Source organism: Diceros bicornis, chromosome 17, assembly GCF_020826845.1.
Source record: "Diceros bicornis minor isolate mBicDic1 chromosome 17, mDicBic1.mat.cur, whole genome shotgun sequence".
Classification (NCBI taxonomy): domain Eukaryota; kingdom Metazoa; phylum Chordata; class Mammalia; order Perissodactyla; family Rhinocerotidae; genus Diceros; species Diceros bicornis.
The window spans coordinates 15,450,926-15,523,014 of record NC_080756.1 but is presented as its reverse complement, the minus strand read 5'-3'; the positions used below and the strand labels follow the sequence as shown (position 1 = coordinate 15,523,014).

At 35.5% G+C, this 72,089-nt stretch overlaps 3 protein-coding genes and 1 pseudogene across 3 annotated transcripts; 2 read left to right on the top strand and 2 right to left on the bottom strand.

Annotated features, from left to right (window-relative positions):
- The first annotated feature begins 25,291 nt into the window (after nt 1-25,291).
- On the top strand, nt 25,292-26,029 carry LOC131415702 (olfactory receptor 9K2-like). The gene has a single exon (XM_058557516.1). It carries the CDS (start codon nt 25,292-25,294, stop codon nt 26,027-26,029), a length of 738 nt encoding a protein of 245 aa, XP_058413499.1.
- Nucleotides 26,030-33,814: 7,785 nt separating this feature from the next.
- Nucleotides 33,815-34,823, bottom strand: LOC131416565 (olfactory receptor 9K2-like). Its single transcript, XM_058559234.1, has one exon. It carries the CDS (start codon nt 34,775-34,777, stop codon nt 33,815-33,817), a length of 963 nt encoding a protein of 320 aa, XP_058415217.1. The 5' UTR covers nt 34,778-34,823.
- Nucleotides 34,824-53,149: 18,326 nt separating this feature from the next.
- LOC131416564 (olfactory receptor 9K2-like) lies at nt 53,150-55,085 on the bottom strand. The gene is made up of 2 exons (XM_058559233.1): nt 55,065-55,085; nt 53,150-54,121 (listed from the first exon to the last, which is right to left on the bottom strand). Exons 1-2 carry the CDS (start codon nt 55,083-55,085, stop codon nt 53,150-53,152), a joined length of 993 nt encoding a protein of 330 aa, XP_058415216.1.
- Nucleotides 55,086-67,257: 12,172 nt separating this feature from the next.
- On the top strand, nt 67,258-68,184 carry LOC131415997 (olfactory receptor 9S13-like; annotated as a pseudogene).
- Nucleotides 68,185-72,089: the final 3,905 nt, after the last annotated feature.

Below are 72,089 nucleotides of genomic sequence, written 5' to 3'. Positions count from 1 at the left end.
CTTTTTAGGTTTGAGTTTTACTTATTTCCGTTGCATGCCCACTAAACTTAAACTGTCACTCTTTGATCTATCTAACAAGTGGGGGTCATTAAGGACTATTGGGAAAAGGCAATAAAATATTGAATAAGAATACAGCCTAGAATCATTTGCTTTAGTTTTTAGCCTGGTGGATTATATTTCCTATTTGTAGACATAACAGTATTCCAGTGTATAACATCAAAAAGTGGCATTGCTTAAACCACTCCAAATGTTGGAAGAAATCCAGAAAAGTTAAAACCCAAGGCAGAATGCTTTCAAAGGTGTCAAATTAAGCTCTCTCTTGTTTTCTTTTAATTGCCATAAACATTTTCCTTGGTAAATTTTTTTCTGGGTTCACAGGACTTATATGAAATTAGGCAAGAGCCTAATTTATATCTTTCTTGTTACTTGTGCCATCAAGATTCTGTCAGAACAACCCAATGCCTTACCAATATTTTGTTAGCTTTCATTTACAAAGTTTTTTCTTTTTCAATGATGCATGGATTGTTTATGAAACACTACCACATCCAAGAGAGTTTGAAGACTATATTCTGCATCATTTTCATCATAAGTTGTTATTTTGAGGGGACTTTAAAACTGTACACAAAAATCCACATGGAGAAATCTTTTAATAGTGATATGATCTTGAGAGGCTGAAGATTACATTAAACATCTCAAACACTCTTGACTTATTTGTACTGCATTGTTTCATCTTCCCTGGTTACAGGCTTTTGCACACGCACATAGAGTGATTGTTCTGTAACATCATGTGCTGCGTTTTGTCTTTAAATTTTATGTATTGTTAACGTTTACCTAAGTTTAGTGTATTGATGCAGAACTTTGGTGAGGGCACTTATAATAATATTTTCCATTGCCAAGATGCTAAGATTCTCTGAATCAGATAGTGGCAAATGATAATTAAGCACTGATTTGAAACTTCAAAAATATAAGTTAAAATTACTAAATTAAGCATCTGTGGACAGGCACCAAGAGCTTGTTCTATTTGTCTTTCTTTAGAATAATTTCAACTCCTTATTATGAGATTTAAATTGTGAGTGTGATGTGAGTAGCTAAACTGATTAGATATTGTAAAAATGTTGTAGTGATGAATTGATATTGGACTACGTTATTTTTTCTCTTGTGAATTGAATGTGGTATGTCACTTTGCCCAATTCCACGATACCAGTATAGGTCACAAAATCAATAAAGATTTTGAGTGTATGTAAGCTATTGTTCTAGCAATCGCAGTGAGGGCAAAGCTACTTATTGTCAAGGACTGGAGAGGGAGGGGAATAAGACAGAAGAGACGGAATAAGAAAAAAGCTAGGTATCCCGGAACTGAAAACAACATGAAAAAGGAATCCATTTCAAAGTCATTTCTTAATTATTCTAATTAAAAAAAAAAAACTTTAACCAAAGACTGATTTTAATATTTCTTACTTTTATGGAGTATGGCTTCTAGATTTTTGAAATAGTTTCTTCTTTCCTTATCAACATGTTAAAACCATCCATTTATTCACATTGTTTGGCACTGTAATGATTGGCATCGGTTTCCTCAATTGAATGTCTTATAGTTGGGTTTATTTTGTGGCAGCCTACATAAATTAACTGTGGATGACTTAAGCAAAAGATAAATAATTAGACATATAAATTTTATTTTGCTCTGGCTGCACATATGCAATGGTAAGGCTGGAGAGGGTAAGTTCCTAGCTAGCGTTACAGGGAGTTAGAAATTGGAAAATAGACCAAGAATCTCCAAGTAGAATCCAAACTTGTCAAATGCCACACTGTTAGAAATATTCACTGTGAGAAATTTCAGGCTTTTTGTCCCTCTGCTGGGTAGTTCTGAGACAGGATCTAAATATCCCTAAAAGTCCACAAAATGTTTGGGTATATACTTTTCTTCAGTGTTTGGTCACCTAAGATTAGTCACTGAAATATTTAAAGAAGGTTTGCTGGAAGGATTTCGGTTCACATCTTTCTCAGGAGTATCCAGCCTTCTCTTCATTATGGTGACTGTGTGTGAACCAACTTAGGTCTAACAATTGGGAAATGAGCATGAGCTGAATCATGGTGGCTCAAGTTAGACCTCTGTTGATCAGATTTAATCTTAATCTCTCTCTCTTTCAGAAGAGTGCCCACTTACTTTATTCCTAGACACATCATGATTAACTAATCTTAGATGGAGATTACTATACTACATCCATTCTTTTTGACTCATAAGCCAGAGCCGCTACCATCATGTTAACCAAATCTTCCTTGGCTTTCTCAGTCAGGAGCCACAATCTGAACTCTCCCACTCCATTCCCCTTGATATAAGGAAGGCCATTTTAACTTTAATGTCTCCCACCAACATCCTTAGAGAGAAATATCACAGCTGCTTTGAAAGTTGCTGGTTGTTCCCTTTGTCACTGGTGAAGGGGAGACTTTCTGACACCTCAGGGGCACCTAACCAGGGTATATGAGACCAGAACATCTATGGTTAATCTTCTTCAGCACTACTGTCTCCTAAAGATATTGAATTTCTTTTTCTACAATTCTCCCAAAGTGTTTCTAGAGTCTCAACTTCCTTTAGTATTAGTTTGCATTTGCATTTATCAGCCCAACCATTAGACCTCTTCTTATTTACATGAACTAGCACACTAATTGTCAAATCTCTGGTAAGTACAAATGCTGCCTAATATCTCTTTCCCCCCTCAAGTTAAAGAGCCCTCAAAATTCAGTCACACCAGAATACTTTGAAGTTTACTCATATGTATCCAAAAAATACTCAAATTTTTAAGATAGTCTTCCACAAATTCTGCATCTGTATTGTAGTATTTCTGTCTCAGCATGCTGTGTTCTGATTATAGTAACTGAGCTCATGGAAATGAGGAGTGGGATGTAAGGGGAATTACAGCTTCTTCCTTCAAGGATACTTCCTCAGGTAAAGGAGTGGCAGCATCTTAAAGCAAGTAGGGAATAGCTCTGTCATGGGGGTTTGCTTCCTTATGCAAAGGTGGTTGGGGTAGAGTTTCAAAAATGTCAGGATATTTGAAATATTTAAAGTAATCTTACACACCCAGGAATCCTCAGTCTAATTGTATGAGAGATATTGGAGGATGAATCAACATATTTTTTACTCAGCAAACCAAAAATTAACACTCTGGGTTTAGTTTTCTGCTGTTTGATCTCTGCAGCTATAAAATATGAGATTATCTTATTATGGTGACAGAAATTCCCCATCTAGAGGTGAGAACTTAAGAGTCTGAGCTCAGTTTTTGCTTTAAGTTATCAGAAGTACTCATACTATGTTGCAGTCTTTGAATTAATCAGCCATAATTATATCTCATGGAGGTGACTACATGGTCCATCAGATTCTTGCTTTCAGTGGGCATATGATTCCATTTAGCCATGGGATAAGTTAATAGACAGTTTTGCCACAAATTTTGTGAAGATAGAGATTCTAGCCCCAATATAAAATGGAGTTGCTTTTTCTTATCTCATATTTTTGGCCAGGTAAACAATTCCCAGACTCTAGTTTTCCCTGAAGCAGTTACATCCATGTACTCCCTGGTACCAATTTTGGATATTTGTTTAGAGTTTTAGGTGCAAGTAATAGAAACTGAGTCAAGCAACCTAGGCAAAAAGTTATTTATTAGAAGGGTAACACACAGAATTGATAGGGAGGCAGAAGATTCAGATTTAAAATAGGGTAAAACCAAACACATTGCAGAGAACGAAGAAGTAGGGCATACAGGAATGGTCTAGCAGGGACCCATCTGAAAACAATATCATGGGTTGGAAATATGAACTTCAAGTGTTATCATTCTGTGAGTCACTCTCCTAAAACTTCAAATCCCAGTGTGGAAGCATTCTATTGGCTTTCCTTTGATATGGGCCCATCCATTTGCCAAGGGAAGATAGGACACCTAAATTGAGTCCAGTAGACTGTATCAAATTGGAAATGGTCAATGCCTCAAAAACAAATCAGTTGTTAATAAGGAAGGGGAAATGGAAACCAGATAGCAAAACAGCAATACATAGCCACTATACAGTTTTTATTTGACCCTTAAATTTCTCAAGGCAACATTTCATGAAAAAAAGACTTGACTTTTTTTTTCCTCGTGAGGAAGATTAGCCCTGAACTAACATCTGTTGCCAATCCTCCTATTTTTGCTGAGGAAGATTGGCCCTGAGCTAACATCCATGTCCACCTTCTTCTACTTTATATGGGACGCTGCCTCAACATGGCTTGACAAGCAGTGCATCAGTCCACACCTGGGATCCAAACCCGCCAACTCCGGGCCACCAAAGCAGAGCACGCGAACTTAAGCACTACGGCCACCTGGCCGGCCGAAGACTTAAGACTTTTAAGTTCTCAGTTGTTAGGGGACTTTCTATCTGGGTGATGCTTAGATAAGAATAATTTTGTAATAAAAATTTATTATTGTTTGGCTGCCCAGCATCTAAACACCTTCTTCTATTTGGGAAATCTGCCGGTATACAATTATTGATGGGAACCATACTCCCACTGCTTCATATAGACATCTGAAGACTGAGATGCTTATCTCTCTGTTTTTGGAAGCTAGGAGATGGATATATGACCAGGAGTCAGACAATCTGATGCTCTTGCTTGTGACATTGAATTTGGAGAGAATAGTGATAAGAAACCACAGCAGTTTTTTTTTTTTTTTTGTGAGGAAGATCAGCCCTGAGCTAACATCCATGCCAATCCTCCTCTTTTTGCTGAGGAAGACCGGCTCTGAGCTAACATCTATTGCCAATCCTCCTCCTTTTCCCCACTTTGTCTCCCCAAAGCCCCAGTAGATAGTTGTATGTCATAGTTGTACATCCTTCTAGTTGCTGTATGTGGGACACCGCCTCAGCATGGCCGGACAAGCAGTGCATCGGTGCGCCCCTGGAGTGTGTGCATGCAACTGCCAAGCCATGGGGCTGGCCCCCATAGCAGTTTAAAATGAACACTGTTGGTAGCAATGATGGGATCTAACGAATGGCAAGCTTGGCACTGTTGCCTGTGGTGACATTTCACTATCCTGAAATATTGATGATGGTGACATAACTATGATTTCCAAAACTGAGCAGCAATGGTGGTGGCATTTTTGGTTGTGAGTCTGGATGTCCAAACTTACTTAGTTTCTATTCATTTTCTGAGTCCGATTTTCTACTTTCTGTACATTTTGTGACCTATCTGATATCATTCAAATATTTTTGTGATTAAATTGGAAGTAGAAGTTAATTGAGTTTTATTAAACCAACAAACAAAAAAACTTTGTTGGAACCAGTTTGGAACATCTTTACCCGCATTAAAATTTCTGCTCAAAAAATTTAATATATAATACCTCTGATGTGTTACATGAGTCAACATTGTACCAAAACAAAATTTTTTCTTCAAATGAATTTTTCATATTAAAGATCTGAAAAGTTATGAAGAGAACCCAACCCTGGGCTGGAATTCAGGATATCTTTTTCTTTTTTTTGCTCATGGTATGCATTTTTTTAACGACTGTATTGGAGTATGATTGACATGTGAAAAGCTATACTTATTTAATGTAGCCTACTCGATGAGTTTGGGGATAAGTATACACCCATGAAACCATGACCACCATCAAGGCCATAAACATATCCATCACCTCCCAAAGTTTCCTCCCACTCCCTTTATTATTATTATTATTATCATTTTGTGTGGCAAGAACACTTAACGTAAGATCTACTCTTTTAGCAAATTTTAAGAATACAATCAGTATTGTTAGCTATAGGCACTATGCTGTATAGTAGATCTGCAGAATTTACTTATTTTGAATAACTGAAACTTTGTACCCTTTGACATTTGCTTTATTTCTTTTTTTTTTTAACTTGAGGAAGATTTGCCCTGAGCTAACATCTGTGCCAGTCTTCCTCTATTTTACATGTGGATCGCCACCACAGCATGGCCGCTGATGAGTGGTGTAGGTCTGTGCCCGGGAACTGAACCCAGGCCACTGAAGTGGAGTGTGCTGAACTTAACCACTAGGCCACCAGGGCTGGCCCTATTTCTTTTCTTTTCTTTTTTTTTTAAAAACAGCTTTATTGAAGTGTAATTGATGTGTGTATACAAAAAAACTGGACATATTTAATATATAAAGTTTGATGAGTTTAGAGATAGGTGTATGTTGTGAGACTATCACCACAATCAAGATAGAAAACATATCCATTACCTCCAAAATTTCACCCTGCCCAGTTGTTTTTTTGTTTTGTTTTTGTTTGTTTGTTTTAACGGTAAGAACACTTAACATGAGATCTACCCTCTTAAAAATGTTTAAGTGCACAACACTGAATTATTAACTTTAGGCACTTGCTAAGTGAAATAAGCCAGTCACAGACGGACAAATACTGCATGATTCCACTTATATAAGGTATCTAAAATAGTCAAACTCATATAAACAGAGAACCAAATGGTGGTTGCCCAGGAGTTTGAGGAAGGGGAAAATGATGAGTTGTTCCACAGGTATAAAGTGTCAGTTATGCAAGATGAGTAAATTCTAGAGATCTACTGTAAAACATAGTGCCTATAATTGATAATTCAGTATTGTACGCTTAAAATTAAGTTAAGAGGATGGATCTCATATTGAATCTTCTTATTTCTTTAACCATTCTTCTATTGTTGAATGTTGACTTAGTTTACATTTTTGCTACTAAAACTGCTACAGTAAACATCTTTCTACACGTCCTTATGTAGTGCCAGATTATTTTCCATGTGAAATATGTTCCTAAAAGCAAGATTGTTAGAGCCAAAGTTTTGTGCATTTCATTTTTAGTAGATGTTTCTTAATTGTTTTCCATAAAAATTGTTGTGCATGATATTGCCATAAGCAATGGATGAATTTCCTCATCTTACATGGCCATCAGCAGCAGGTGCTATCGATCTTAATTTCGTCAATATGGTGGGTGAACAGTGCATTTCCTAAAGTGTGTTGCACTAGGGTACTTTGAACATTTGTTTTTGTTGTTTTGATATTTGAATGTGTAACTTGAAAATACCACATGGATGTATTGTTCTGTTAATTTAGTCTGAAGATATTTGCCGTTTAGTTGGAATACTTAGCCAATTTACATGTTACTTATCGTTAACACTGATTTTTGGACTTATTTCTTTGATGGGATTTTGTGATTTTTGTTTCTGTATGTGTTTCTTTTTCTTTTTTTCTTCATATCATCTATTGAATTGGTTATTTTTGAAAGATTATTTTGAGTATGTATCCTAGAAATTTCAACAGGTTTATTTAACTTATCAAGGTCCAATTACTAAAGATTTAATATTTTCTTAAACAACACAAGGGCCTTAGAACTCTTTAATGCCTTTATCTTTTACTCAATTATTTTAATTTATTTTAGTCCTATCTCATTTTTGAAATTTACATAATATTATTATTCATTTAAATTTATCAATCTATTTAACCCTTTCTTTATTCACCATTCATCTGTCATCACATATGCTTTTTGAGACTATATTCCTTATTTCTGAAATACAATTTTAATATTTCTGCCACAAAATATTTTTTGAAATGTTTTACATGCTCATTTAAATTTAAATTTAAAGTCAAAACCTAAACCTATTCTAAAATTATGCTATGTTGGTTTGGAGAAGGAGTAAGATGATAGAGAATCTTAGTAGAGATAATTAATTGGTATATTTTTTTCATATAATAAAAGAGAAAATGTGTTTGGTTTGAACTGTGGTTCTCTAAGTGTAGTTTGGGGACTCCTGGGACTCCCAGGAGAGCTGAGGAGAACTGAAAATCAGAACTATTTTCCTATTAATAAGAAAATATTATGGCCCCTTTCACTTTCATTCTGCACAAATGTATAGCAGGGTTTCCAAAGGCAATATAATGTTTGATATTACAACCAGTTGAATGAAGGAGCAGATCAGAGAATCCAGATCTTTTCTATTAAGCATAATAGTAGAGGAATTTGCAAAGTAGAAAACAATGCTACTCTACTTACTATTTTGTTTGGAACAAATAACTATTTTTCATAAAATGTTATTTATGCTAACATGTAAGGGTTTACTATTGTTACTTTTAAATGAATTAGTAAATGAATATTTAAAAAATTTATTAATAGTTTTAAATTCTAATATCATAAATATCCAATAGATACAGCCCATATTTAAAAAAAACTCTTTGGAATCTTTATGAAATTTTAGGAGCGGAAAAGGGTTCTGAGAGTAGAAACTTGGAGAATCTGTTGGTTTTGAGTGTTGAGAAAGGAAAGTTAACTAATGAGAGAATGTAAGAGTACAATAGAACTCCCAGATTTATCACTGAAGAAAAGAAAATCGAAGTTAATTTGATCAAATCAGCAAAAACAAGGAAAAGTAAGTAATTCAGGATTTATATGTGGGTGTATCAGAGACACAAGAAGTAGTCTAAACATCATAGGCCTTGAATTCTCATGTAAAATTTCTGGACATAGGTAACCCAGGGCTGGCATATTGCCCTCATAAAGTATTTAAGTGGAACCTTTGCTCCTTATATGTTACCACTCTGCCATTCCTAAGGTGAAAAACCCTTACTTTCAATGTCCAATATGACTACCAGCCTCCACATTAAAGTTCTAGCAGTGGATTGGAGGAAGGATGTGATGTGTGCCCCTCTCTTGGAGTAAACTTTTTATTGAAACATAAACATCACAGAGAAAATGTGTACAAATCATAGATGTAAAGTTTAATGAACAACTAATTAATATTTGATTCACAAGTGATGTTAAATTGCTTTATACACTTCCCATGATATCAAAAGTTAAAACAAGACGTGAGCCTTCCATTCCCATACAAGTTTGCCGTGGATGTATTTTTCTTAGCAGAACTACAGTTCCAGCAACACTTTTTGGACCTGAATGCAAGTGTAAAAGAAATTTCTATATTTCACAATCCATTTAACTGTGCAATTGAGAAGCTTCTACCTAAACTTCTGTTGTTGAAAGTCATTAATTTGATATGTGCTGAGGTGCTAAAAGGCAAATATCAAGAGAAGAGTATAATCAGATTCTATAAATGCTTTCCAAGAAATATATAATCTCAGTTAAAATCTTGTGGATTGATAATAAGTATTTGGAAGTAGTTATCTGTATAAAAAGATATTTTCAAGGATGAAATATAAAAAAAAATCATTAACATATTACCATTAACAGATTTGCTTGCACAATTGAAGAAGTTATCTGTATAAAAAGATATTTTCAAAGATGAAATATAAAAAAATCTCATTAACATATTAGCATTAACAGATTCACATGCACAATTGATTTCTTTTGATGGTAGAGAACACTAACTCTGAACCCCAGTTAAACAAAATGTTATCCCCCCCAAAAGAATTTCACTCTTCTCATTAGTAGACACAAATTACAAAAAATGTACTCAGGTTTTATTATCACATTTTGAATTTCATGAATAAAAATTTCATATAAGTTTGTGTTCTCTTGTTTTATATAAGTACTTCAGTTTTGCCTCTTAACCATAAGGCTGTCTGGCCCTTTACAGAAGATGTTTGCTGCTGACTTTTTGTCTAAGGAGTCCCAGTAGCCTTTGTCCTCAACTTCAGGCATGGCTGCATTTTCTATGACACTACATGAGTGTTATGCAAAAGCAGGCTATAAATGTCCAGAACTTTTTCACCTTGTTGAATAAAGTTACAGATAGATTGCTAATAGAGTTTTCTTTAGTAACAGAAGAATACGATACTTCCCAACTGAAAGATGTGTTAGCAATGCTAAGATATGATCCTATTGGTTGAAAAGCATAAAACAAAACATGCAGCTTCTCACATAAACCTGCACTTTGTAGTGCTATTTGTAAAAAACACAGGAATTGTAAAAAATGCACACAATACCGTGAAAAAATTTTAAAAATGTGATGCATTATAATTCTACATGCTGATATTGAGTATATTTCTAATAGCTTCTGGCTGTAAACAATTCAAATTTGATTTCTCTTCCACAAACCCACATATTCTTTATGTAGGGTGCCATTGGACACTTGAAGATCAGACCCCCTGGCATGGCACCTTGTGTAATGCCTGGGTGAATGTACTGTAAATATATTTTTTCAATTTTTAAAATTTCCTGTATACTATCATGTTTTGACATCTTAAAAAATCTTTCTGGCTGGGGACAGACTGTCCCTTCTGGGACTAGCCAATACTCAGAGATAACAAAGGAACTAGCCTGGAGCATGCCTTTGATAGACAAACTAACTAACTTGGAGCCATACCTCCTCTATCAGGGGTGTACACTCCAGGAGGCAATATTCCTCTGCCTTCATCATTCCAGGTCAGGCAACATTCCAGGTACCAGGCAACTAGAGACCACCTCTATAGTTTAGAGCCCACAGAAATTATTCAAACTAGTCAATTCTAAACAATTTACCCTGCCCTACCTTGTCTTTCCTGTGGAAACTCCAATAAAACTATGGCCTAAGCCCTCCTCTAACCCCTTCTTCCTGACCTAGGTTGTCCTCCCCTGTGGTCTCCATGGCATGCCGTGAAACCTTCCTTCTCTTCCTGGGAACTGTGAGTATAATAAACTTTTTCCTTCCAAGCCTGGTTCTCGTTTCCTCCTGGGGCTGCACCAACCTTACCATACATATTGTATCCAACACTTAGAACAATGAATCTACACAGTCAGCAGTAGAAATATTCCTAGAAACCATTCCTACCTAGGACAGCTAGCATTACCTGGCTACTTAAAAATGTGACTGAGAAACATAAAATACATCTCACTAAAAGCACTTAAATGTATTCTCAACTCAGTGTCTTGTTACCTGGATCTAAAAAAAATGATTGCCACTTCAGTGCTACCTGACATGAGGGGAAATGTGAGAGAATCGAGCCAGCAGTTTTAATTGATTGCAGGTAAATATATAATAAAAACATGACTAGATAAGCACATTGCTAGGCCCTCCCACCCCTTAAGTGACTTTGAAGGGGGTCATGCAACTGGGAGCCCTTAAAATGAAGCTTCTTTAGCTTCATGATAATTCTGCCTCCGATCACGGCATATCTTTCACCTTATTCATGTCTTATTTTATATCTTTCCATAACCTTTTATAAAGGTCTTATTTTTATATTTATTTCTATGTGTAGCCTAAATTTTGTATTGTAAAAGGGATATTTTCTTTTTCTATTATAATTTCTAATTGGTTACAGTTGGTGTAGAGAAACATTGTTGAGCTTGTTTACTGACTTCATGTATTAGTCCTAGTAACTTCATGTAGATTTTCTTTATATTTTATAGAATGCTGTTATGGGCAAATATTATGCTTTATGGGCTATGATTAGCATTTTTTCACCCTTCCAATCTTTATGCTTATTTATTTTTCTTGTTGCATTAGCTATATCCTGCAGTGAAATTTTGAAAGTTAGTGTTGATCACAGACATTCCTAGCTTGTCGTAACTATGATGGAATATTTATGAAATTTTATTGTGATTTTCAGTATAGACTTTTGAAGAAAAACATTTATTAAGTTAAAGAACATTCTTTCTATTCCAGTGTAGTAAGAATCATTTTTCTATTCTATGCAACTGCTTTTGAGAAATAGGAATAACTTTATGCTAGATTTCTCTGTGAAACTTTCTGGCTATGATAGGTAGACTCAGATAGTTTTAACCTTTTAATTTCTTCTTTACTAAATTTTAGCATTTTTGTAGAAAATTATTCATGTTTTCCATGTTATGCATTGTTCAGAATTTTCTATTATGATTAAAAATATATATTGCTTTGTAGTTGTCCACTTTCGCATTTTTTATATATATTTTCTTTTCAGAATGAGTATTGCAAGAGAATTATTTTAAAAACTGCTTTTGATTTTGATGACCATTTTATAATTTAGTTTCATTTTTGTAATGTTAATGTCATTAATTCTCACTAGGTTATTTCTTTCTTATTAATTTCATTCCTAAACATTTCATAATTTATAATTTTATGTTATTTTAGTGTATAAACTATTTAGAAGCTTTATTTATAGAACAGCTCTCCTATCTACATAAGGGAAACAGACAATTATATGCCCTTATTATATTAATTATATCAATACATTTTGTTGTATTGAATGTGAAATTTTGGGATAAGTTTGTAGCCTCGTAATAACTTTTGATCACACTGAACTGATATATGTGGTGTACTTTTTCCAACCATTATATTTTTAATATTATATTTTTATGATAATTTTTTTATTCATGTTTTAATAGTTTATAACTGTGAAATTTTGGGTTGTACATTTTTGTTTGTCCATCACCATATATATGTCTCCCTTTACCCCTTGTGCCCAGCCCTTACCCCCATTGCCCCTGCTAACCACAGTACAGTTTTCTCTATCCATGTATTGGTTTGTATTCCACATATGAGTGAGATCATACAGTGTTTGTCTTTCTCTCTCTGGCTTATTTCACTTAACATAAAACCCTCCAGGCCCATCCGTGTTGTTGCAAATGGGATGATTTTCTGTTTTTTTTATGACTGAGTAGTATTCCATTGTATATGTATATACCACATCTTCTTGATCCAATCATCAGTCAAGGGACACAGGTTGCTTCCACTTCTTGGCTATAGTGAATAATGCTATGATGAACATAGGGGTGCACAAGCCTCTTTGGATTGTTGATTTCAGGTTCATTGGATAGATTTCCAGTAGTGGGATAGCTGGATCATAGGGTATTTCTATTTTTAATTCTTTGAGGAATCTCCATACCATTTTCCATAGAGGCTGCACCAGTTTGCATTCCCACCAGCTGTGTATGAGGGTTCCTGTTTCTCCACATCCTCTCCAACATTTGTTGTTTTTTGTCTTGGTGATTATAGCCATTCTAATGGGCGTGAGGTGATATCTTAGCCTTGTTTTGATTTGCACTTCCCTGATGATTAGTATGTTGAACATCTTTTCATGTGCCTATTGGCCATCTGTATATCTTCTTTGGAGAAGTGTCTGTTCATTTCCTCTGCCCATTTTTTGATCAGGTTGTTTGTTTTTTTGTTGTTCAGTTGTGTGAGTTCTTTATATATTATGGAGATTAACCCCTCGTCAGATATATGTTTTGCAAATATTTTTTCCCAGCTGGTGGGTTGTCTGTTCATCTTGATTCTGGTTTCATTTGTCTTGTAGAAGCTTTTTAATCTGATAAAGTCCCACTTGCTTATTTTTTCTTTAGTTTCTCTAGTCTGGGTATTATTAGAAATAATCAACAACTACAGCAAAGTCGCAGGGTACAAAATCAATCTACAAAAATCAGTTGCATTTCTGTATGCTAATAACGAACTAACAGAAAGAGAGCTCAAAAAGATAATACCATTTATAATTGCATCAAAAAGAATAAAATATCTAGGAATAAATCTTACCAAGGAGGTGAAAAACCTATATAATGAAAACTACAAGACATTATTGAAAGAAATCGATGATGACATAAAGAAATGGAAAGACATCCCATGCACATGGATTAGAAGAATAAACATAGTTAAAATGTCTATATTACCTAAAGCAACCTACAGATTCAATGCAATCCCATTCAGAATCTCAATGACATTCTTCACGGAAATAGAAAAAAGAATACTAAAATTCATATGGGGCAACAAAAGACCCCGAATATCTAAAGCAATCCTAAGAAAAAAGAACAAAGCTGGAGACATCACAATCCCTGACTTCAAAATATACTACAAAGCAATAGTAATGAAAACAGCATGGTATTGATACAAAAACAGACACACAGATCAGTGGAACAGAATTGAAAGCCCAGAAATAAAACCAGACATATACGGACAGCTAATTTTCGACAAAGGAGCTAAGAACATACAATGGAGAAAAGAAAGTTTCTTCAATAAATGGTGTTGGGATAACTGGACAGCCACATGCAAAAGAATGAAAGTGGACCATCTGCTATGGCCATTCACAAAAATTAACTCAAAATGGATCAAAGACCTGAAGGTGAGACCTGAAACTATAAAACTCGTAGAAGAAAATATAGGCAACACACTATTTGACATTGGTCATAAAGGAATCTTTTTGGATGACATGCCTACCCAGACTAGGGAAACTAAAGAAAAAATAATAATTTTTATATGATATAATATATAATACAATATTATATTTTTAAAATACTGTGGTATTTTTGTTATAGAAAAATCTCCTATAAACAATGTATTGTTGGATTTTGTTTTACATCTTATTGGTGTTTCAAAAAAAGCTCTTATTTTATTTTAGTTGAAATTTAACTTTTTTAATTTAGATTTCTCCTTAAATTTTTAATTATTAAATGATAATACATTTTCATATGTGACAGATATTTACATATAGCATTAGGTGCCACTTTTTTTGGTTCACTGCTGTGGTTTGCCTTTACTACTGTCAGCCATAGAAAGGACGCTTTCCATGTCTTGTTCTTAAAAACCCAATGTAATAAAGTGGATTGGTAAACATAGTTCCTAGAAAAAAACCCAAATGGACTCGAGGGTCAGCACTCCTCCCTCGCTAAGCTCTGCTGCAGCCAACCATCCCTAGTGGATAAACCAAGGCCTGTTACATGCACACATTGGCTTTACTTATGAATATTTTCTTGCTTTTGCCTTTGTAAGTCTTGTCCTTGCCTTCTGTGACAGAGGTTTTATGTAGGCTGTTCTCCCTCATGTATTTACCCATATGTGGCAAATTCTCAGTGCATTAACTGTCTTTGTATATTCTATGACAGTTAATATGATCATTCCCCCAAGATATGCCCATATTCCCTTCTGAGTTTTCCTTTTCCCAACCTAACAATACAACCTGATTCTGCAGCATTTCTGGATACCTAGAATCTTCCTCAATTTCCTTTGACTAATCTGATGCTTGACTAGTCTCATTGGGCATCAATAACAAGAACTTGGGCTTTCCCAGCGAATCTCATCCTGGGCCAAGTCTAATTCTATTCCTTCCACTAGGGGCAGAAACCTTGGGAATCTGTTTCATCAATCATTGGCCACCTTGTCCTTACTGCTGAATTGTGAACTTCAGCAAGTATGACTTCCTGTATTATTTCTGGTTTACTGCTGATCTGGATTAATATACATTTTAAAATCTTTTTTTGTTGTTGTTGTTTTTGTAGATATCTGGTCTTTTCTACTAAGTGTAAAGAGCTGAAAGGTTGGCACCTGTACTTGTTCAGATGACAGTTTGCAAGCTTCTGAGAATCCTTGAGTGACTGGGACACGTCTTTTCACACCCAGGCCATAGGAACTATGGCTTAACAAGATTGCAGCTTGATTGTAACCACATGGTTGAGGAACTCTCCCTATGTCACATCATATGCCACTGCTCCTGTCTTGGTTAGATGGTAGACAGAATCCTTACATTGTCTTGTTTGATCTGTCTTCCTTGACCTGTGCTTGAAGCCGTAAAACTGTTGCTGACGGTTATTTGAGTATCTCTAAGATGAGTTTCTGTTTATCTTAAAGAAGGAAGATAATTAAACTTTTCAAAAACAGACTCTATGTGATTACAGCCCAATATACTTGTAGTCAGTTTTTTGGGGGGCGGTCACTCTTGAAGATTAGTTTATTATAGGGATCTGTCATATTTATTCAGTGTAAGGCTATCTAATTCAAATAGATTGATCTACATCAAAGGAAAGGAAATGTTTGTGAATATTTAATGAATTAAAGTTAGTTCACCATTCTTGGGAGAACAAAGAGCTCTCCCATCTATTCAAGCTTCTCTGGTTTATTTCCATCTAAGTTAAAAAACTGAATAATTCCTAGGTAGAGAGGAGTGGATAAACTTCCAATGTCTGTTAGAATAGTTGTCCTCTCCCAGAAGCTGCCATCATAAATAAACAAAGCCAACCAACCAACCAAACAACAACAACAACAGCAACAGCAAAAACTATGGCAATGGAGGATGGCTAGATAAGAAACAAAGAAATAAAATTGTCAGTACGCTATCAACAAATAGACACAACATGCACTAATACAAACATCTGAACATTTTAATTACTTTATAAATAAAAACTATCCTACCAGAGGGAAATCGAAGGACAAATGGTTTGATAATTCTGCATATACTTTCTCTCAGGTCTTAAGACAACAGAGGATATAATACAATCGAAACAATTTAATGTGAACCTTGGGTTAATTTCTCATTGAAAAACTAATTAAATTAAGCTCCCAGAATATCTTTTGCTGGCTGTATAGGTCACATAAATTATCATTCTTTCTACAAAAAACTAAAATTGTAAAATTGTAAATGTATATGATTAGCTATATTGAATAACAGTAATATATATTTTTTAAATTGGCTTTTGTAAACCCCAAGAAATGATACAAATCATCTGGATATAATTTTTCCATGTATAATCTCTGGATAATAAATCTCTCTGATAACATTTTAATACTAACAGTAATTGTGTTGCTCTGCAGTTTGTCAAGTTAGATATAATTTCCACAATGTTCTATTGACCTTAAAACCTAGGACTAATATTAAATTAATAAATGAATAATCTTTGTCATATGAAATCTTTTGCCACATGAGCAGCTTATGAAGAAATTTAATTTGATAAAGACAAATAATACAAACATAGAGCAGCAGTAAGCATAGTTTTACTCTTCTATATGCTTGTATATAAGAAACATGTTGGCTCTTTGTAAAGTTTCAATAAGGATAGCAAATTCTTTGAGACGTATACTGTCATATATAATATGGTTTATACTTTTTAAAGCTATAGTTAATAGCTTTAAATTTGTTATCTATATTTGCATATGTTTATTAAATCAGAAAAGCAAGTATAAAGTCAGTTTTAAGAAAGCTTATACATTTTTTTAAAAGGATAAAAATTTCAAAAATAAATCTTTTAATATAGAGTTTTCTCTTAACCAAAAGCAAAGTTCTGTTTGCTGGACTTGATAAGTTTAACTCCTTTTCTCACCAAGAGAGGGCCTCCTGAGAGCCTGTTACTTTCTTTGTGATTTCTGTCATATGCCCTAATCATTTTTAATAGTTCTTACTTTTAATAAAATTAAAAATAATTATTTACAGCTATGCTTATTTTTAATGCTGTACTCTGATTAATAATGCTGAGTGCAATCTTATCTCAAAACATCTATGACCTATGCTTAAATGTTCATGTAATGACCAGCCACTGGTCATTATGATATATGATAATATGATAATATGATAATATTTTTGGTATTGCTTTCCCCAAATTAAGACCCCAAATTCAGAAGAAAAACAAACTTTAAAAGGGGGTTTTATATTTCAAATATTTTTTGAGTTTTTAAGATAGCTGCTCCCTTGTCTTGTAATCCATGATGACATGGCAGTAATGAGCGAGAAGTGATGATATAAATAATTAGTTACAATTGTTGTGTTCCCTGTGTTTAATTAGCTTAACATCATTATATGTACGGCCCTGTTTTGCAAGTCCACAATGTGGTTAAGTGTCAAATCAAAAAGAAAAATTCAATCTTCCTGGAATAATTATATACAGGTAAAATGTTATTAATATGTTTCATTGGTTGTATAACACTCATAATGAGTAGACACATGGTCATATACAAAGATTGATACAATGTTTGTTTTTATTAAATTTTAGAAAAGTATTAGATACATAAAAAGTACATAAATCATAAATATACAGCACAATAACATTCTTTCATGTTGGAGGGGATACCTCATGGTGATAATACTCACCACATGAAAACTAGAAAACCTAAACCAAGGTTCTCCATCTATTTCAAATATTGGTAGTAAATCTAAGAAGATTCTACCCTGATAATTGTATGTAGATTTCCTATGGAGAAAATAGTTATATCTTAAAATAATGTATTTTTCTTCCTTTACATTTTTATTTTCATTTTACACTTACAATTTGTATTTTCTTCCTTTAGTTTTTACTTTGTTTTTTTATTTCATTGGCTATAATCTTTTGGTAAAATGAAGACTAGAAACATTGGTAGTGGATATTCTTGTCTTATTCCTTGTTTTAAATAGAAGGCTTCTAACGTTTTCTGATTAAAAATACGTTCATAGAAGTTTTTCTTTAATTTTCTTTTATGTCTACTTTAGTTTAACTTTTTAATAACACGAATGCTGAATTTAATCAAATGTTTTTCCTTGCCTATTGAGAATATTATTTTTTTTTCTTCTTTAATCCATTAATGTAATGATGACATTTACTAACATTCTACTATTAGAAGATTTTTTACATTCCTGTGATAAATGCAATTTGGTAATGAGGTATTATTTTTTTTAGCTTTATTGAGTTATAATTGACATATAACATTGTGTAAGTTTAAAATGTACATGTTGATTTGAAACACATATATTGCAATATGATTACCGCTATAGTGTTAGCTAGCCACCTCCATCACATCACATAATTTTCAATTCTTTTTTGTGGTGAGAACATTTAAGATCTGCTCTCTCAGCAACTTTCAAGTATTTAATACAGTATTATGAACTATAATCACAATGCTGTTCATTAGATCCCCAGACTTAATCACCTTCTAACTGGGCGTTTGTACTCTTTGACCAACATTTTTTATACATTACTGTTCATTAATTTTGCTAATATTTTGTTAGTTTTGTGCATCTATATTAATTACTGATGTTGGCTATAATTTTTCAATTTCAGAGGTAATATATGATGCTTCTTAGAGTGTGTGCAGCCATGACACACCCAGGTTTACCTGGTTACATAAAATGTCAATGTTCTTCAGCTGGTTCCGGCTTCAGACTAAGCAGCATTGTCACTTGGAACTCATGAACAAGAACACCCAGTGATGCTCTGAGTCTTTGTGGAATATCAGATATTCTGTGGAAACTGTGGAAAATTCTGACTGGAAATCACAAAGCTGGCTGCTAAGGATTTAGAGGAAAGCAAGTTTTATGCAAGTTCTCCTTTTGAGAAACAGCTCCTATCTTGGGTCCTGATAGAGACTGTACTCTTTATTATGGAGATCAAGCGACTTATATCCTGAATGAGTGGCAGCTAATCCATCAACCATGCAGTTGGGTTTATAGAGAAGTATTATGTCATTAAGTAAAAGTTGTATACATGATGTCCAAATGTATCTTAAGGTCAGAAGTAATTTTGTGGGCAAGTGGCTCACATTTCCAGTGTACCAGCTCCTGCTGCATTGCCACCTTTCTTTCAGCCTACATTTATGATCATGTGGGACATTTTGTATCCACAGTTTCTGAGGAAAAAATAAATTGAGCCAGGTTTATAGATGATTCTGCATGTAATATGAGCATCAGCTGGAAATGGACTGCTGTAGCATATTAGGCCAACTCAAGGTTGTTCCCTAAAGGGCACTGGTAAGGTAAATATTCTTAATGGACATTATTTCAAGCTGCATACCTTATTATTTTATTGCCTGGAATATGGTCTGGGACACTTACACTTATTTAGGGGCAGTGGCCTAATGGTTTAGCTGGATAACCAGGAACTTGGAAGCAACAAGACTGAAGCGTTATTGATAAGGTGGTCTGTTTGTAGATGGACCTCCCTGAATGGTAAAATGAATTGAGAATATCAATTTCCCACATAAATGCTCAGTAAATTACATCAGATGTGGAGGAGGTTCTCAGTAACCTAGTGAAGACAATGATCCACCATCTTCCAGCCTCTTTTCCATCCACTTCATCACTCATTTAATGGGTTCTCATCAATAATATAACCACGATAGAAGAGACAGAACTCAACGACATGGATTGCTCAAACATAGGCTGACCTGGAAACTGCTAGTGCTACGTGTCCAATTCTCTGATGATAGTCATCAAAAAGATGCAGAGACAACCTAAAGGTACATTGACAGATGGATGCATTAAAAAAATGTGGTATATACATCCAATGGAATATTATTCAGCCTTGAAACGGAAGGAAATTCTGACATATATGACAACATGGATGAACCTGGAAGACAAAGCCATTCACAGAAGGACAAATACTGTATGATTCCACTTACATAAAGTATCTAAAATAGCCAAAGTCATAGAAGCAGAGAGTTAGAACGGTGGTTACCAGGGCCTTGGGGAGAGGGAAATGGAGAGTTGCTATTCAACATATTTCAACTTATTTAAGTTATGAAAGACGAACAAGTCTAGAGATCTGCTGTATAACATTTTACCTATAGTTAACAATACTGTACCGCACCCTTAAAGTATGTTAAAAGGGTAGATCTCATGTTAAATGTTATTACTACAATAAAAGAAGTCTCTAATAATTATATAATAACCTGGAGCTACCAGCCAATCATCATGTTCCAGGCTGAGTGCATTGGTATTTTTCTATCAAGGAGGAGTAGCAATTTGTTCAGGCACTGCTCTAGGTATGATTTTGACCTTCCTGCTCAAATCACTTCTGTTAATACCACTCTATCACAGCTCAACATGTGACTTATTCATTATTATACTATATTGCACTAGTGCTTTGGTGCAAGGCACTCATTTTACAAGAAGAGAAGGAAGGTGATGTGCTCATACCCATGGGATTCAATAGAATCATCATGCACCTGGTCAAACAGAATTAGATGAATTTATGGAACGGTGGAAACGTTTACCAAAGGCACAGTTGTTGGACCAACTGGCTGTCGGCACTTTACAAAGTTGGGTTACTGTCATCCAGGATATGGTCTGTGCTCTGCATTAGCAACCAATATATAAGGCTATTTCTTTCATAATTAGACTATATGTCCAAATACAAGGGGTCAAAGTGGGAATGTCAACCACCACTACAAAACCTTCTAACCCACTCTCAACTCTTTTTTTTGTTGCTGCTCCTATGACATTGGAGTTTGTTGAATTAGTGTACTTACTACCCAACAGAGGGATAATTGTGCTACAGGACACAACAATTGCTAAAATGAGCTCTATGTTTTGAGACTACCTCCTGGACATTCATTTCACTTAACCAACAGGTAAACAAAATGCTTTGCATTCTTTTGGGTAACTGATACTGATTAGCAAAAGTTATTAATAGAAAGGAGACAAGGAGGAGTATAGTAGTAACCCAGGGAATTTTTCAGGATGCCTCCTAATCCCGCATGTCTGGTGGTAAATATTAATGAACAACTAACCACAGCAATTTAACACAGCCAGACCAGAAGGGCTCAGATCCTTCATCAGTGAAGGTTTGCGTCACCCCACCAGGCAAACAACTTCCGGATATTGAGCTTATTTTTGAGACCAAAGGGAATATGGAATGAATATCAACTATTGTCTTTGGCTAGCTATATACATGAGGACTCTATGAGCCACCACTATTTTCTTCTTTTTCCCCCTTTCCCTTTTTCTTACTATGTTACATAAAGTGCATTTATGGCAGTTTAATGATTTAATTTTTATCAAATACAAATTGGGATTCTTTTGACTGATATAGAACAGTTTTTAAAATTTAATTTTAGTGTATACAGTGATTGTTGAAAAATTATCAACTTAGTACATGACACTTGGGTGAACAACTTGCAAGCAATTCAAGTTACAAAGTAAACCTAACTTTAGATCTAGTGGATCATTATTTAACTTTTACTTAATGAAGTAGATGGCAACTGTTGGGTTTTGCCTTATACTGTGGTCATGCCATTCTACTTCTTATTATCCATTATTATGGACAAAATATAGCTAAAGAATAAATATGGAGAGTTTTGGGTGAAAATGGAATGAACTTTATGACCAGGAACAAAAATTTCCCTATAACTTGTATTATGAAAGATAATATTTCCTTTCATATCTACTTCTATTTGCTTACCATAAACTTTATTGCTATGATAAATTGAAATTCTTCTTTTTCAGTGAAGAAATCAAGATCGAAAGATCATTTTGGTTCCCCTGAAGGACTAAAAAACAAGGAAAGAAAAAACTCTTTTATGTATTTTGACTATCTGACATTTTTCCTTTATTTTCTTCTTTTTTAATCTAGAGTCTCTGTGTTCCTCGTGGACTTTGGCCCTTGGTCATAAATATCTTAATAAGTGACATGCTTCCTTCTCTCCCAGGAGGACTGTCTACCAGAAGGTGAGGGAAACCTCAGTGCTGCAATTATTTGAAAAAGTTACACTGTTGTGCCAAAACCAAAGCCCTTATGGACACCTGCTTCTGATATTTTGGCAGATTATCAGGGATTTCATATGGTTCAAGGCCTCTACTCACATATCCAAGTCAATCTACTCGCATATCCAAGGCATACTACTTTCCTTCTTTTAAAAGCCCTCAAGCATCCAAGAATGCAGGAGAGAGACTATCCTGCAGACTGATTCCTCGGGTTCACTTTGCATAACTTTAGAATATAATTTCTGCAATTATTTCAGTTTTAGCAGAGCATCATTTAGAAAATTCACTTTGTCTCTCTTCTACAAAGGACCATAGCATTTTTCAAGAGATCAACTACTAAAGGAAAGGACAGTTGTTTAACTAGAACAATAAAGAAAATAAGTCATATTTCTCCATGGGAAGAGTCTAAAACTGGGATAATCTGGAAATTTTGAGGGGAGAAGGGTTAATTTTATCTTGAAAACTTCAGTACTTGTAGTTGTAACCTAGCTATTAATTACCTTTATGTTTACTCTTTCTAAAATTAAAACAATAACACGAGGAAAACACCAAATTCTGTTGCTTCATTTTTAATAGAATTTTACAAATTACTAAAAAATACAAGGTAAAAGTTAAGTTGTAAACACATGAATTTTTGACTAATAGTAAGTCACAGATTGACTGCTTGTTTCTTGAGTACTCTGGGAAAAAAAATCCCTCTTTTCCAAGTATAAATGTCTTCAGTCGTAAACATTATCATCAGAATGATTTTGATAGGAATAAATCTCCAAAATTAAATCTGTGTCCTTGCTCCTAGGTGAGACTAAAAGAATATAAATAAAATATATTATTTTTCAAAAAATATTGCATGGCTACTTCAGGTTCTCTTTTCACTGCTTAAATATCTTGTACCTCCACAGACCCTAAGTTAATCTATTTGAAATCTTCCCCCTTTATAATAAAATTATTTGGATATTTAATTTTTGATGGAGCTGGTGACTAACAAAAATATAAAAATAATACATGCCATTTTCCTAATAGTCATCTATTTCTCAAGCAAAATATTACATTATCTTAGATTTCTTTATTTTTTCTAAACGTTTACAGTGTCTCTGATTCCTTCTCTCAACTTAGAATGGTTTATCTAAAAAGCCCTGTACATATTACTAATTTTTGCCTAAGTAGCACTGATTATTTTGGTGTGCATTGTGGGATTAAGCATGGTAAGATATAATAAAAATAATACTGGCTAACATTTATTGAGTACTTGCTCTGTCACAAATGGTGCTAAGTGATTGACATGCATTATCTCATTGTCTATCTCCAAAAAACTTTGAGCATTATATAATTTTTTCCCTCCTTTATAGGAGGATGCAGTGGTATAGTAACTTGGCAAAAGTTATACCAGTAATTTAAGTAACATAAGTAAGTGATACAAGTGATATAAATAAGTTACATAAGTAACTTGTCCAAGGCCCCAGTTAGAAAATGAGAGAAGCAGCACTACAACTCACCTCTATTGAAACCTAAACCCATGTTAACAACTGCAGTATTACAGTCTTCAAATTTTTCTCTGATTCTGCATGCTCAATTATCAGTCAACTTTTACTTATATAATAAATTTGTATTGAATAATTGTCATTTGCCAGACACAGAACATTATGCTGACAATATATGGAGGACAAGTTGAAGTTTTGATCTTAAGGAAGTTATTGTCAAGTGAGAAATTAGTAATAGTTAATATGAATAGTAAAATATGGTGATAATAGCTGCTACTGCTGGGAGCATGATGTATGCAGAGAGATGTTTTGACCCAGGTTAAAGAATTGGGGAATTTATATTGAAGATAAGAAACTTGACTCAACTCTGAAGTTCAAGTAGAAGTCAGTCAGGTAAAGGGACAGGAAGGGCTCCTTATCACAGGTGGTACCAGGCAGTGATCAGGAGCAGGGATTCTGGAGCCACATTTCTTGGCTTCAAATTCTGATTCTAATCCTAGTAGGTGGCTTTCAACAGACTTCATTTCTCTGTACCTCAGTTTCCTCATCTGTAAACTGGGGAATATTATAGTACTTGCCTCATATTATTGTTGTATGGATTAAATGAGCTACTATGAGAGCACTGAGAAAAGTATTTGGCATGTAAAAAGTGCCACATAAATGTTTGCTATTATTATTATTATTGTCCAGGAAGAATTGTGCTTGTAAAGCCCTGAGGGGAGAGAAAGAGTGACCATATTGTTAATACAAGGAGTTCAAAATCTTAGTTGAGCTGTCTAGTAATTGCATTAATGATGACTGTGAAAATTATATCCAGAGCAAATAAAAACGCAATCAACAATTCCTTCATATGTATTTTGTATTCAGTATCCATTTCTAAAGTAATTCTTCTATCTAGACTACCCGTAGGCTGCTTCTTAAGAAAATATGAGCCGTGGGCTGAGGAAATGAGGGAAATTATCTTTATGAAAGGGCTTCAGAAGCCCATCTGGGACAGAAATCCAGGCATGTGAGTACTAATGATTTTTGTGTTTGATTGTGCACTACTTTTATCTTAGTGAGTATATAACTTACATAAGAATCCAAAGATCCTATTACCCACAAAGAGTAATTGCACTTCTTAAGTAGTTTTTAAATTTAGTCATTTACTTTATATCTGCTGATACTCTTAAGCCCTCAAACTAAAGTTTAACTAAACTGGACTACTGAAGCCCCCTCATCTCAAAACCTAGACACTGAGATTGCTTCCCAAATGTCATTTATTAAATTATTTGTGGTCTCTTCCAATCACTGCTTCATGACGTTGAATTTAGTGCATAAATAATGAGTCAGAAATGTATACCAAAGTGATACTTGCAAATGTGAAAGGCATTTGGGTAGAAAGGCATTGCATTAGACTCAGAGGAAAAAGATCTAATTTCACCGCTTGTAGGAATTAGGACATAAAACTAACCCTTTGATTCATCATCAGTTCGATTGTCTTAAATTTAAGTCACAGTAATTTTATGAGTTTAAAGTGAATAATGATTATAGAATAGCTTTGTAAATCCTAATACTGAAAGACATTAATTGTAACTAGGATCAAAGCAAGAGTGCATTTATTTGCCTTGTGCCTCTCAGCAGGTTTCTGCCGTGGGTGACAGGGGAACAAGCAATCACTCGGAAGTGACTGACTTCATTCTTGTCGGCTTCAGGGTCATCCCAGAGCTCCATATCCTCCTCTTTCTGCTATTTCTGCTTGTGTATGCCATGGTCCTTCTAGGGAATGTTGGGATGATGGCCGTTATAATGACTGATCCCCGGCTGAACACACCAATGTATTTCTTCCTAAGCAACCTCTCCGTTGATCTCTTCTATTCGTCTGTTATTGCACCCAAGGCTCTGATCAACTTCTGGTCTGAGAGCAAGTCCATCTCCTTTGCAGGTTGTGTGACTCAGTTCTTTCTCTTTGCCCTCTTCATTGTGACTGAGGGATTTCTCCTGGCAGCCATGGCTTATGACCGCTTCATTGCCATCTGCAACCCACTCCTCTACTCTGTCCAGATGTCAACAGGTCTCTGCTCTCAGTTGGTGGCTGGTTCCTATTTCTGCGGCTGCATCAGCTCAGTTCTTCAGACCAGAATGACATTTACTTTATCCTTTTGTGCTTCTCGGACCATTGACCACTTTTACTGTGATACTGGCCCACTTCAGAGACTGTCTTGTTCTGACCTTTTTATCAATAAAATGGTTTCTTTTTCCTTCTCTGACATCATAATCTTACCTGCCATTGTAGCTATTATTGTTTCTTACTTGTATATTGTGTCCACAGTTCCAAAGACACGCTCCACTGAGGGATGTAAGAAAGCCTTCTCCACGTGCAGCTCTCACCTAGGAATTGTGAGTGTGCTGTATGGTGCTGTCTTTTTTATGTATCTCACACCTGACAGATTTCCTGAGCTGAGTAAAGTGGCCTCCTTATGTTACACCTTAGCCCTCCCACGTTGAATCCTTTGATTTACTCTCTGAGAAACAAAGATGTCAAAGAAGCTCTAAAGAAACTTCTAGACGAGAAAAATACTATTCTGTGATTATTATTTCCCTTCCACCAAAGGAGTTGTGGCTGTTTATTTCATACTCCTTGAGGCCATTAATGAAAGTTATTCTCCTGAGCATCATAAAAATATTATCAGAAGCTTTTTCAAGGTGATGTATGCTTCCCACATATTACTTTATTTGTTCCCCATGAGACATTGTTAATCCTGAACATCCTGGATATGGTCGATGTCCTGGACGTTAGAGAAGTGTTTTTCAGGGTGAATCCTCCCGTTGATTTCAAATAACATTTTATTTCACAAATTGATTTCTATTTATGTTTATGGCATTCTGCTGAACACTATATTCATATTTTATTATTACTTCTAAACAGTATTTTCTCTGGTTTTTGTCTTTGGATTCCTTTTCCCCTTACATGCAACCATTGATCGTTTACAATAATTCCCATCTTTTTTTAAAAATAAAATATTTTGCAATTTTATAACTAGCGTCTTTAGCAAAGTGAATTTTCACTTTGAATCAAGTATTTTATACATATTATATCAAGAAGAAGTAATAATAATAGGAAACAATAAGTAATCTTCACTGTGTATATTATCTTGGAAAATTGTATATTGAGTGTGACAGGTATTGTGGAATACTCGGAGGCATTAGTTGCTGGAATCTAATTTAAAGAATCAAAGTAGAAGATAGGACATGCAAACACTTTCGAGAAATCATTCCCTCAATTTGTATCTTCATAAATTTTTCCTGTGTGAATTACTATGAGTAATATTTAATAAAAGTCTAGAAGCAAGGCAGTCATCATAATACAGTGTGATCCAAAATCCACTCATCTATGTCTCTTAATATTTATTTGATTAATTTTATTGACTACCTGTGTAATATATTCTGGTCTTGTGGTAGGCTCCTGTATAAATAACCTCATTCTTTAGGGAGCTTACAATTTAGTTTGAAAGTCATATCTTTGGACAGACAATTAAAATCCAGAGATGTGTATGCCAAGGACAAACAGCGATTGCAATGTGAGTACCTGAGAGCAGGTGGTTGGTAATCAGGGAAAATGTTCAGGGCTGCGTGGAAGATATATTTAAAAGGGATAAGATCGGAGTCAGGGAAACTGCTGTATCATTTCATGTTATTGATGTGGGCTTGAAGTGTGCCAATGTAAATGAAAAAAGGCTGATTAAAAAAATTATTGGCAAAATACACAAAACATATTAACTGATCAGTAGGAGGAGAATATACCAAAGGAGGCGTGTCTCACCATTTTTGAAATTGAATGATGTGTCTGGTGATGGTGCAAACAGATTAACAGCAAAGGAGCTCTCAGCAAACTAGGAATAGAGAGAAATTTCCCCAACTTTAAAAAGAACATCTACAAAAAACTTACAGCGGACGCCTGGGGGAGGGTGCCGGCCACCTGCATCTCTGGCTGCATCTGCCTGTGCAATGGCTCCCGGGAGTGTTGCCTCCAGCGACACCTCGACCTTGTCAACCTTCACGACCTCCACGGTGGGGTTACCTGCATCGTCTGGGTCTGAAAAGTCAGCCACAAGCCATAGCAGCGTCCAAGTGCCGCGCTGCCACCCTCTCTTGCTGCGCATGGTTCTGGAGGCCCTGCAGGCGGGAGAGCAGCGCCGGGGCGTCTCGGTGGCGGTCGTCAATGTTTACATCCTGCAGAAGTATCTGACGGTGGGTGTCATCCGGCTCAGGTACCTGGAATTTAAAATTGAAGTGGAATTTAAAATTAAAAACAAAATACCATTTATATTAGCACCCCCCACCCCGTCCAAATAAAATGCTTATGTATAAGTCTTACAAAATATGTACAAGATCTGTAGGAGGAGAGCGATAAAACTGTAATGGAGGAAATCAAAGAACCTAAATAAATGGAGAGATATTCTATGTTCATGGAGAGGAAGATTTAATATTGTCCTGATGTCAGTTCTTCCCAACTTGATCTATGCATTCAATGAAATCCCAGTCAAAATCCCTGAAAGTTATTAGGTAGATATTGACAAACTTTAGATATTGAAGCTAAATTCAGAGACACAAGGGATACAGAATAGCCAACATAATATTGAGGGAGAAGAACAGAATCAGAGCACTGACACTGCACAACTTCAAGACTGACTACAGCTACAGTAATCAAGACAGTGTGGTATCAGTGAAAGAATGAAAACAGATCAATGGAACAGAATGGAGAGACTAAAAATAGAGCCACATAAATATAGTCAACTGCTCTAGGAGCAAAGGTAATATAAGGGAGAAAAGATAGTCTTTTCACCAAATGGTGTTGGAACAATTGGACATCCACATGCAAAAATGTGAACCTAGGTATAATCCTTATACCAGTCACAAAAATTAACTCAAACGGATCATAAATCTAAGTGTAAAACACAAAACTATAAAATTCCTAGAAGATACCATAGAAGAAATCTAGATGATCATGCATATGGCAATGCCTTGTTAGATAAAACACCAAAGGCACAATCCATGAAAGACAGAATTGATAAGTTGGGCTTCACTAAAATTAAAAACTTCTGCTCTGTGAAAGACACTGTCAAAGAATGAGAAAAAAAGACATAGGCTGGGTAAAAATGTTTGTAGTAGACATATCTGATAAAGGATATCCAGAATATACAAAGAACTCTGAATACTCAACTATAAGAAAATAAACAACCTGATTAAAAAATGGACCAAGGCCGGCCCCGTGGCTTAGTGGTTAAGTGCATGCACTCCACTACTGGCGGCCCGGGTTCGGATCCTGGGCGTGCACTGCTTCTCTGGCCATGCTGAGGCCGCATCACACATACAGCAACTAGAAGGATGTGCAACTATGACATACAACTATCTACTGGGACTTTGGGGATAAAAAAGGAGGAGGATTGGCAATAGATGTTAGCTCAGAGCTGGTCTTCCTCAGCAAAAAGAGGGGGATTAGCATGGATGTTAGCTCAGGGCTGATCTCCCTCACAAAAAAAAAAAAAAAAAAAATGGACCAAAGACCTTAACAGATGCCTCACCTGAGAGATTATACAGATGGCACAGAAACAAATGAAAAGATGTTCCGCATCATCTGTCATCAGGGAGTGCAAATTAAAACAACAATGAGACACCACTACACACCTATAAGAATGGCCAAAATCCAGAACACTGACAACGTCAAATATTGGTGAGCATGTGGAGCAACAGGAACTCTTACACATTGCTAGCGGGAATTGCAAAATAGTACAATCACCTTGGAAGACAATTTGGCCATTTCTTATAAAACTAAACCTATTCTTACTATATGATCCAGCAATTATGCTGCTTGGCATTTACCCAAAGGAGTTGAAAACTTATGTCCATACAAAAACTTGCACACAGATGTTTATAGCAGTTTTAACCATAATTGCTAAAATTTGGAAGCAACCGAGACTTCCTTCAGTAAATGAATGGATTAATAAACCATGGTACATCTAGATAATGGAATATTGTTCAACACTAAAAAGAAATGAGCTATCAAGATGTGAAAGGACATGGAGGAACTTTAAATGCATATTACTAAGTGAAAGAAGCCAATCTGAAAAGGCTACTCATAGTGTGATTCCAACTTTATGACATTCTGGAAAAGGCAAAAGTACAGAGACAGGAAAAAAATAAGTGGTTTCCAGAGCTTGTGGGATGGAGGAAGGGATGTAGAGGCAGAGCACAGAGATTTTAAGGGCAGTGAAAATACTCTATATAAAACCATAATTATGGATACATGTAATTATATATTTGTCCAAACTCACAGAATATACAACACCAAGAGTGAACCCTAACATAAACTATGGATTTTAGATGATGATGATGTGTCAATGTAGGTTCATCAATTGTAACAAAGATACCAATTGTGTGGGAGATATTGATAATGGGGGAAGCTATGCATGCGTGGGGCAGAGGGTATATGGGAAATCTCTGTACCTTCCTCTCAATTTTGCTGTGAACCTTAAACTTCTCTAAAAAATTAAAGTCTTGTTCATTTTTTCGTGACTCTGTTGGACTATTTTATTGAATTCTGTTTGCTCTGAGAAGCCTCTGGTGTCCCTTCTCAGAGGCACAACCTTAGGCTTGTGCACAGTTACTCTTGGATGACAGTGGTTTTATCAGGGCTTCCTTTGGCTGTGTCTTCCCCTGGTCATTTTGTGGAGTGTTGTGCCTCTGTAGGTTTCCTACCCAGCAGATAGACTCCACTAATTCTTCTTGTTCTATTGTTTTGAAAACATCTGGGACATATATTGTTCTATAGCCTGATCCAAATAAATTTGGTCCCCTTTGTAAGGATAGTCTTTAAGGCCAGTCTTTGAGGTTTGTTTCAGCTACAGAGGAGCCCTTTTTACCTGTCTCCTTGCCTGGTCTCTCTGGTAATGTTGATCAGCAGTTTTTTGCTTTCTTGGAGCTACCAGCCTCCTCTTAATTGCTTATCACCAAATATTTGTTATGTTTGAGAGTTCACTTGTGCTTGAACATTCCCACACTTGTTCCAAAAAAAGTCAGTTCACTTGAGGAGAGCTTTGGAGTCTACTGTTAGTATGGTCTGCCTTTCATTCTAGGTAAAGCCTGTGTTCAACTGTTCTGGAACTGGAGCTAAACACTATCATTTACATTTAGAAAACTTTAGAGGTCCTCAACACCACCGTCAAGCTGTAATGACAAATTTAATGGGTAGTCAAGTAGATCAGTTTGAAGAAGTTCCTTATGTGCATAACGTTTTAGATAGGGGTGTTTTTAGAAAAAATAACTAGTAATTCCCAAATCAAAAAGTTAGTTAGACGTTATTAAAATGACTTTATACTTGACTTGTCCTACACCTTTGATAATTTTATAAGCAGTCTTATAATGCACACATCATATTTAGAGAATCATATATATACATATGTATGAATGTGTACATTTTAATTACTTTATATTTACATGCTGGCTTTTATTATTATTTTTCAATCTCATCTCTCCTTTCAGAACTTACTCTGCACAGCACATCCATTCTCCTTGAGTCAAAAGTAAAATGAGAAAAGTGAGTTCCAAATAGGAGGGAGAACAGAATATACCTGAATTTAATTCCTGTAGCAATGACAGCAATTACTTGAACAGAGGAAAGGAAGCAAAAGTCAGCAATGAAAAATATGTAGTAAAGATAACATACTATGCATAGCCTCTTATGGTGAGGTCTCTATCTCAGCCTGAGTCAGCTGAATGACATTGGGCATATATTGCTCTAGGAGGTGATTTAGTCAGTGACCATTCTTGTTTTTTTTTCTCAAAGGTATCCTGGTGTGTGTGTGTGTGTGAGAGAGAGACAGAGACGAGAGAGAGAAAGAGAGAGAGGGAGACTATGATTATGTTTATATTTATGTGTATATGTGGAGTCTCATGGTGGTTGTTAGGATTTCTTTATGAGTTTTCTATAAGATTACTAATAGCCAATGAACAAAGACCATGTTTCTGGCTGGAATAATGAAGAATCAGGAGCCTTTTTTATTGCAGGCATGTTCCCTTACAGGACTCAGATTGCTACCTGAAGGATTCTGCATTGTGCTCCCAGAGGAGGGTTAGTAAAATGTGCCTCTTTCAACCTACACATCTTACTGCTTCATCTCAGGAGGGAGACAAGACACAGTGACCACTTACCTGAAAATCTTCATAAAGGTTTTCTACCTAGTGACTCCCCTGTTTTCCCCAGCAATCCATATTTTAAAAAATGTGGGTGAAAGAGGAGACATTTGTTAAAGTATGAGAGGATTATTAAAGAAAGATATGGGTAGAGAGATAAATAGGATAATATTTGATGGTAAGTTACTATTTTGCATCTAAATGGGGACTCTGTTCATTTTTTTCTGTCATTTTTCTATCTTTTCTATTCTCAGCAGAAAGAAAGAAACAATGAAGTTAGCAGTTTCTCAAGATCTGTCTATGGAAATTAAAACATAGGTCAGCTTGGAGATGGGAGATGGGAATTCCATGGTAGAGAGGAAAAGGAAAGGGAAAATTATTGTCTTCCTCTCTCAGACTTAACACGCTATGATATTGAGGGCATAAGGAAAGAACAAATCTGGCAGCTGTTAAATATATAGATTAATGAATTTATACCATATTTATATAATTTAGTCCTTCAAGTAACTCTAAGATGTAGATGCTGTTATGCACCCATTTTACGTGAGGAAATGAAAGTGCAGAGATAGCCTGGAACTTGTGCCAAAGCTACAGAGGCAGACACAGGATCTGAAAACTCCTTCTGACTCCTGAGCTTATTTTCTGAACTCTTACATTAGCAATTGACTCTTACTACTCTTATATTTTCCTCCTCATTTTATGAGGTAGTGTGTCCCCTGTCACAGATGCTCAAACATTAGAAGTCATTATTCACTGCTCCCTCATTCTCATTTCCTCAACCATCGATCAACATTCAGCTTAGTTTACCTGCCATTTTAAACAGAGTCCTTCTCTTCACTATCTCTAACAAGACTGCCTTTGTTAAAGCCACCACAAGCTCTTACTTGGATGACCACACACTCTCTGTGACTACCATCTTCTCCCTGTGAATATTGATCTTCCACAAAGTTACCAGTGTGATTTTTGTAAAATGCCAATTTGAACACAATGCCGCCTTTCCTAAAAATCCCCAACGCTTACCCCCTGCCTACAGAATAAAGGTCATCTTCTTTGGTTTGTCATATGGATCTGCATGATTTCCCTTTTAAGTCTCATCTCTCACTCCCTGTCTTGTGCATTAAATCACTTATTAAACTTCATGCAGTTCACTATATAGTTATTTATTTTCCTTTGCACAAAAACCTGTCTCTTTCATCTTGCTCACTTCTATTTATTTTTAAAAATATGCTTAGGAAGTTTTCCCTGACCATTAAGACCACTCACCTTTAGAGACTCCACTCCCTTTGTATTTTCTATATATGTTATTTCATCGAGTTTACCATGTGGCAGGTTAGTTCTCTATTCAACTATTTTCCCCTCATTTGATTGTGAGGTTAAGTATAGAAATTATTTATTCCTGGGGATGTTCACAGGGCAAAGAGTGCATCAAAATTCAATAAATATAAATTTGATGAATTAATTCTCGCAAAGGCATATACAGTAAAAAATGAGCTATCTTTACTTTTGGTTTATTATCATTACAGTTTCTTTGTGAAAAGGGAGAATTTTCAAGAATAATTTATCCAATTCAGAGAAACAGTGAAATAAATGTATCACTCATTCAGCCTCTGGACAATTAAGAGGGACTCACATGTCATTCTTAGGACTCTGTGCACTGCAGAGTATCTGATTCTCTCACTAAGCACTCAAAAAGATTTCTTCAGTAAATCTGATATTTTGTTCTGTCTGCTTATTATGTCAATTAAGTTTTGTTACCTCTACCAATTACATACATATCCACATAACGTGTTACTGACTCAAGATAAACAACACATCCCGAATAACATCCTGAGAGACCCAGCAGCAAATGTGGAATACATTTTTCTTAAAAACAAATGACCTGGCAATCATTATCTTTAGCCCAAATGAAGATGATGTGGAGAAAACCATTCCACTTCAACATCAACAGTCAGGCAAAATATAATACAAAAGTATTCTTCAGCTGTTAAGTACATGGAATTCAAATAAATAAACTAGCTACAATTAAATATTTCTAAGAACAATGGGTACATTCTTTGCATCAGTGCTTCCCAAAGTTGTCATAACATCCAGGGCTTTCAGTTATATCAATGTTAAAATAGGATTAACTAAAAATATTTTTTTCCCCAGGATCTTTCTCAGAGCTTCTTTGACATGTTTGTTTCTCAGAGAGTAAATCAAAGGATTCAACATGGGAGTGACTAAGGTGTAACATAAGGAGGCCACTTTACTCAGCTCAGGAAATTTGTCGGGGATGACATACATAAAAATGACAGCACCATACAGCACACTCACGACTCCTAGGTGGGAGCTGCACGTGGAGAAGGCTTTCTTACGTCCCTCAGTTGAGCGTATCTTTAGCACTGTGGACACAATATACATGTAGGACACGATAATGACAATTATGGTAGGCAAAATAATAATGCTGCATAAGAAAAAGGAAATTATCTTAAGAATGTAGAGATCAGAACAAGAAATCCTCTGAAGGGGACGGTAATCGCAGTAAAAGTGGTCAATGGCCCGAGAAGCACAAAAGGATAAAGTAAATGTCACGCTAGTCAGAAGAACAGAACTGATGCAGCCACCAAAATAGGAACCAGCCACCAACTGCATACAGAGATGTGTTGACATCTGGACAGAGTAGAGGAGTGGGTTGCAGATGGCGATGAAGCGGTCATAAGCCATGGCTGCCAGGAGAAATCCCTCAGTCACAATGAAGAGGGCAAAGAGGAAGAGCTGGGTCACACAGCCTGCAAAGGAGATGGACTTGCTCTCAGACCAGAAGTTGATCAGAGCCTTGGGTGCAATAACAGATGAATAGAAGAGATCAATGAAGGAGAGGTTGCCTAGGAAGAAATACATTGGTGTGTTCAGCCGGGGATCAGTCATTATAACGGTCATCATCCCAACATTCTCCAGGAGGACCATGGCATATACGAGCAGAAATAGCAGAAAGAGGAGGATGTGCAGCTCTGGGCGGACCCTGAAGCCTACAAGAATGAAGTCAGTCACTTCTGAGTGATTGTTTGTTCTCCTGTCACCCATGGCAGAAACCTGCTGAGAGGCACAATGCAAATAAATGAACTCTTGGCTTTGATTCTAGTGATATAAATATTCTGTTACATGTAGAAATAAATTATTTACAGCTTAATTAAATATTGCACATAAAATAATTTTAATGTCATGTAGAATCAAGAATTTGCATTAGATAATACTGGGCTCCTGAGACCTATTCTCTTAAGCAGTAAAAGAAGTTATTTGGTTATTGTATTTAAATCATACATTTGCAGCGAGTTCAGCAGGAATGTAGCATAATTTGTTGTCTCAATTTACTCACATTTTGAATTTGTATTCTCAATATAATTATAGTTGTAGAATTATCTTTATTAAAAGGAATTACATACAATCTAAAATAGAAGTATTACATATACTCTCTTTGATAGTGTTTGTAGCAATTATGATAGCCAAGCAGTATTTGAATCATTACATGACAGAGTTAAATATATTTAAAAACATTTTTACCTTAATTTACGTCGGTCTATTTAGTTTCCATTATTACTTTAGCCATCTTTGAAAATAGAATAAAAATAGACGTTATTGGTTTGTTAAATTAATAACATCAAAAATCATTAAGGCTAAAGTAAAATTCTCTAAAGCTATTTCCAAATATATATTCATTTTTCTCAGATCCAGACCATTCTCCCAAATAGATGCATTTTTATTGCCTCTTCACAAATATTTCATTTCCATGAGTAGTTGCTTAATTAAAAAATGCCGTAACCATTTAGCCTCTCTTTTTTTTTGAAGCAGAGAGAGAAGCTGGTGAACATTCTAATCCTTACACTGCAATAGATGACTTTCTATGAAAGTGTGTCAATTTAATAGATCTCACTCTTCAGTCAGGACAAGGAATATACGTATAAAGGAATGTTGCTTCCTGAATTCTCATATACTTTATACGTCTTACAATAAGAATAATGGGATAACCATGGGTATTTAAGGAGCATAGAACCTTGCGTCATCCAGAGTTCATGATCATCTAGGACAGTATCAACAGTGGTTGGTTGTGACGGCCTTAGTTATTTTCATTCCTGTGAAATCTTTTTTCAGATATTTCAGCATTGAGGTTTTGCTCATCCTCTGTGATGGATTCCACTGGGAGAAGAATAATCATAGAGTCAATTATGGAGACATGAGTGTAGGCTCCAGGGCTGTTGTCCACGAGGACTGCAGTAACTCAGATACAAACAGACAGTCTAATAATAGTCCAAGTACAAGGAAGTTTTTCTTCTCTGGTTGTGTGTATCCTTTGGGAAGTTTTCTGAACTTCATTCTCTTCATTGACAAAGAAATACTTTCTGATAATTTTCACAGCATACAAATTGATAGGCATAGATAAACATTGAAAAGTTTGTACACTATGGGAAAAGTTTTAGATAAATGAATATTTTAAATTATGTAGTAAATTACATTTCCTATGATTTAAAAAAAGACAAAAATTCACTACAAATTATGATTTACCTGTATTTCTTAATGCAGACATATATCATGATATGACAAATGCCCTCTAGATCAGAAACTTAAGGTCAGATTAAGTTTTCCTAATTCCATGCTGTCGTTTATTTAAATACTAGACAGAAAATATAATGGAAGAAATAATAGCATTCCATAAAATTTAAAAAGAATCATTAGTAACAATATTTATATAATATCAAGACCTGTATTTAAAAACTCCTTAAAACCTACTGTGTGAATAAAAGACTATATTTAAACCAAAGACATAATACTCTATTTAATGAGCCTAATATTATACGGATGTCATCTTTTCCTCAATATTTCCATAAGCTAATTGTAATTCTATTTCTAGAAATTTTATCTTTTAATTCAAAATTATTTCTAGAATATCTCTGGATTTTCTTTGGAGTACAGATAGCAAGATGATATGGAGGCAGAAGTTCTCCTTGTTATAATACAATATTAGTAAAAGAGACGTCAGTGTGGGAAGAGAAAGCAGTCTAGGTATTTTAAACAGAAAGTTGTTCATTAATGTGCATTGAGGCCTATCAAATTAGGAAAGGCTAGAAGAACTTCTGGCTGACACTCTTGTAATGACCCTTAGAGCAATATAGGATTATGTCACAAAGAAGGCTACCATCGGAGGGATGATATAAAGACACATCACCATAACTCTGATCCAGGGATCAGATATATAGAAGCAAAGAGAATTCACTACTTCCTCATCCATCAAAATAGCTTCTCTATGAATTTGGAGACTCAGCAATATTGCAGAAAAAACCTACTTTTTTCCACAGCCTTCCTGACTGGTAGAAAAACTCAAAAGGAAAAAAGCCAATCCCCTTCCAAATTCTGAGTTTGTATGGATCTAATCGGTAAAACAAAATCTGCGTCAAGAAACCTATTAGCAGGAGACACTTTAACTTTCTAATATTTCCAACTAGAAAGCACATGGGGTAGAGCTTCGATATCTTATCTATAAAGTGTACCTGAATCCAATATATTTTTTGTCATCTTTAAAATTCCTACAATAGCATTAACAATAACAACATGCTACTGCTTTTATAGACATAAGAAAGCCCTATTGACATTCACAATAGACAAGAAATAAAGAAACCCTCAACAAATTCAAAGATTGAAATCATTCAGTGAATGTTGTTTGATCATTTCAACTTAATATGGAAATTAATAACACCTAGATAACTGAAAACTCTGTGGGTGTGGAAATTAAACATAAACACTTCCTAAGAATACGTGTACCAAAAAGATATCAAACTAAATTATGATATATATAAACTTCTTGGGCGCAGAAAAGAAAGTACTTAGATGGATATACAAAGCCTTGTAGGTATATAAAGGAGAAAAGCAGGAACATAAGTAGTTTAATCTATGTTATAATATAAAATACAAAACAAGTCAAAACAAAAAATACAAGAAGGTAAATAATGTAAATAAAAATTAATTAAATTGAAAAAATGTGAATAATATAGAATAGTCACGGGGCTTAACATTGATTCTCTGAACGATTAGTAAGACTTTAGTAAGAAAGATTAGTAAAAACCTAGGCAACTTAACAAAGGTAAACCAGGAAACTTAAATCAAAAGGAACAGGAATGAAAAATGGGATATCACTACAGATCCTCCTGATATTAAAAAAGAATGTAGTAAACAATATTTTTACCAAATATCGATGATTTTTAAAATAAAATTATTTTAAACAGAACAAAATGATGTATAAAGAGAAATATAAATTTTATAACATCTATTAAATTAAATTTTTATTAGTAATCTTCCCATGAAGAATGGTCTTTGCCTAAATGGCTTCACCAGTGTTTACTTCCAAATATTTAAGAAAGAAATAAGACCATTCTTGCATAAACTCTTTCAGGAATACTCATAAAGGAAATACTTTCTGACTGTATTTATGAGTCTGTCATAAGCATCATATAGACATTAAAATAAAAAATTATAGATAAATCTCTCCTAAATTTAACTTCAAAAATTCTAAGCTGAATATTAACAAATAAAATACTTCAATATATAAAGAATAATAAAATCTCACTGAAGTGTGTGTTTATACTACAAATGTAAATGTCATTTAATATTTAAAAAATAATGAATTTAAGATGTTTCCACATCTTCTCATGAAAGAATGACTACCACAGGATTTGCCTTCCATAACAAAAAACTAAACTCTGGAAAAAATATAAGAACCAACTATGTTCAGTTATTGGACAATAACCAGTGAATGACTGTAATTCCTGTGAAGAAGGAAACGTATCAAGAAGGAAAGATTTTAGATTTGAATACATAGCAACAAAAACAAATCAAACATAAGCTTAGGGTTAAAAAGGAAAGAAAATGTGCATTCAGTGAGAACTGAGAAAATATTACAAATGTAATTGGAAGAGGAGGGGCCAGAAAAATACTAGAAACTATAATGAGCAAAATATTTTCAAAGTTGATGACAACTGTAAACACACAGATGCAAGAAAATTCACAAAACCCAAGTAGGATAAACACAAAGAAAACTCAGTGAAGGCACATGAGAATAAAATTTCTGAAAATGAGTCAACAAAAGAACATTGGTGAGGTAGCAAGAGGGGAAAAGGGACATCACATCCAAACAAATACAACTTAGAGCTTAGACTTTTTGTCAGAAACAATTCAAACCAGAAGACAATGGAACAACATCTTTAAAGTGCTTAAGGGTAGGAGGGGATCAAACCAAAATGCTATATCCAGAAAAATATACTTTAGAATTGAACGCAAAATAAGGAACTTTTCAAATAAAGGAAAACAAGTGAGTGCATAATGCCAAATTTGCGCTCTAAGACATGCCAAAGAAAGTTTTTCTAGCTAAAGGGAAATATTATCAGAATAAACTAGGATCTCTAAGAACATTTTGAAAGGCACAGAACATGATTGTGGGAAGTCTTGGAAATTTTTATGAAAGATTCTTTCTTTCCCAAAATGTTTGTTGAGGAATCTTTGTACATTCTAGATTAGTGGTCATCCAACTATAGCCTGTGGGCCAAATCCAGCTGCCCTCATGCATTGACCTATTGTCTCTGGTGCTTTCACAGGACAACGGCAGAACTGAGGATATGTGAAGAGAGGGAATTTCTTTCTCTTTCAATATGCATCTTCTGGTGTTTCTCTATTTGGTTCTAGCAGCTAGTGGGCAAACCCCACTGTGGTTCTCACTCTTGAAGAAATTCCCCAGCTCTTAATACTATCTCTTCTTGTGCTTTGAAATCATAGATTGAGGTATGACTGCCTGTTCTTGCTAATCTCTGTTACTTCAAAATCCTCCCTTTTTCCAACTCTTCCATTGTCTATTTATATTATTCTCTGTGTTAATTTTCTTCTAATACAAGCATAATGTATTTATAGTAGACACAAGAAATGAATTTCTAAAATAAGCATTGTAATCCATTCAAAAGAAAAATTATGAATGTCCCTCTGTGTAAAACATGAAAATAAAAGAACACCCAAGCTCTTCTCATCCAAATGTGTTTTTTTATTATTTTGTTTTGAAGTAGAAGGTTAGTTCTCAAAAAGACACAGACTGGTGCAAAATATTTGCAAAAGATGTATCTGATAAAGTATACCCCAAATATGAAAGGAAGTCTGAATATTCTAATAGAAGAAGCAAACAACTTGATTAAAAAATGGACCAAAGACCTTACAGACACCTTACCAAAGATGATATACAGAGGGTAGTCAGCATCATGGGGGCGTGAGTTGTTTCCTTTGTCTCTCCCCTCTAAGTTATGATCAGTAAGACATCTGTAGATCAAAAAAGGATGCTGTGCACAGCACACCAGAATACCTGAGACATCCATACATCTGTACACGTGGAGGTGAGAGGACTGGAGTTTGTTGATGTGACAGAACCAGGAAAGCTGTGGCAATGGCTCTGGAGACCAGAGGCTCCAAGAACCACAGTGGCGACTGTGACCCAGCCCTCCCCTCCTCTGCTAGTGGTGGTGGCACCCACAACCCTGGCCTTCTTGGCAATGAGGGCTACATCCAAGACCCCGGTGCTCTTGGCAGAGGTGGTAGTGCCTGACCTGAGCTTCCAGTCATGCAGTGGTGCTCTCAACTTAACCACTTTCCCTTCCTCAGCTGCAGCAGCAGTGCCTGCGACCTGAGGCCCCATGAGTCATGGTGGTCCCTGTGACTGGAGGCTCCAGGAACTGTGGTGGCCTCCATTACTGAGGTACCCCCTTATACTCACTGAGAAAAATACCACAGTGGTAGCAGCTCCTGTGACCCTGGCCTCGCTGTCTGTGGTGGAAATACTCATGAACCTGACATCCCCTGCAGTGGCAGTGCCAGCACCCCTAGAAAACCCAGGAATAGCAGTGGAGGAAGTGCATGTGAATTCAGCCCCCTGGTCATTGCAGTACCCGAGGCCATAGGGAATTGGGGAGCAGTGGTGGCAGAGCCCGTAACCCCAGTCCCCTTCAGCTACAGTGGCACCCACAACCCTGGTTCCCCACTTGCTGTGGTGGTGCCTTCTGCAAACCTGATAACCCCAGACACTGCAGAGGTGTCCATGACTGTGGGTTATGCCTCACCCTCTTTCTCCCCTCACCATGGTGGTGGTACCTGTGACCCCAGAAGCAGCAGAGGCTCTCACCAGCCTGGTTACCCTGGTGGCAGCAGCCACAACTGCAGGTACCCTGGGAACGAAACGTACCAGAGACCTTGGAGGCACAAGAAGCACAATGAGGGCACTGATGATGCCTCTGGCAGAGGCAGTAAAGGAGGAAAGTGCTGGCTCTCAGATATAACTAGAAGCATCTCAGAATCAGAGTAAACAAAGCCTTACCTAAATAATAAATATGTTTGCTACAATAAATGTGTCATCAGAGGAACAGCTCACCAAGCACCATGAAAAATTACAGTAACATGATATAACAAAAAGTAAATGACAATTCTCCAGAAACCAACCTTGAAGTCATAAAGATTGCAGTCTAACTGATAGAGAATTCAAAATAGTTGTCATGGAGAAACTCAATGAGCTACAAGAAAACTCAGAAAGCTACAAGAAACTCAATGAGCTCAGGAATAAAATTAATGAACAGAGGGACTACCTTACCAAAGAGATTGAAACTCTAAAAAAAGAACAAAACAGTTATTCTGGAGCTGAAGAATTCAATAAATGAGATGAAGAACATAACAGAAAGCATTGGAAATAGAAGTGACCATATGGAAGAGAGAATTAGCAAGCTTGGAGATAGAAATCTACAAATGATTAAGGTGGAAGAGGAGAGAGAGCTAACGTCAAAAAATAAATGAATAAATTCTATGAGAAATATCTGACTCCATTAGAAAAAGCAACATAAGGATAATGCATATCCTAGAAGGAGAAGAAAGAGGGAAGAGAGCAGAGAGCATATTTAAAGGAATAACAGTGGAGAACTTCTCAAACGTAGGGAAGGAACTGGATATACAAGTTTATGAAACTAATAGAACACCTAATTATCTTAACACAAAAAGATCTTCTCCAAGATGCATTATATTAAAACTGTGAAAAGTCAATGATAAAGAAAAAATTTTAAAGGCAGTCAGGGAAAAAAAGAGAGTGACCTACAAAGGAACTCCCATTAGGTCACTAGTAGATTTCTCAGCAGAAACCCTATGCACCAGGAGAGAGTAGAACGACATATTCAAAATATTGAAAGATAAAATTGCCAGCCAAGAATACTCTATCTAGCAAATCTATCCTTCAGAAAAGAGGGAGGAAAAAAAGGCTTTCCCGGACAAACAAAAGCTCAGAGAATTCACCGTCACCAGATCTGCCTGATAAGAAATGTTGAAAGGAGCTCTTTTGCCAGAAACAAAAATGCAGAAGTACACAAAGCCTTGAGTAAAGTGATAAACAGAACCAGGAAACTGCAAGGTTATTACAGAATAGGGTGTTAAATATTTAATTATAGCAATAAAATAAAAGAGGAAAAAAAGCATAAAAAATAGCTAAAGTTACTTCAATGTGATAATGAACCCACAACATAAAAAGGGATAATTTGTGACAACAAAAACATAAAAAGGGAGGAGGAAAAGGATGGAACCTGTATAGGCAAATGAAGATAAAATGCTATCAGCAGAAAAAAAACTATTTTATCTATGAGATGTTGTATACATACTTCATGGTAACCACAAAACAAAAATCTAGAGCAGAGACATGAAACATAAAAACAGAGGAAACTGAGAAAAACATCACAGAAAACCATCAAACTAAAACGGCAAACAGAAACACAAGGGAAAAGAAGCAATGAAAATATAGAGCAACCAGAAAACAAAAGATAAAGTGGCAGTAGTAAGTCCTCATATATCAATAATCACTCTAAATGTAAATGGATTGAACTCACCAATCAAAAGGCACAGAGTAGCTGGATGAATTAAAAAACAAGACCCAACTAAATTCTGCCTTCTCAGATCTAAAGACAAACATAGGCTCAAATGAAGGGGTGGAAGGTGATACTCCAAACAGATGGTAGCCAAAAGAAAGCAGGTGTAGCTATACTTATATCACAAAAAATTCTTCAAGTTAAACAAGGTAACAAGAGACAAAGATAGAGTTTATATAATGGTAAAGGGTACAATCCATTAAGAAGACATAACATTTGTTAATATATATGAGTCCAACATAGGAGCACCAAAATATATGAAGCAGTTATTAACAGACCTAAAAAGAGAAATTGACAGAAACAATAACAGTAAGGGAATTTAACACCCCACTTATATCAATGGGTAGATCATTCAGATGAAAAGCCAATAAGGAAACATCGACCTTAGATGACATATTAGACCAGATGGAATTAACAGATATATACTGAACTTTCCATCCAAAAGCAGACTATACATTCTCTCAAGTGCATTTGGGACATTCTCAAGGTTAGATTATATGAAGGGACATAAAACAAGTCTTAATAAATTTAAAAAGATTAAAATCATATCAAGCATCTTTTCCAACCACAACAGTATGAAACTAAAAATCAACTACAAGAAGAAAAATCACAAATGTATGGAGATTAAACAACATGCTGCAGAACAACTATTGGTCAATGAAGTAATGAAAGGAGAAACCAAAAAGTACCTGGAGACGAATGAAGATGAAAATACGACATACCAAAATTTATGGGATGCAGCAAAAGTGGTACTAAAAGGGAAGTTTACACCAATACAGGCCCACCTCAAGAAACAAGAAAAATCTCAAACAAACAATCTCACCTTACACCTAAAGGAACTAGAAAAAGAAGACCAAAGGAGCCCAAAGTCAGTAGAAGGAAGGAAATAATAAAAATCAGAGTGGAAATAAATGAAATGGAGACTGAAAAGACAATAGGAAAGATCAGTGAAACTAAGGGCTGGTTCTTTGAAAAAATAAACAAAACTGATAAACCTTTAGCTAGACTCATTAAGAAAAAAGAGAGAAGTCTCAAATAAATAAAATCAGAAAAAAAGAGAAGTTACATTGGATACCACAGAAATACAAAGGTCACAAGGGACTATTACAAATACCTATATGCCAACAAATTAGAAAATCTAGAAGAAATGGATAAATTCTTAGAATCATACAACCTTCCAAGACTGAACCATGAAGAAACAGAAAATCTGAATAGATTGATCAGTAGTCAGGAGATTGAAACATTAAATACTTCCCGAAAAAACAAAAGTCCGGGGCCGGATGGCTTCACTGGTGAATTTTACCAAGCATTCAAAGAAGATTTTATACCTATCCTTCTTAAACTCTTCCAAAAAATTGAAGAGGGTAGAATGCTTCCTAACTCATTTTATGAGGCCAGCATTACCCTGATACCAAAACCAGACAAGGACAACACAAAAAAAGAAAATTATAGGCCAATATCTCTGATGAACCTAAATGCAAAAATTCTCAACAAAATATTAGCAAACCGAATATGACAGTACATTTAAAGGATCATACATCAAAATGATCAAATGGGCTTTATTCCAGGGATGCAAGGATAGTTCAACATCTGCAAATCAATCAATGTGATAGACCACATTAACAAATTAAAAGATAATAATCATATGATGCCTTCAATAGATGAAGAAAAAGCATTTGACAACATTCAACAACAATTTATGATAAAAAGAAACTCTCAGTAAAATTGGTATAGAAGGAAAGTACCTCAACAATATAAAGCTATATATGACAAACCCACAGTAACATCATACTGAATGGTAAAAAACTGAAAGCTTTTCCTCTAAGATGAGGAACAAGACAAGGATGCCCACTCTTGCTACTTTTATTTAACATACTACTGGAAGTCCTAGCCAGAGCAATTAGGGAAGAAACAGAAATAAAAGGCCTCTAAATTAGAAAGGAAGAAGTAAGGCTGTCAGTATTTGTGGGTGACATGATTTTATATAAAGAAACTCTAAAGACTCTAACAAAAAACTATTAGAAATAATAGCTGAATACAGTTAAGCTGCAGGGTATAAAATCAATATACAAAATCTGTTGCATTTCTGTATACTAACTATAAACTATAATAAAAAGAAATTAAGAAAACAGTGCCATTTACAATTGCAACAAAGATAATAAAATACCTAGGAATAAATTTAACCAAGGAGGTGAAAGAAACATTGTACAGTAACACTGTACACTGAAAACTGTAAAACATTACTGAAAGAAATGGAAGAAGACACAAAAAAATGGAAAGATATTCCACACTCAAGGATTGGAAGAATTAACATTGTAAAAATGTCCATATTACCAAAAGCAATCTACAAATTCAATGTAATTGCTATCAAAATCACAGTAGCATTTTTCACAGAAATAGAACAAAAAATTATCAAATTTGTATGGAACCATAAAAGACCTAGAATAGCCAAAGCAATCCTGAGAAAAAGAACAAAACCTAAGGTCTCACATTCCCTAATTTTAAACTATACTACAATTCTATAGTAACGAAAACAGTATGATATTTGCAGAAAAATAGACACATAGATAAATGGAACAGAATCAAGAGCCCAGAAATAAACCCACACCTATACGGACAACCAATTTATGACAATGGAGCCAAGAATATTCAGTGGAGAAAGGAAAGTCTCTTCAATAAATGGTGTTTGGAAAAATGGACAATGACATGCCAAAAATTTAATCTAGTCCATTATCTTACACCATACACAAAAATGAACTCAAAGTGAATTCAAGATTTAAATTTAAGACCTCAAACCATAAAACTCCTAGAAGAACACATGGTACGCTTTTTGACATCAGTCTTAGCAATATCTTCTTGGATACGTCTCCTCAGGCAAGGGAAACAAAAGCAAAAATAAACAAATGAGACTACATCAAACTAAAAATCTGCACAGCAAAAGAAACCATCAACAAAATGAGAATACAACCTACCAAATGGGAGAAGATATTTGCAAATCATATATTCGGCGAGCAGTTAATATCCAAAATATATAAAGGACTCATACAACTCAACAACAACAAAACAAATAACTTGATTAAAAAATGGGCAGAGAATTTGAATAGACAAATTTCCAAAGAAAACATACAGATGTCCAACAGGCACGTGAAAAGATGTTCAACACCTCTAATTATTAACAAAATGCAAATCAAAACCGCAATGCAATATCACTTCATACCTGTTAGAATGGCTATTATCAAAAAAGACAAGAAACAAGTGCTGGGGAATATGTGGAGAAAAGGGAACCCTCATACACTGTTAGTAGGAATGTAAATTGTTGTAGCCATTATGAAATACAGTATGGAAATTCTTCAAAAGTTTAAGAATAGGACTACCATATGATCCAGCTATTCCACTTCTGAGTATTTATCTGAAGGATATAAAAATATTAATATGAAAAGATATATGCACCCCTATGTTCATTGGAGCATTATACAATAGCCAAGATATGGAAACAACCTAATAGCCCATCAATGGATGAATGGTTAAAGAAGATGTGGTATAGAATAATACCCAGACACAAACAAAGATGAAATTTTGCCATTTGCAATAACATGGGTGGAACTTGAAGGTATTATGCTAAGTGAAATAATTCAGACAGAGGAAGACAAATACTGTGTGTTTTCATTCATATGTGGAATATAAAAAACAAAACAAAATGAATGAACAAACAAATAAAACAAAAACAAAGTCACAGAAGCAGACAATAAACTGCTGTTTACCAGGGGGAAAGGGGGGTGGAGGGAAGGCAAAATGGGTAAAGGGCATCAATTATATGGTGACAGATGGAAACTACCATTTTGGTGGTGATCACGATGTAGTATACGCAGATGTTGAATTATAAAGCATGTGAAACCTATATAATGTTAAAAACCAACATTACCTCAATTAAAAAAAAAGGCAATGTATAGATGGCAAATAAATGTATGAAAAGATGTTCCACATCATGTCTCATCAGGGAATGCAAATTAAACAATGAGATAACACTACACACGAATCAGAATGGCCAAAATCCGGAATACTGACAACATCAAATCCTAGTGAGCATGTGGAGCCACAGGAACTCTCATTCATTGCTGGTGGGAATTACAAAATAGTCCAGCCATTTTGGAAGATAATTTGGCAGTTTCTTATAAAACTAAACATACTATACAATCTATCAATTATGCTACTTGGTATTTACCCAAAAGAGTTGAAAACTTATGTTCATAAAAAAACCTGCACGCAGATGTTTGTAGCAGCTTTAGTCATAATCGCTAAAATCTGGAAGCAACCAAGATTTCCCTAAGTAAGTGAATGGATAAATAAACTGTGGTACATCCAGACAATGGAATATATTCAGTGTGAAAAAGAAACGAGGTACCCAGCTGTGAAAAGACATGGAGGAACCTTAAATGCATATTACTAAGTGAAAGAAGGCAATCTGAAAAGGCTACCTATTCTATGATTCCAACTTTACGAGATTCTGGAAGAGATAAAACTATGGAGACAGGAAAAAGATGCTTGGTTGCCAGGAGTTGTGAGTTGGAGGAAGGGATGAATAGGGAGTGCACAGGAGATTTTTAAGGGAGTGAAAATACTCTATATAAAACCATAATTATGGATACAAGTCATTATATATTTGTCCAAACTCATAGAATATACAATACAAAGAGTGAACCCTAACATAAACTATGGAGTTTAGATGATTATGATGTGCCAATGTGGATTCATCAATTGTAACAAATATACCATCTTGTGAGGGATGTTGATAATGGGGGAGACATGCATGTGTGGGGCAGAGGGTATATGGGAAATCTCTGTACCTTCCTCTCAATTTTGCTGTGAACTTTAAACTTCTTTAAAAAATTAGTCTTAATTAAAAAAAAAACAAAAATAATAAATGAGATACTACTACACACCTATTAGAATGGTCAAAATCTAAAACATGACCAAATCAAATGCTGGCAAGGATGTGGAGCAATAGAAATCCTCATTCATTGGTAGGGTGAATGCAAAACGGTACAGCCACTTTGGAAGACATTTTGGTGGTTTCTTACAAAACTAGAGATAATCTACTATGTGATCCAGCAGTTTGCTCCTTCGTATTCACCCTAAGGAGTTGAAAACTTATGTCCACACAAAAACCTGCACATGCATATTTATAGCAGCTTTATTCATAATTGCCAAAACATGGAAGTAACCAAGATGTCCTTCAGTAAATGAATGGATAAATAAGCCGTGGTACATCCAGACAAGGATAATATTCAGGACTAAAAATAAATGAGCTTTCAAGCTGTGAAAGGACATGGAGGGACTGTAAAAGCATATTATTAAGTGAAAGAACCCAATCTAAAAGGCTACACACTGTATGATTCCAACTATATGATATTCTTTCAGTTACTGTACCTTTAACCAATAGAATAATTTTTAAAAATAATTTCTATATTTTTGTTGTTTCCTTGTTCATTTTTTAGTGACTCTGCTGAACTATTTTACTGAGTTCTGTTTGCTCTGAGAAGCCTCTGGTGTCCCTTCTCAGAGGCACAACCTTAGGCTTGCGCACAGGTACTCTTGGATGACAATGGTTTTATCAGGGCTTCCTTTGGCTGTGTCTTCCCCTGGTCATTTTGTGGAGTGTTGTGCCTCTGTAGGTTTCCTACCCAGCAGATATACTCCACTAATTCTTCTTGTTCTATTGTTTTGAAAACATCTGGGACATATATTGCTCTATAGCCTGATCCAAATAAATTTGGTCCCCTTTGTAAGGATAGTCTTTAAGGCCAGTCTTTGAGGTTTGTTCTAGTGGCAGCAGGGCCCCTTTTAGCTGTCTCCTTCCCTGGTTCTCTCGGGTAATCTTTTAGTTGATTGATGTTTAGCTTTTTGCTCTCATGGAGCTACCAGCTTCCTCTTAATTGCATATCACCAAATATTCGTTATGTTGGAGAGTTCACTTATGCTTGAACTTTCCCACACTCGTTCCAAATAAAGTCAAGTCACTTGGGGAGAGCTTTGCAGCCTTCTGTTATTGTGGCCTGCCTTTCATTCTAGGTAACCTGTGTTCAACTTTTTTGCAACTGGAGCGGGGACCGTGGCCTAGTTCTCTCAGAGTGACACCCCTGCTCTATGAGAAGATTTCTGGGTGAGGTCGGTAGCCTATAGTCTTCTAAGCATGTCTCCCTTGGCCCAGGACCTCTATCCTTTCAACTGGGGCCACTGAAATTGGGGCCCCATTATTCTTAGCTTATCGTGCCTGGGGTAAAACTTCTATCTATGCACGGGGCTGGATAGAGGAGGAGACCTCCAGACATTTTAGCTGCTGTTGTCTGCAACATGAAGCTGGAGAGGATAATAAATGTTTGCATCCTGCTACTCTCAAGGTGTATGGTAGCCTTTGACTGAGATTAGGGGAAGAGGAATCCCTATATTCTTGTCTGCATTTGCCTGAACAAGTTGACTTTCTATCATGGTGGGCTGAGACTAGGGAGGGATGGGCCATGGCTCAACTACACATATGTGAATGTTCATATCAGCTTTATTTACAATACCTAAGACCTGTAAACACTTCAATTACCCATCAATTTAAGAGTGCAAAACAAAGTTTGGTATATGCGTACAACGTTAAATGGAATACTACTCAGCAATAAAAAGAATGAATTACTTATACACGTGACAAAATGAATAAATCTCAAAATAAATCATTTTACTCAGTGAAAGAAGCCTGATAAGAGTGCATACTGCATGCAGATATATATATATGCAAAAAAAAATCAGATCACTGGTTATCTGGGAATGGAGTAGGAAGAAGGAATAGAGTAAAAAGGGGCGTGATCAATCTTTTGGAGGTGATGATGTTGTTCTGTATCTTGATGTGGTGATGGTTTCACTGATGGATAAAACTGTCAAAACTCACAGAATTGTATCCTCTGAATGAATACAGTTTATTTTAAATCAATTATTCCTCGATAAAGTATTTGAGAAAAAATATTGAGCAGAGCTGCATTTTAAGATCCGAGGACTTGCATTTTAGAACAATGACGCAGAAATGTCTTTTTTTGGACTGAAGATTTAATTTTGGCCTAAAAAACAAAAAACTACTCAAGGCAATATAAGATATTTATAATATAAAAATCTCAATGTTAAAAGTAGGCTAAAACATTTAAATATAATTGTTAGTGTAGTAGCAGGTGAGTGAGGATTCACTACCGTAAACACTCTTGTTTACCTTAAGAAAACCTTAGAGATCATTGACACTATCATCAGCTATAATCGTGAATTTGATGGGTAGTCACTAGATGAGTTTAAAGAAGTTCCTTATGTGCATAATGTTTTAGATAGGGGTGTTTTTTTTAAAAAAAAGTAACCAGTAATTCCTAAATCAAAAAATTATCTGTATATTATTAAAATTATTTTGTACATGAGTTGTACTACAACTTTATTTTTTAAGCCATCTTATAATGCGTATATCATATTTAGAGAATCATAAATATACCTATGTATGTATTTATGAATTTTGATTATATTAACATGCTAGTTATTATGATTATTTGTCAGTTACATCCCTGCTTTCAGAACTTACTCTGTGCAGCACATCCATCCTCCTTGAGTCAAAAGTAAAATGAGAAGAGTCCGTTCCAAACAGGAGGGAGAACAGAATATGCCTGATTTAATTCCTGCAGCAATGACAGCAAGTACTTGACATCAGGAAAGGAAGGAAAAAAGTCAGCATTGAAAAATTGCTATGCGTATCCTCTTATGGTGAGGTCTGTTAGCCTCTATCTCAGCCTGAAGATTCTTTTCTGAGTCAGCTGGATGACACTGGACATATATTGCTCTAGGAGGCGATTTAGGCAGTGATCATTCTTGGTGTTTTTCTTTTTTTTTTTTTTTGTTTATTGCAGTAACATTGGTGACTTGGTGTTTTTCTTAAAGATATCCTGTGTCTGTGTGTGTGTGAGAGAGAGATGGAGAGAAAGATTATGATTATGTTTCTATTTATGTGTATGTATGGGTCTGATGATGATTGGGAGGTGGTGCAGACATGGCGGATGTTGAGGAACATTCTTCTCCCTTGACAGTCAACTCTATTATTAGGATTTATTTCTCAGTTTGATATAAGTTACTAATATCCAATGGACAAAGACCCTGTGCTTGGGCCTTGGGTGGGCTGGAATTATAAAGAATCAGGAGTCTCTTTCACTGCAGGTGTGTTCCATTACAGGCCTCAGAGTGCTGCCTGAAGGATTCTGCATTGTGCTCCCAGCAGTGTGTTAGTAAAATGTGCGTCTTTCAACCTAAACATCTTTTCTGCTTCATCTCAGGAGAGAGGCAAGACACCATCTTAGTACAGTGACCACTTACTTGAAAATCTTCCTAAAGTTTTCTATCTAGTGAGTTCCCTATTTTCCCCAGTAATCTGATTTTAAGAAATGTGGGTGAAAGCAGAGACATTTGTTCAAGTATAAGCGAGGATTCTTAAAGAAAGACATGCGTGGAGAGAGAAATAGAGTAGTTGATGATAAAATACTATTTTGTGTCTAACTGGGGGCTCTGTTTTTTTTTTTTTTTGTCATTTTTCAATCTTTTCTATTCTGAGCAGAAAGAAAGGTAAAGACTGAAATAACTAAGCAGTTACCAGTTACTCAAGATCTGTATGTGGAAACGAAAACATAGGTCAGCTTGGAGAATTGGGGATGCTCCATGGTACAGAGTCAGGGAAAGGGGCAGAGAAAATTATTGTCTTCCTCTCTCAGACTTAACATGACATAGTATTGATGGCATGAGGAACGAACCAATCTGGAAGCTGTTAAATATATAGATTTAACCAATTTATGTGAAATTTATGTAATTTAACCCTCAAGTAATTCTAAGATGTAGATACTATTATGTACCCCATTTTACACGAGGAAATGAAAATGCAGTACTATTAAGTGACTTGCCCAAAGCTGCATAGGCAAAAAGAATTTGAAAGCTCAGTCTGACCCCTGAGCTTGTTTTCTTAACTCTTTAAGTTAACGATAACTTTGCTAATTTTATATTTTCCCCTCATTTTATGAGGTAGCGTTTCCCTAGTCATAGAAGCTCAAATGTTAGAAGTCATTATTCACTCCTACCTCATTCTCATTTTATCAACCATCAATCAATATTCAGCTTAGTTTACCTGCCATTTTAAAGAGAGTCCCTCTCTTCACTATCTTTAATAAGACTGCCTTTGTTAAAGCCACCATATCCTTTTCTTGGACGACCACACTCTTTCTGTGACTACTGTGTTCTCCCTATGAATATTTGTCTTCCACAAAGGTATCAGTGTGATTTTTGTAAAATGCCAATTTGAACACAATGCCACCTTTCTTAAAAATCCCATTGCTTACCCCCTGCCTACAGAATAAAGGTCACCTTCCTTGGCTTGTCATTTAGATCTCCATGATTTCCATGAATTTCTTTTGAAGTCTCATCTCTCATTCCCTGTCTTGTGGGTTAAAAATCACTCATTAAACTGAATGCAGTTCACTATATAGTTATTTATGTCCCTTTGCACAGAAACCCGTCTCTTTCATCTTGCTTAATTCTATTTATTTTTAAAAATGTGCTTAGGAAGATTTCCCTGACCATTAAGACCAGTCACCCTTAGAAGTTCCACTCCCCTTGTATTTTCAATATGTGTCTTTTCACTGGGTTTACCACGTGGCAGTTTCATTCTCTATTCAGCTGTCTTCCCCTCACTTGATTGTGAGGTTAAGTATAGAAATTATTTATTCCTAGGAATGTTCACAGGGCCAAGAGAGCATCAAAATTCAATAAACATCAATTTGATGAAGTAATTTTCACAAAGGTATTTATACCAAAAAATGAATTATCTCTACTTTTGGTTTATTTTCATTACAGTTTTCTTATGCAAAAGGAAAATTTTCAAGAACAATTTATCCAGTGCAGAGAAACCATGAAATAAGTGTATCACTTATTCAGCCTCTGGGCAGTTAAGAGTGACTCACATGTCATCCTTAGGACTCTGTGCAGTGCAGAGTATCTGATTCTCTTGCTAAGCACTCATAAAGATTTCTTCAGTAAATCTTATATTTTATTCTGTCTGCTTATTATGTCGATTATGTTTTGTTACCTCTACCAATTACATACATATCCACACAACATATGTTACTGACTCAAGATAAACAATACATTCTGAAAAACATCCTAAGAGAGCCAGCAGCAAATGTGGAATACATTTTTCTTAAAAACAAATGACCTGGCAATCATTATCTTTACACAAAATGAAGATGATATGGAGAAAGCCATTCCACTTCAATATCAACAGCCAGGCAAAATATAATCCAAATTATTCTTCAGCTGTTAAGTATGTGGAATTCAAATAGATAAAATAGCTAAGATTAATTATTTCTATGATCAATGGTACATTCCTTGTATCAATGCTTCCCCAAATTGTCATAATGTCCAGTTCTTTCAGTTATATCAATGTTAAAAAAATTAATAGAAATATTTTTTTCCCCAGGATCTTTCTCAGAGCTTCTTTCACATCCTTGTTTCTCAGAGAGTAAATCAAAGGATTCAACATGGGAGTGACTAAGGTGTAACATATGGAGGCCACCTTACTCAGCTCAGGAAATTTGTCAGGGATGACATACATAAAAATGACGGAACCATACAGCACACTCACGACTCCTAGGTGGGAGCTGCACGTGGAGAAGGCTTTCTCACGTCCCTCAGTGGAGCGTATTTTCAGAACTGTGGATACAATATACATATAAGACACAACAATGACAATTATGGTAGGCAAAATAGTAACACTGCATAGGAAAGAAGAAACCGTCTTATGAATGTAGAGATCAGAACAAGAAATCCTCTGAACTGGACGGTAATCACAATAAAAGTGATTGATGGCCCGAGAAGCACAAAAGGGTAAAGTAAATGTCATGCTGGTCAAAACAACTGCAGTGATGCAGCCACAAAAATAGCAACCAGCGACCAACTGAGAGCAGAGACGTGTTGACATCTGGACAGAGTAGAGGAGTGGGTTGCAGATGGCAATGAAGCGATCATAAGCCATGGCTGCCAGGAGAAATCCCTCAGTCACAATGAAGAGGGCAAAGAGGAAGAGCTGGGTCACACAACCTGCAAAGGAGATGGACTTGCTCTCAGACCAGAAGTTGATCAGAGCCTTGGGTGCAATAACAGATGAGTAGAAGAGATCAACGAAGGAGAGGTTGCCTAGGAAGAAATACATTGGTGTGTTCAGCCGGGGATCAGTCGTTATAATGACCACCATCCCAACATTCCCTAGAAGGACCATGGCATACACGAGCAGGAATAGCAGGAAGAGGAGGATGTGCAGCTCTGGGCGGACCCTGAAGCCGACAAGAATGAAGTCAGTCACTTCCGAGTGATTGCTTGTTCCCCTGTCACCCATGGCAGAAACCTGCTGAGAGGCACAAGGCAAATAAATGCACTCTTGGCTTTGATTCTAGTGACATAAACACTGTCTTACATGTAGAAATAAATTCTTTACAGCTTAACTAAATATTGCACATAAAAGAATTTTAATGTCATGAAGAATCAAGAATTTGGATTAGATAACACTAGGCCTCTGAGACTTATTTTCTTAAGTACTAAATGTAGTTGTATAGGTATTGTATTTAAATTATACTTTTGCAGGGAGGTCAGCAAAAATGTAACATATTTTATTGTCTAATATTACTCATATTATGAATTTGTATTCTCAATACATTTAAAGTTAATTATCTTTATCTAAAAATAGTACTACACACCATCTAAAATAGAAATATTGCATGATGGCTGTGTGATAGTGTTTGTAGCAACTATGATAGTCAGTGTTTGTATCATTACATGAAGTAATGAATATATTTAAAAACACTTTTACCTCAATCTATTTAGTTTCCACCATTACTGTAGCCATTTTTAGAAATAGAATAAGAATAGATAAGTTATTTGTATCTTAAAATTAATAATATAAAAAACCACTAAGCCTAAACAAAATAGAAATCTCTAAAGCTATTTCAAAATATATGTTCATTTTCTCTGGTCAAGACCATTCTCCCAAATAAATGCATTTTTATTGCCTCTTTACAAATATTTCGTTTCCATGAGTAGTTGCTTAATTAAAAAATGCCATAACCATTTAGCCTTTTTTTTTTTGAAGCAAAGAGAGAAGCTGGTGAACATTCCAGTCCTTACACTGCAATAAATGACTTTCTGTGAAAATGCATCAATTTAATGGATCTCACTCTTTAGTCAGGGCAAGGAATATGCGTATAAAGGAAAGTTTCTTCCTGAATTCTCGTATACTTTATATGTCTTACTATAAGGATAACGGGATAACCATGGATATTTAAGGAGCATAGAACCTTGTGTCCTCCAGAGTCCATGATAATCTGGGACAGTATCAACAGTGGTTGTTTGTGATGGCCTCAGTTATTTTCACTCCTGTCAAATCTCTTTTCAGGCTATTTCAGCATTGAGGTTTTGCTCATCCTCTGTGATGGATTCCACTGGGAGAGGAGTAATCATAGAGTCAATTAAGGAGACATGAGTGTAGGCTCCAGGGCTGTTGTCCATGAGGACTGCAGTAACTCAGAGACAAGCAGAGAGTCTAATAATAGTCCAAGTACAAGGAAACTTTTCTTCTCTGCTTGTATGTATCCTTGGGCAAGTTTCTCTGGACTATTTTTCTTCATTGACAAAGAAAGACTCTCTGATAATTATAGCAGCATAAATACTGATAGGCATAGAGAAACAGACTGAAAAGTTTTACACTATGAGAAAAGTTTGAGATAAACGAATATTTGAAATATGTAGCAAATTACATTTTCTACGATTTAAAAAAGGCAAAAATTCACTCCAAATTATGATTTACCTGTATTTCTTGATGCAGACATATTTCATGATAAGACAGATGCCCTCTAAATCACAAATTCAAAGTTAGATAATGTTTTGGTAATTCTAGGCTTTCCTATCTTTAAATACTAAAGAGTTAGAAAATATAATGGAAGAAATGATAGCATTCAACACAATCAATAAAATAAAAAAAAATCCTTAGTAAAAAATATTTATAAGAGATCAAGACCTGTATTTAAAATTTCCTTAAAAACTACTATGCTAACCAAAGACCACTTTTAAACCAGAGACATAAAACTCTATTTAATTAGCCTAATGTTATAGGGATGTCAGTTTTTCCTCAATATTTTCACAAGTTAATTATAACTCTATTTTTAGAAAATTCATCTTTTAATCCAAAATTATTTCTAGAATTTCTCTGGATTTTCTTGTGTATAGATAGCAAAATCATATGGCGCCAGAGCTTCTCCTTATTATAATACAGTATTAGTGAAAGTTTGGTCAGTGTAGGTAGAGAAAGCAGTCTAGGCGATTAAAACAGGAATTTATTCATTAACGTGAATTGAGGCCTATTGAATTTGGAAAGGCTGGAGGAACTTCTGGCTGACACTCTTGTAATGACACTTAGAGCAATGTAGGATTAATTCCTAAAGAGGGCTACCATCGGAAGTATGATTTAAAAACACAGCGCCATAACTCTGATCCAGGGATCAGATAAACAGATGCAAAAAGATGTCACTACTTCCTTATCCATCAAAATACCTCCTCTAGGAAGTTGGGGACTCAACAATGCTGCAGAAAAAAAAGCCCAGCTGTTTCCACAAACTTCCTAAGCGGTAGAAAAGTCAAAAATCTGATCCCCTTCCAAATTCTGAGTTCGTATGGATCTACATGGTAGAATAAAATTGGTGTCAAGAACCCTAGTAGCAGGAGACATTTTAAGGTTCCAACATCTCCAGTTAGAAAGCACATGGAGTGGAGCTTCAACATCTTTTCACAAAATGTACCAGAATCCAATACTTTTTATTGCTAATGCTATTGTGGAAAGTTTAAAGAAGAGAAAAAAAATGTATAGCTACTGCTATAAATACATCAGAAACACTTAGTGGCAGTCACAATAGATAGGTCATAAAGAAACCTTCCATGAATTCAAAGATTAAAATCTTTCAGTGAATGTTCTTTGGCAGTGTCAACTTAATATAGAAATCAATAACAATTAGACAACTAGAAACCTCTATGGGCATGGATATTAAAAACAAACACTTCCTAAAAATGCATCGATAAAAAAGAAATCAAACTAAATTATAATAAATCATGATATATCTAGGGAGAGAAGTAAAGATGGTGGCGTAAGCAGACTCTGAATTCACCTCCTCCCCCGGACACAGCCAGTTTACAACTACTTGTGGAAAAATTACCCCTGAGACAGAACTGAAAGCTGGATAAGAGGAACTCCTGCAACAAAGGACAATCATAATTGAGGTGGAAGAGGGAGAAACTCCCTTCTGGAGAGAAAAAACGCCGCCTTCACAAGCTGCAGCGCCTCACAGCCACCCAGGAGAAGCCCAAAGGTAGGCAGTCTCCGTGGAGGAGCAGGGCCCTGAGCCGGGGAGCACCCCCACTGTGGGCATTCTGTGGACAGAGCACAACCGAGACAAGTGGCATAATATCTGACTTTGCCTGCTACTAAAACCTTGGGGAGTACCCCCAGAAAAGCTGGTTCACAAAGAAATTAAAACTGGCTCTTAAAGGGCCCATGTGCAAACTCACCCATTTCAGAAAGCAACCTAAAATTGCCAGAAAGAAAGGTGCACAGTGCTTGGGTGAAAAGAGACTCACCTGATAGGCTCAGTGCATTACAGTGAGAGGTGAGACTTCTCCAGGGACTAGGACATTGGCGGCAGCCATTGTTGTGGCCTGGTGTGGGCGAGCTGACACAGATGCCATTGGAGTTCTCCCTGGGGCCTGCTAGCCCAGGTCTGCCCCCACAATAGAGCACTGATTTAATCCAGCTCAGCCAGGGCAGGCAGCCCACCCTAGAGACTGGCCCCACCCAACAACAAGCCCTCAGGCAACTTGTGGGCCTGCATAGATTGGTGACTGGATTCTCTGCAGCCTGGCAACTGAGCCCACTTCAGTGGGGCAGGGCGTGCACAAGGAGTGGGTGGAGAGTGTGGGGTGCTGGTGGAGTGTGTGGGGCTCCCGCTGTGGAGAGACTGGGTCCACTTCAGGAGGTTGGGGCACGCACACGGGGAAGGACTGTGTTGACTGTGTGTGTGGACCTGTGGGCGGCAGGGCTGGTCAGTTATAGAAGACTTGTGCTTCTCAAAGACCCATATAGGGGGTTTGCTCCACCTTCCAAAGCCTGAAACAATAGGGTGCTCCTGTGCCTGAGGCCAGGCCCACCCAGCTGCAATTGTCAGAGAGCTGACAAGAGACCTAAAGGCTGGAGGCTTATAGTGTTTGTAAGCCCTTGAGCCTAACAACCTGCCCCTCTGGGGGCCTATTCACTTAAAATAAATACTGAAACACAACTGTGGTATCAGAACTTGCAGACAACTGTGCTGGGGCTCGCCACACCTGATAAAGAGACTGAAGGGTCCACAAGAACTACAAGCAGCTGAGCATTACAACAGCTGGCCAGGAGCATAACTCGGCCTCCCTGGACGTGTACTGGGAGAGCAAACAGGCCACAACAGAAGGACACACGTAGCCCACATAGGGGTCACTTCTGGAACGTTGAGAACTGAGGGAAACACACTGCAGGCCTCCTAAGGCATCACTTATATAAGGTCACCTATCCAAGAGCAGGAGATGTAGCTGACCTACCTAACACGTAGACACAAGCACAGGGAAAGAGGCAAAATGAGGAGGCAAAGGAATACATTCTAAGTAAGGGAACAGGACAAAACCCCAGAAAAGGAACTAAGTGAAACAGAAATGAGCAACCTACCCGACAGAGAGTTCAAACAAAGAGTGTTAATGATGCTCACTGATCTGGGGAGAAGAATAGATGAACTCAGTGAGAATGTCAACAAAGAAATGGAAGATACAAAAAAGAACCAATCAGAAATGAAGAATACAATACTGGAAATGAAAAATTCACTAGAGGGACTCAAAAGCAGAGTAGAGGATACAGAAGAACAGATCTGCGAGCTGGATGAAAGACTAGAAGAAATTACCCAAGGTGAACTGGTAAAAGATAAAAGAATTAAAAAGAGTGAGGACAGTCTAAGGGACCTCTGGGACAACATCAAGCACACTAACATCCGTGTTATAGGTGTCCCGGAAGGAGAAGAGCAAGACAAAGGGGCAGAGAATCCATTTCAAGAAATAATACATGAAAACTTCCCTAAACTAAGGAAGGAAACAGACATCCAGGTACAGGAAGCACAGAGAGCCCCAAACAAGATAAACCCAAAGAGGCCCACACCAAGACACATCATAATCAAAATGTCCAGAATTAAAGATAAAGAGAGAATCCTAAAAGCCACAAGAGAAAGACAAGTTACATACAAAGGAAACCCCATAAGGCTATCAGCTGACTTCTCAGCAGAAACCTTACAGGCTAGAAGAGAATGGCACGATATATTTAAAGTGCTAAAAGGAAAAAACTTACAGCCAAGAATACTCTACCCAGCAAGGTTATCATTCAAAATGGAAGGAGAGATCAAAAATTTCCCAGACAAGCAAAAATTAAAGGAGTTTGTCACCAAGAAACCAGGCTACAAGAAATGTTAAAGGGACTGATTTAAGGGGAAAAGAGAAGACCACAAATAGGAAAAATTATCTGTTTCCATGATTAGAACGTAATGGATACAAATGCACAAAAAAGAGGTTAGATATGATATCAAAAACATAAAAGGAGGGAGGAGGGGAGTTAAAGAGTACAGCTTTCAGACAGAGGTCAAACTAAAGTGACCATCAATTCTGTATAGAAGAAGAAAGGAACAGAGAAAGACTACTAAAACACTGAGAAAAAAAAAAGTTAAAAAATGGCAGTAAGTACATACTTATCAATAGCTACTTTAAACGTCAATGGACTAAATGCTCCCATTAAAAGGCATAGGGTGGCTGACTGGATAAAAAAACAAGACCCATATATATGCTGCATACAAGAGACACACTTCAGACCTAAAGACACTCACAAACTGAAAGTGAAGGGATGGAAAAAGATACTCCACGCAAATGGCAATGAAAAGAAAGCTGGGGTAACAGTACTCATATCAGACAAAATAGACTTTAAAACAAAAACCGTAAAAAGAGACAAAGAAGGGCATTACATAATGATCAAGGGAACACTCCAACAAGAGGATATAACACTTGTAAATATCTACGCATCCAATGTAGGTGCACCTAAATATATAAAGCAATTATTAACAGACATAAAAACAGAAATAGACAGTAACATAATAATAGTAGGGGACTTTAACACTCCACTTACACCAACGGATAGATCATCCAAACAGAAGATCAATAAGGAAACATTGGCCTTAAACAACACACTAGAACAGATGGACCTAGTAGATATATACAGAGCATTCCATCCAAAAACCGAAGAATACACGTTCTTTTCAAATGCACATGGAACATTCTCCAGAATTGATCACATATTAGGCCACAAAACAAGTCTCCATAAATTTAAGAAGATTGAAATAATACCAAGCATCTTTTCTGACCACAACGGTATGAAACTAGAAATCAACTATAGGAAGAAAATCAGAAAAGCCACAAATACATGGAGATTAAACAAAATGCTACTGAACAACGACTAGGTCAATGAAGAAATCAAAGAAGAAATCAAAAAATACCTGGAGACAAATGAAAATGAAAATATGACATGCCAGAATTTATGGGATACAGCAAAAGCGGTTCTAAGAGGGAAGTTTATAGCGATACAGGCCTATCTCAACAAACAAGATAAATCTCAACTAAACAATCTAACAATGCACCTAAAGGAACTGGAAAAGGAAGAAAAAACCAAGCCCCAAATCAGTAGAAGAAGGGAAATAATAAAAATGAGAGCAGAAATAAATGAAATAGAGACCAAAAAAACAATAGAAAAAATTAATAAAACCAAGAGCTGGTTCTTTGAAAAGATCAACAAAATTGACAAACCTTTAGCTAGACTCACCAAGAAAAAACGAGAGAAGGCACAAATAAGTAAAATCAGAAATGAAAGAGGAGAGGTTACAACAGACACCTCAGAAATACAAAAGATTATAAGAGAATACTATGAAAAGCTATATGCCAACCAATTCGAGAATCTGGAAGAAATGGATAAATTCTTAGAATCATACAACCTTCCAAAACTGGATCAAGAAGTAGGGAATTTGAGTAGACCAATCACCAGTAAGGAGATCGAAACAGTAATCAGAAACCTCCCCAAAAATAAAAGTCCATGACCAGATGGCTTCCCTGGTGAATTCTACCAAACATTCAAAGAAGACTTAATACCTATCCTTCTCAAACTCTTCCAAAAAATTGAGGAGGGGGGAAGCTCCCTAATTCATTCTACGAAGCTGACATTACCCTGATACCAAAACCAGACAAGGACAACACAAAAAAAGAAAATTACAGGCCAATATCACTGATGAACATCAATGCAAAAATCCTCAACAAAATATTAGCAAATCGCATACAACAATACGTTAAAAAGATTATACACCATGATCAAGTGGGATTTATTCCAGGGATGCAGGGATGGTTTAACATTCGCAAATCAATCAATGTAATACACCACATTAATAAAATGAAGAATAAAAATCACATGATCATCTCAATAGATGCAGAGAAAGCATTTGACAAGATACAGCATCCATTTATGATAAAAACTCTGAAGAAAATGGGGATAGAAGGAAAGTACCTCAACATAATAAAGACCATATATGACAAACTCACAGCTAATATCATCCTCAATGGTGAAAAACTGAAAGCTATCCCTCTAAGAACAGGAACCAGACAAGGATGCCCACTGTCACCACTCCTATTTAACATAGTCCTGGAAGTCCTAGCCAGAGCAATCAGGCAAGAGAAAGAAATAAAAGGGATCCAAATTGGAAAGGAAGAAGTGAAACCGTCACTATCTGCAGATGACATGATTTTATATATAGAAAACCCTAAAGAATCCACCAGAAAACTTTTAGAAGTAATAAATGAATATGGTAAAGTTGCAGGATACAAAATCAACATACAAAAATCAGTTGCATTTCTGTACACTAACAATGAAGTAGCAGAAAGAGAAATTAAGAATACCATCCCATTTACAATTGCAACAAAAAGAATAAAATACCTAGGAATAAACTTAACCAAAGAGGTGAAAGATCTGTACACCGAAAACTATAAAACATTTCTGAAAGAAATCCAAGAAGACACAAAGAAATGGAAAGATATTCCGTGCTCTTGGATTGGAAGAATTAACATAGTTAAGATGTCCATACTTCCTAAAGCCATCTATAGATTCAATGCAATCCCTATCAAAATTCCAACAACATTTTTCACAGAAATAGAACAAAGAATCCTAAAATTTATATGGAACAACAAAAGACCCCAAATAGCTAAAGGAATCCTGAGAAAAAAGAACAAAGCTGGAGGTAGCACACTCCCTGATTTCAAAATATACTACAAAGCTATAGTAACCAAAACAGCATGGTACTGGCACAAAAACAGACACACAGATCAATGGAATAGAATCGAAAGCCCAGAAATATACCCACACGTCTATGGACAGCTAATCTTCGACAAAGGAGCCAAGAACATACAATGGAGAAAAGAAAGTCTCTTCAACAAATGGTGTTGGGAAAACCGGATAGCCACATGCAAAAAAATGAAAGTAGACCCTTACCTTACACCATACACAAAAATTAACTCCAAATGGATTAAAGACTTGAATGTAAGACCAGAAACTGTGAAACTTCTAGAAGAAAACATAGGCAGTACGCTCTTCGACATCGGTCTTAGCAACATATTGTCAAGCACCATGTCTGACCAGGCAAGAGAAACAATAGAAAAAATAAACAAATGGGATTACATCAAATTAAAAAGCTTCTGCACAGCAAAGGAAACCATCAACAAAATGAAAAGACAACCTAACAATTGGGAGAAGATATTTGCAAACCATATATCTGATAAGGGCTTAATCTCCAAAATATATAAAGAACTCATGCATCTCACCAACAAAAAAACTACCAACCCAATTAAAAAATGGGCGAGAGACCTGAACAGACATTTCTCCAAAGAAGATATACAGATGGCCAACAGATACATGAAAAGACGTTCAAAATCATTAACTATCAGGGAAATGCAAATCAAAACTACAATGAGATATCACCTCACGCCCGTCAGAATGGCTATAATTAACAAGACAGGAAACAACATGTGTTGGAGAGGATGTGGAGAGAAGGGAACTCTCATACACTGGTGGGAGTGCAAACTGGTGCAACCACTATGGAAAACAGTATGGAGATTCCTCAAAAAATCAAGGATAGAACTACCATATGATCTAGCTATTCCACTGCTGGGTATTTATCCAAAGAACTTGAAAACACCAATGCATAAAGATACATGCACCCCTGTGTTCATTGCAGCGTTATTCACAATAGCCAAGACTTGGAAGCAACCTAAGTGCCCATCAAGGGACGAATGGATAAAGAAGGTGTGGTATGTATACACAGTGGAATACTACTCAGCCATAAGAAATGATGAAATCCAAACGTTTGTGACAACATGGATGGACATTGAGGGTATTATGCAAAGTGAAATAAGTCAGAGGGAGAAGGTCAAATACCGTATGATTTCCTTCATTAAGTAGTAGATAATAACAAGAATAAACAACACATAGAGACAGAGATTGGATTGGTGGTTACCAGAGGGGAAGGGGGGAGGGAGGAGGGTGAAAGGGATAATTCGGTACATGTGTGTGGTGATGGGTTGTAATTAGTATTTTGGTGCTGAACATGATGTAATCTATGCAGAAATAGAAGTATAATGATGTAAAAATAAATAAATAAAAAATTATAGATGTCTTTCTCATAAATTTAACTTCAAAAGTTGTAAGCTGAATATTAACAAATAAAATACCTCAATATATAACAAATAATAAAATCTCACTAAGTGTGTTTATACTACAAATATAAAGGTCATTTAATATTTAAAAAATAATGAATTTAAGATGTTTCCACATCTTTTACTGAAAGAACAACTACTACAAGATTTGCCTTCCATAACAAAAAACTAAACTGTGGAGAAAATACATGAATCAATTATATTCAGATATTGTATAATAGGCAGTGAATGACTGTAATTCCTTAGAAAAAAGAAGCATGTCAAGAAGGAAAGATTTTATAATTGAATACATAGCAATAGAAACATATCAAAGAAAAACGTGGAGTTAAAAAGGAAGAAAAGTGAGCATTCAGTAAAAATTGAGAAAATATTATAAATGTAATTGGATGAAGAGGGGCCAAAAAACTGTTAGAAACTATAATGGGAAAAAGTATTTTCAAAGCTGATGACAACTATAAACACACAGATGCAAGAAAATTCACAAAACTCAAGTAGGATCATCACAAAGAAAACTAAATGAAAGCACATCAGAATAAAATTCCTGAACATGAGTCAAAAAGAGAATACTTGTGATGTATCAAGATGGAAAAAGAGACATTACATCCAAGCAAATACAAGTTAGGGCTTAGACTTTTTGTCAGAAACAATTCAAACCAGAAGACAATGGAACAACATCTTTAAAGTGCTTTAGGGTAGGAGCGAACCCAAACCAAAATGCTGTATCCAGAAAAATATACTTTAGAATTGAAGGCAAAATAAGGAAGCTTTGAAATAAAGGAAAACCAAGAGAATGTGTTATGTCAAATTTTCACTCTAAGAAATGCTGAGGAAAGTTTTTCTAGCTAAAGGGATATATTAGCAGAATTAACTAGGATCTCTAGGAACATTTTGAAATGCACAGAACCTGAGTGTGGAAAGTCTGGAAAAATTTTATGTAAGATTCTTTCTTTCCCAAAATGATTGTGGAGGAATCTTTGTACATTCTAGGTCAGCAGTCATCCAACTATAGCCCGTGGGCCAAATCCAAGTGCACTCATACATTGACCTATTGTCTATGGTGCTCTCACATGACAATGGCAAAACTGAGGATGTATGAAGAGATGGAATTTTTTTCTCTTTCAATATACTTTTTGTGATGTTTCTCTATTTGGTTCTAGCACCTAGTCAGCAGACCTCACTGTGGTTCTCACTCTTGCAAAAATTCCCAGGCTTCTGGGATCTTTTAACACCATCTTTCCTTGTGCCTTGAAATCATAGCTGAAGGTATGACTGCCTGTTCTTGCTAATCTCTATGTTACTTCAAAATCCCTGTTTTTTCCAACTCTTCCATTGACTAGATTATTCTCTGTATTAATTTTCTTCTCATACAAGTATGATATATTCATAGTAGAGATAAGAAATGAATTTTTAAAAGTAAATGTTATAATCCATTCAAAGGAAAAATTGTGAATGTGCCTTTGTGTAAATCATAAAAATAAAAGAAGAATCAAGTACTTCTCATCCAAATGTATTTTTCTATTATTTTGTTTTGTAAGGAGAAGTTTAGTTTTCATGTCGTTTAGATAGTCCTTCTAACTTTCTAATAGTCTAGTGAGTTTACTAATTGATAATTTCTCCTTTCATTTTTCTTTTTGCATTACGGTACAACATACATTACTGGTGAGAGAGACCTTGGTCCTTTGGTCCTTTGTTAATCTCTTGCAGAGGAAATGCACTCTTGTTTCCCTCCCTGTGAGAGAATTTCTCTCAAGACCCATCCTAGCTCTATTTGTTAGTTTAACCAATGAAAAAGTACAGTAAACTAAAAAAAAAAAAAAAAGGGAGAGAAACTACGATTTTTGCTTGTACTTTTCTTCTTGATAATTTGTGTCATGATGTGAAAAGGGAGGAAATGCAATCCATGTTGCCGAAAAACTTCCTGTTAAACAAAGGTTTGCTGCTTTTCATAATTTTGTTTCTTCATGGATGTACTTGATTAAAATATAGTTAGAGTTTATTAAGATAAGAAATAGTATTCATTCTTGAGACTATCTCTTATATTTGATTTGTTTATTCTCAACACTCTACTCTTATAGATAGCTTTAGTTACATCTTTCTTCTTTTCCAATTTTTCTGTTGAAACCAGGAACTTGTGTATGTAAAATATGAACTTAAGGAAACTAGCATTTTTGTAGTTGATAGAGGTTATTTTGACCATTCCTATGTCTTCTATAATAAATCAGTCAACATTTCTATTCACCTTTAATTTTTTCAAGAAAGTAGATATTGTATGCAGATCAAATTGATTGTAATATGCTTCCATTGTCCCAATCCATTTTAAAGTAATGTTAAAATTAGTGAAACCATAGCAATGACAACAACAAAAATTACAAGAGATATCGAGACTTTTTATAATTTATATCATACATAATTTTATTTCTTATAATTATACAATTTATATATAAATTTATATAGATACAGTATTATAAATTTTTATAATTATAAAAGACATTTCCACAGTATGTGAATTTTTGAATTTATCACTTGTCAGTTTTTTTTTTACATTTTATGATAGATAATTGAACAGTAAACCACAATGCTACTCAATCACTTGACTCTAAATATGCCTCTTAAATCTGGTTTTGTCTCAACTCATAAAATTAGAGTAAACATTACTTCCTTTCTCTACCTTTCCACTGCATTTTATTTAAGGACTTTTTATAGTCATAATAGCATAAGCCTAAATAAATGCATTGCAAACATTTAAATACATATTTGTTCCTTTTTGTTTTCATTTGTAGCTATCTTTAAATTGTCCTGTGTGCCCTCTATCCTTCATATGGACGGATCTTTGTATTTCTAATTAGATTTTTGTGTTTTTGCATTCCAATCTGCAAAATCCAAGGGGGACAAAAGAAGAAAGGAAGGAAGAAAAGCAGAAAGGAAGGGAGAGAGGGAAACAATAAAAGTCTGATTTCATTGTGTTAGGGAAATATAAGCAAGAGTCACTTCTGTTTTTAGCAGATGAACTGTGCCACTAAGACTGTACATCACTATAGGGTCAAAAATATTGAAAGAAATAAGAATATCCGGTTAATATGTAAAAGGATGATGCTCATGTCAGGATTTGAAGTCTTTCTCCTAATATAAGAAAGACAGATACAATCTTTGTATATTATTTTTCTATAGTGGATAAAGAAACTAAATAATCATTAAAAAATAAAATGAGACCATCAATTGAGCAGATTTTCATTCCAAATAAAATCTTAAGTGGATTGTAAGGTCTGCGAGAAATATCTTCCACTAAAGGAGGCAACTTTCAATGGCAGTAAGCTGATAATAAATCAAGAGAGAAAGAAAAAAGCTGTTTGTTTCCAGATTTTCCTAGAATCTTCACTTTCTCAAAACACACTTAGAGAGAAAATATGCATCATTTTCAAATAAGTATATCTAAAAAGGCTAATCAACAAGATTGAACTCTTCACTAGGAAGACTTTTTAAAAATAGTAATCTGTTCTTTATGTTCATTGGTGTTTTGTAAAATTTTGGGTGCAATATAATATGAAATAAAATGTTTTCAATTACTTTTACTAAAACAAGTATTCTTTTCACTCGTTTCTTTCATTTTTACCATCTCTCCAGTTCCACCTATGTCCAACTATGAATAGCGAGCTTAATAGGAATTACTCAGAGATGACTGAGTTTATCCTACTGGGGTTCAGAACCCCTCCAAAGCTACAGATCCTCTTATTCCTAGTGTTCTTGCTGCTCTACATGTTCACTGTGTTGGGAAATATCAGCATGATAATTAAGATGGACTCCAGATTGCCAATGCCTGTGTATTTCTTCCTTAGGAACTTGTCCTATTTAGATCCCTGCTACTCCACAGTCGTTGCTCGCAACACTTTAGCCAACTTCTTGTCTAATGAAAAGAACATTTCTTACAATGGCTGTGTTGCTCAATTTTTCTACTTTGCCCGTGTGTCACAGCTGAAAGCTTTCTTCTGGCTATCGTGGCATTTGATGGATTCTCGACCATTTGCTCTCCTCTATTTTACCCTGTGCAGAAGTCCCAGAAAGTCTGTGTTCTATTGGTAACTGGATCCTATATCTGTGGACACATCAACTCCATAGTCCAAACAGGTTTCACCTTCAGTTTGTATTTCTGTGAGAAAACAGATTGGACCACTTTTTCTGTGCTGTCCCAGCCTGATGAAGATCTCATGCGTTGACACCTTTGTGAATGAGATTGTACGGTTTATTCTCTCTGCTCTCATCATCATCACCACCACAACCATCATTCTGGTTTCCTATGCTTCTGTCCTTTCCACTGTCCTGAAGATCCCCTCCACCCATGGCAGGAGTAAGACCTTCTCCACCTGTGGCTCCCATATAGCAGTGGTGAGTTTATTCTATGGGACTGTCTTCTTCATGTATGCCCAACCTGGCGCCATCTCTTCACCAGAGCAAAGCAAGATTGTAGCTGTGCTCTATACACTTATAACACCAATGCTAAACCCTCTAATGTATAGTATGAGAAACAGAGATGTGAAAGATGCTGTGAAAAGAACATTACACAGGAAATGATTCTCTCACTGATGTGTGTAAAACCATTACATAAAGGACAAATTTTGCTTTCTAAGGGTCCTAGTTATCCTTGTTTTTGTAAAATTATTATATCAAACATATATATATGGCAACAAATATTTATCTATATTTCCCAAAGTAGTATTTCTAATAATATAGTTATATGCTTCCTTATTTTATTTGCTTAGAATATATGAAATCATGTATGTTTTCAACTTATGATGTGGTAATATTTTCATTTCATTTTACCTTGATTAAAAAGTGAATATTAAGAGCTGTTATTACATAATAATTAAATTAAAATTACATTGGTCTGAGCTATTATTTAACATTTTATTCTACAAAGTAAGTAAACTGATATTTATTTGGAAAAGATAACAGTCCCATTGTGTAGGTGGCAAAACGGAATGGTAACGGTTACATAGAATGCTTTTGAGTAAACGTCCTATTCTTTCCCAAAGATCCAGGTTTATCTTCTGAGGAGTGTCATCCTTAGAGTTACTACTCCTGTACACAGGGGGCCCACAGTATATTATTTGAGAAGCAATTCTTCACGTGGAAAATGTGTGTCAATAACATTCTACTGATTTTTATTTCCCCATTTTCTTCCTAATGTAAAATGATACATTTTATAATAATAAAAGCTGATACATAAAGAACAGGTAATATATGTCAAACATCATTTTTATCACAATTTTCAAATGAAGAAATTGAGGCACTGGAAGACAAAGTAACTTGGTGTAGCCAAAACTCAACACCAGTATGGAGCAGAAATTTTATTATCTAACTATATATTTCAAATCATGTGGAGTATTCTGAAAATGTAAGCTCACAACCTAGAAACAATCATTTCTGAATGGAGGTATAGATATGGGGCCAGTCCTGAAACTATACTAAAGTTGACCAACTGTCCTGTTGTTATTTGTACAAATTTTATTCTGAATTTCTATTTTCTTTTAACATTTTAGTCAATTTTTGGTGTAGAACAGTATAACATTTGTATATAATTTTATTTATTGGTCTTTTCTCTTTTAATTTATTACATATACTTACCCACTCTAAATCAGATATTTTAAATGCTGTTTTTTTTTCTTTTCTTTCCTTTCTTTTTATTTTTTTTTTCTTTTGCTAAGGAAGATTCACCCTGAGCTAACATCTGTTGCCAATCTCCCTCTTTTTTTTTTTTTCGTATGTGAGTCACTACCACTGCATGACTACTGACACATGAATGGTGTAGGTCTGTGCCCGGGAACTGAGCCCAGGCTGCTGAAGTGCAGCTTGCTGAACATAACCACTAGGCCACTGGGACTGTCCCTAATGTTAACTTTTTAATATATTATTGTAGAATTTTACTTAATATGAAATTGTTTTTTCTATATGATCTGGACTGAGGTCATTACTCAAGTTCTTTATCAATTAGTCAATTTTTCTAACATTTAAAAACAACTCTTTCACAAGAAGCCTTTGCAGAACTCTTTCTTCTCTACTCTGAGTTTTCACCTCTTTTCCTCATTTTTAGTATAATTCCTTGTAGGAAAAAAAACGAAAAAGGAGAAGGAAAAATATGAGAGGAAATGAATGTTTTTGCACTACTTTCTCTACTAAATAAGAATCCAGGAACTTAATCAAGCCAAATGTATTAGTGGGAATGAATCATTTGTTTTAATATTTTTACATGAGGCTTGTCACTGTTCTGACACTCATCCACAAGGGTCAGACCAGAAAGTTAGGTCTTTCATTTCTCTTTCTTCTCACACATGGGTTGTATACCATCTCATTGTGGCAGGGTTTTTTTTTCTTAACTGATATTAATAATTGAATTTAGGCAGAAGAGGAAGGACTTCCAAGATCTCATGGCTTCCCCAAATGCTAATTAAAATAATTAGCTAATTAAAATAAAGTGATACTTTGTTTCCAATTTGCTCCTGTTATTTAAGGCAAATAAGTCCTACAGATAATTCTTGATAGGACCCACAGCCAGGCTATCTCAGGATCAGGAAATTACTGGTCTTCTGGTAAAATATTAATCAATAGGACCAACATTACCTGAAATTTCTAATAAATGATAACAATTTCTTTTGGCTTTTGAAATTTATTGTGATCATATAGTACATTTTATACATACTAGATTGTATTTAAAGTTTTTTGTTTTGTTCCATCTATTTGTCTGTTTTTATACTGGTATCACATCCTTGTTACACAATAGGATTGAATGCCTGATGGGGCTACATCTCTTTCAAACATTTCTCAGCTGATATTACTTCTTAATTCAGTGACTTCAGAATTATTTTGCATTTAAAAATAATTCCTATTTGTGTTTAGCAGAATTTCATTTAGCGGGTAGCTGATATATTTACAACTCACATTTGTAAGAACGAGGCTGAGAGTATTGCTTCTGATATCACACAGCCTAGGTTTAAGTCCCTGTGCTACCACTGATCTCAGATTTGAGAAGTCCTTGAATGGTTTTAAGGTTGAAGGGATACTGTCAGTTTACCTACTTCATGCAACAGATCAGAGAATTACATAAAATACGATAACCCAAGCTATAGCACCAGAAAGTATTCAGTTAGGTGTAGCTTCTACTCTTATTATTATTACTGTTATCATCATCATGTTTTTTGCATGTTTTAGCAATGCTGCAGAGTTTTTATATTTGAGGAAATACATTTTTTAGTAAATGTATTTCTATTTGTTTTATATATTAGTTGCTATTTTGACAAAAATCTTTATTAGCTTGTGTTTTCTGATGGATAATTCTAGGACTCAGAGAACTTTTTATTTTATTTATTTATTTATTTTGGTGAGGAAGACTAGCCCTGAGCTAACATCCGTTGCCAATCCTGATCTTTTTGCTGAGGAAGATTGGCCCTGGGCTAACATCTGTGCCCATCTTCCTCTACTTTATGTGGGACGCCGCCACAGCATGGCTTGACACACGGTGTGTCAGTGTGCACCCGGGATCCGAACCTGCCAACCCTGGGCCGCCACAACGTAGTGCGCACACTTAACCGCTACACCACCGCACCGGCCCCTCAGAGAATTTTTTAATAACTCACTATTTATTTTATATAAATTCAACCTACTAAACTTTTGCTCAATTCTTAGAATTTTTAAATTAAATATTAGATTTCAAGCCTGCCTAGCAAAGAAAGAGTCAGTTTTTGAAAAGTTTCCATCAGCACTTTCTCGAAGTGTTAATATTAATTAACAATACTGCTGTATAAAGTATAGGTGTATTTCTTTACTCCTCAAATCAGACTTATGGTGAAGGCAGCATTATATGTATTAAATGTATAGTTTGCATTAATGTGTTTCATGAGTATAGAAATTGTATCTTGGAAGAATTAAGTAATGTGCTTAGTTTCACATAGCCAGTAACAACCAAGGTCAGGGCTGGAACATAGAACTTTCTGAATCCAAAGCCCATAGAGGGAAAGATCATATTGCAGTGGCTCAGAGAAAGTTTTATTCTCTATAGGTGTTCATATTATAAATGTATTTATTAGCTCAAATGTATTAATTTTATTCAAGTCCCTCTCATTTCATTTACGTTTGCCTTCTGGATATATCATAAACTGAATGTTGTCTGTGATTCTTTGGTCATTTCTCTGTTACAATAATTTTTGATTTATTGTAATATGTAACACACACCATTTGGTTATATATTTTATGAATGTAGATGCATTTCTTAGTTATATTTATAAGTGTATTATCCTGAATTCTACTTTATTTAATATCAGTATGGCACTTTGGTTATTTTAAAAATTTTATCTATCTTATTAAAACTTTGATGTTGCAATTTTTTATATAACATTTTATAGCTTTGACTTTCTAAATCTTAAGTCCCCCGCCCCCCATACACAACAGAGACACCTTATTTTTAAGTGGGAAGGATCTATTTC

Coding starts and splice junctions, on each gene's coding strand:
- LOC131415702 (XM_058557516.1), top strand. CDS start 25,292: ATGGTCCTTCTAGGGAATGTTGGGATGATGGCCGTTATAATGACTGAT.
- LOC131416565 (XM_058559234.1), bottom strand. CDS start 34,777: ATGGGTGACAGGAGAACAAACAATCACTCAGAAGTGACTGACTTCATT.
- LOC131416564 (XM_058559233.1), bottom strand. CDS start 55,085: ATGGACTCTGGAGGACACAAG. Junction 54,122..55,064: donor TGGACTCTGGAGGACACAAG/GTTCTATGCTCC, acceptor TGTGCCTCTCAG/CAGGTTTCTGCCATGGGTGA.